The sequence below is a fragment of the Schistocerca americana genome, chromosome 3 (assembly GCF_021461395.2).
Source record: "Schistocerca americana isolate TAMUIC-IGC-003095 chromosome 3, iqSchAmer2.1, whole genome shotgun sequence".
Lineage (NCBI taxonomy): Eukaryota > Metazoa > Arthropoda > Insecta > Orthoptera > Acrididae > Schistocerca > Schistocerca americana.
Genome location: NC_060121.1, coordinates 367722894 through 367794982, shown reverse-complemented (window position 1 = coordinate 367794982; position 72089 = coordinate 367722894).

Sequence of the window (72089 nt, the reverse complement as noted above, 5' to 3'; positions counted from 1 at the left end):
GATCCTAGGAAAAAAACGACGTTCCCTCAAATTATTTAGATCCTTGGAAGAACTAGCAATGCAAAAACTATTCCACCCGGTGAAATACCCTCAGACTTCAAAAAGAACGTAATAATTACTATTTCAAAAAATATAGGCGTTGACTGGTATAAAGTTTACCGAACCATCAGTCTGATAACTCAAAATGCAAAACACTGGCAAAAATTGATAGAATAACAGAACCAAATCTCGTGGAAGAACAGAACGGGTTCTGGAGAAATGTTGGAATACGCGAAGCAATACTGAAACTGTGACAAATCTTAGATGGTTGATTAAAGTAAGGCAAACCTACTCGTGTAGCATTTTAAAAATTTAAAGATACCTTTTGACCGTAATGACTAGAAGAAAGTAGTGGAAATAAGGTACAAGGAGTGGAACGTCCGTCACAACTTGTCCTCTCGTGTTATAACAATCAAAAGACATCAAAGGCGCGCAGTAGTTGAGAAGGAGGTGAGACATGGTTGTAGCCTATCACCGAGCACATTCGATCTGTAAATTTACCAAGCAGTAAAAGAAACTAAAGGGAAACTGGAGAAGGGAATTAAAGTTCACAGAGAAGACATATACAGTGACACGCTCGTTGAAGACATTATAATTCTGTTAGAGACGGAAACAGTTGAACGAAATGGGTAGTGTCTTGAAAACTAGACAATGGAGTGTTCTAGAATTAAATGAGGTGATGATAAAGAATTATATTATGAAATGAAACCCTAAAAATAGCTTATGAGTTTTGCTTTTGGAGCAAAAAATGACTAACGGTACCCGAAGTAGATCTGAAAAAGGGGCAATATTCTAACGTGTAATACAAATTTAAAAGTTAAAAATCTTGTCTGGAATGTAGCCTTCTACAGAAGTGAATCGTGGACGAGCAACAGAATAGAAGCTTTTGAATTGTGGTGCTACAGAAGATTGTTGAAGGTTAAATGCATACTGAAACGAACTGGGGAGAAAGTAAATGTGTGGCGCAATTTGACTGAAAGAAAGGATCGGCAGATAGGAAAATTCTTAGATATCATGGAATAATCAGTTTTATGATGGAGGGAAGTGTGAATGTAGGCTAAGGCTTTAACACATAAAGAATGTTCAGATGAATGTAGTGTGTCGTAGTTGTGCAGAGATGAAAAGGCATTTGCAGGATAGAGCTACAGCAAACTTCTCTTCGGAGTGAAGACTTAAGCAGCAACAACACCACCAACAGCGTGCGATTGGACAGTCCCAGTTTCATAGGCCATTTTCTTATGACAGCGTAGAGCTGTTAAACATATCAGCTGTCGTAATCATGAAACAGAAAACAGTACGTGGTATAGCCTGACTATGAGTGATGTATCAACAGATTTCATTTTGTATGGAAGTTTACAGCCTTACCGTCACCATGATTTTAGCACAAGCCCATGGCAGCTGTGAAACCTAAAGTAAATAAATTAGCTGAATTACATAGCGGAAGATTCTTATTAACGTTTGAAGAATCACAAAGTGATGTAGACGATGCTGAGCCAATAAATTTAATATGAGACACATAGTGCCGCAAACGTCGGGAAATACCCTAAAAGTGGATGACAAACGTTGAAAATGTGACGTCATCAGATGACCTATCTCGCCGCACGTGCAGCGGTTGGGCTTGTCTATCTCATCCTCGCCGGTATTGAGCACTGCAACACATCTCTCCGCTAGGGTACTCTGTTTTCGTTCTTCCATTCTCCGATGCGACACAATACTGCTCGCGGTAGTGGTAATACAAGACTACGATGAACCGGTTTACATTTAATGAGCTTGTCGACATCCATCTGCGTTATTGGTGCTGATAATTCTAATGAGCTTGCAGCAAGACCTATATACGCTGAACGTTTCCTACAAAGTGTTGTACCTTCTCCAAATCGTTTGCTACTGTGGATCGCCGAATGCATAAAAGAGGGACCCTGCGAGTAAGTAAACACTTAGGCAAGAAATGTATCGAGGGATGGCAACACTGCGGTCAGATATGCTGTGTTCGAAAATCAAGTTTAATTATCAGACACGATCTAACGTAAGAAATTATTTGCAGTGTATTGCTATTTGCGATCAGTACCGTATCACATCGGATAATGCAACAAAGAAAACAGAGAAGCCTAGCGGAGCGAAGTGTAGCAGTGCCCATTACCGGCGAGGGTAAGGTCGAAAGGTCCAACTGCGGCGACGTACATCATCTCCTGACAACACAAGATCAGTATCTGTCATCCACTTTTGGGGTATTTCCCCACATATGCAGCTCTTCAAATGGTTCAAATGGCTCTGAGCACTATGGGACTTAACTACTGAGGTCATCAGTCCCCTAGAACTTAGAACTACTTAAACCTAACTAACCTAAGGACATCACAAACATCCATGCCCGAGGCAGGATTCGAACCTGCGACCGTAGCGGCCACGCAGTTCCAAACTGACGCGCTTAGAACCGCACGGCCACACCGGCCGGCTATGCAGCTCTGTCTATCTTAAGTTAGTCGTTTCAGAGTCATCTACGTTGCTTCGGAGGTTTATAACGTTGACAGGAATCACCTTGTATGTGAATTCATGTTTATACTTCTATTCAAATAGTTCAAATGCCTCTAAGCACTACGGGACTTAACATCTGAGGTCATCTTCCCCTCGGCTTAGAACTACGTAAACCTAACTAACCTAAGGAAATCACACACACTCATGCCCGAGGCAGGATTCGAACCTGCCACCGTAGCAGCCGCGTGGTTCCGGAATGAAGCGCCTAGAACCGCTCGTCCATAGCGGCCGGCTATACTTCTGTAGCTTGAATTATATCTGTGTGAGTTACACACATGTAAACGGCATGTTTACGTTAAGTGAAAATAGTATCGAAAAACGTAACTGATAAGTAAGTCGTAAATAAACAAGTAAATAAATATTGTGGTTGGTAGCGTGTTAACTAGCAAATTTCCTTGAAAGCGTATAAATGTGTTTCTTAGTAAAAAGAAGCTTGCTTTCTGAAAATAATAAATAATTGGAAGTCGGTAGGCAATGAGGTTATTTAAATCAACAAGGAAATACCGTCGTTTCGGGCAACAAATGGATCGTATCGCCTTTCGACGACATGTTAATTTTCTTCGAAGTGATGAAGAGCGTTCTGAATAACTGTAAGAAAAAATCGTAAGAACCAGTCTGCCTTTGCTTGGTTTTGAAACATTTTCAGTTTCTTCTAAATAGACCTGCGCTGGTACAGTGCAGAAAAATAAATAGGAAAGAAATGCTTGCAGAGAACGTAATCGTTGCATAATTTCTCCGCTATCACAAGTCGGATATAAATCTCAACTGCTGGAACTCACTTGAGTTGTATGACAGTTACAGGAAAAAGAAAGAAAGAAAAGAAGGAAAATAAAAGCAAAAGAAACAAGGAATATGACACGCGGTACAAACTACTGGGATATATATCATTTCACGGTTTCCATTCCGGCACGAAGAGATACACCCCGCGCACGGAGTGAATGAAAAATGATGTTTCACACGGTGACCTAAGAGGCCTTGATGTCAGGCGTAAGTGGGCTTCCCAGAAGACGGCGGTGCAGGAAACAGGGAACGTGACAACGCGTGACGCAGTACTCACGCCAGCGCCTGGTTGGCTGCCCTGCTCCTGGCGACAAAACACAGTCGTCGCTCTAGGACGTGACCAGCAGTCACGGATCCAGCGAGGAAGTTAAGAGTCACCTTGAGAACGTGATGTCTGGATAGCACTGTCAAAAGTCGGTACTGCAATTCGGGAGCAACTCACTTCTACTCGGATGTCGTCAATAGCCATTGGGCAGATCGTTAGATAAGAAACTGAACTTGTTAGGTCGCTTGTAACATGGTACTGAGATGTTGCAGACCATAATCTTCCGCAGAACCTTGGAGCGGAGAAATGCTTTAAATGAACGCAGATCACATATCTTCGCAGCCCGATTAAGAAAATGCGAGAAGGGACAACTTGTTCTGTTGCTGCTCAGGCAGTTAAGCAAGCTCCAAGAACATCCGTTCGCAAAACAGAATTGAAAATCAAGAACTATGACTAGAGTGTAACGTCCCGTCGACGGCGAGGTCATTACAGCTGGACCACAAGCTTGGACTAGTGCCGGATTTGAAAGCAAATCAGTAGTGCCGCTTCCGAACGAACCTTCGCTGCACTTGCCTTAAGTGATTTAGGCAAATCACAACAAACCTAAATCTGAATTACCGGACGTGGATTTGAACCGTCGTCCTTCTACATCTACATCTACATACATACTCCGCAAACCACCATACGGTGCGTGGCGGAGGGTACCTCTACCACAACTAGAATCTTCTCTGCCTGTTCCACTCCCCAACAGAACGAGGGAAAAATGACTGCCTATATGCCTCTCTACGAGCCCTAATCTCTCTTATATTATCTTTGTGGTCTTTCCGCGAAATGTAAGTTGGCGGCAGTAAAATTGTACTGCAGTCAGCCTCAAATGCTGGTTCTCTAAATTTCCTGAGTAGCGATTCACGAAAAGAACACCTCCTTTCCTCTAGAGACTCCTATCCGAGTTCCTGAAGCATTTCTGTAACACTCGCGTGATGATCAAACCTACCAGTAACAAATCTAGCAGCCCACCTCTGAATTGCTTCTACACTCCTGGAAATGGAAAAAAGAACACATTGACACCGGTGTGTCAGACCCACCATACTTGCTCCGGACACTGCGAGAGGGCTGTACAAGCAAAGATCACACGAACGGCACAGCGGACACACCAGGAACCGCGGTGTTGGCCGTCGAATGGCGCTAGCTGCGCAGCATTTGTGCACCGCCGCTGTCAGTGTCAGCCAGTTTGCCGTGGCATACGGAGCTCCATCGCAGTCTTTAACACTGGTAGCATGCCACGACAGCGTGGACGTGAACCGTATGTGCAGTTGACGGACTTTGAGCGAGGGCGTATAGTGGGCATGCGGGAGGCCGGGTGGACGTACCGCCGAATTGCTCAACACGTGGGGCGTGAGGTCTCCACAGTACATCGATGTTGTCGCCAGTGGTCGGCGGAAGGTGCACGTGCCCGTCGACCTGGGACCGGACCGCAGTGACGCACGGATGCACGCCAAGACCGTAGGATCCTACGCAGTGCCGTAGGGGACCGCACCGCCACTTCCCAGCAAATTAGGGACACTGTTGCTCCTGGGGTATCGGCGAGGACCATTCGCAACCGTCTCCATGAAGCTGGGCTACGGTCCCGCACACCGTTAGGCCGTCTTCCGCTCACGCCCCAACATCGTGCAGCCCGCCTCCAGTGGTGTCGCGACAGGCGTGAATGGAGGGACGAATGGAGACGTGTCGTCTTCAGCGATGAGAGTCGCTTCTGCCTTGGTGCCAATGATGGTCGTATGCGTGTTTGGCACCGTGCAGGTGAGCGCCACAATCAGGACTGCATACGACCGAGGCACACAGGGCCAACACCCGGCATCATGGTGTGGGGAGCGATCTCCTACACTGGCCGTACACCACTGGTGATCGTCGAGGGGACACTGAATAGTGCACGGTACATCCAAACCGTCATCGAACCCATCGTTCTACCATTCCTAGACCGGCAAGGGAACTTGCTGTTCCAACAGGACAATGCACGTCCGCATGTATCCCGTGCCACCCAACATGCTCTAGAAGGTGTAAGTCAACTACCCTGGCCAGCAAGATCTCCGGATCTGTCCCCCATTGAGCATGTTTGGGACTGGATGAAGCGTCGTCTCACGCGATCTGCACGTCCAGCACGAACGCTGGTCCAACTGAGGCGCCAGGTGGAAATGGCATGGCAAGCCGTTCCACAGGACTACATCCAGCATCTCTACGATCGTCTCCAAGGGAGAATAGCAGCCTGCATTGCTGCGAAAGGTGGATATACACTGTACTAGTGCCGACATTGTGCATGCTCTGTTGCCTGTGTCTATGTGCCTGTGGTTCTGTCAGTGTGATCATGTGATGTATCTGACCCCAGGAATGTGTCAATAAAGTTTCCCCTTCCTGGGACAATGAATTCACGGTGTTCTTATTTCAATTTCCAGGAGTGTATGTCCTCCCTCAATCCGACCTGATAGGGATCCCAAACTCTCGAGCAGTACTCAAGAATAGGTCGTATTAGTGTTTTATAAGCAGTCTCCTTTACAGATGAACCACATCTTCCCAAAATTCTACCAATGAACCGAAGACGACTATCCGCCTTCCCCACAACTGCCATTACATGCTTGTCCCACTTCATATCGCTCTTCAGTGTTACGCTCAAATATTTAATCGACGTGACTGTGTCAAGTGCTACACTACTAATGGAGTATTCAAACGTTACAGGATTCTTTTTCCTATTCATCTGCATTAATTTACATTTATCTATATTTAGAGTAAGCTGCCATTCTTTACACCAATCACAAATCCTGTCCAAGTCATCTTGTATTCTCCTACAGTCACTCAACGACGACACCTTCCCGTACACCACAGCATCATCAGCAAACAGCCGCACATTGCTATCTACCCTATCCAAAAGATCATTTATGTTGATAGAAAACAACAGCGGACCTACCACACTTCCCTGGGGCACTCCAGATGATATCCTCACATCCGATGAACACTCACCATCGAGGACAACATACTGGGTTCTATTACTTAAGAAGTCTTCGAGCAACTCGCATACTTGGGAACCAATCCCATATGCTCGTACCTTAGTTAGGAGTCTGCAGTGGGACACCGAGTCAAACGGTTTCCGGAATCAAGGAATATGGCATCCGTCTGATACCCTTCATCCATGGTTCGCAAGATATCATGCGAAAAAAGGGCCAGTAGCGTTTCGCAGGAGAGATGCTTTCTAAAGCCGTGCTGATGCATGGACAGCAACTTCTCTGTCTCAAGGAAATTCATTATATTCGAACTGAGATATGTTCGAGAATCCTGCAAGAAACCGATGTTAAGGATACTGGTCTGTGATTTTGAGGATCCGTCCTTCTACCCTTCTTATATACAGGCGTCACCTGCGCTCTTTTTCCAGTCGCTCGGGACTTTACGTTGGGCAAGAGATTCGCGATAAATGCAAGCTAAGTAAGGAGTCAATGCAGTAGAGTACTCTCTGTAAAAGCGAACTGGGATCCCATTAGGACCTGGCGATTTATTTACTTTCAACCCATTCACCTGCTTCACAACCCCAGGGATGTCTATCACTATGTCCTCCATACGGGAATCTGACGAGACTCAAACGGCGGTATGTTTGTACGAGCCTCCTGCGTGAAAGATTTCTCAAATGCTAAATTTAAAATTTCAGCTTTCGTTTTGCTGTCTTCCGTTGCCAGACCAGACTGATCAGTGAGTGACTGGATGGAAACCTTCGACCCGCTTACCGATTTTACGTAAGACCATAATTTCCTCGGGTTTTCAGCAAGACCTTTTGCTAAGGTATGACGGTGGTAGTGGTTGAATGCTTCGCGCATCGCTCTTTTTACAGCAGCACGAATCTCTACTAACTTTTCCCTGTCCTCATTCTCCCGATCTTTCTTGTACCGCGAGTGCAACTGCCTTTGCTTCCTGAGCATTCTCCGAATTGCGCTGTTAAACCACGGTGGGTCTTTTCCACCCGTAACACACTTTTTCGGCACATACTGGTCCAGTGCGTAATTTACAGTGTGTTTAAAATTTGCCCATAATTCTTCCACGTCCGTCGCACCGGAAATAAATGAAGTAGATTCATTTACTAAGTGGGATGCTAACAACTGCTTATCTCCTCTTTCTAGTAACAATACTCTCCTAGCCTTCTTGACCGACTTTTTAACTTTCGTAACCATAGTCTAATGACAACATCATGATCACTAATTCCTGTCTCAACACTGACACCGTCGATGAGGTCTGGTCTGTTCGTGGCTACCAGATCTACAATATTTCCATTACGCGCTGGCTGTCGATTTAGCTGCTCAAGACAGTTTTGTAATAATGTGTTGAAAAGTTATTCACACGGCGGCTTGTCTGTACCACCTGTAATGAATCCATAGACATCCCAGTCTATACTACATAGGTTGAAGTCGCCTCCGACTAATATAGCATGATCCGGGTACTTCTGCCATACAGAATGTAGACTCCCTTTGAATGATTCTAGAACTGTCACGGTGGAACCTGGTGGCCGGTAATAACACCCCACAATTATCTTTATTTACCCTAGCCCTGTTAAACGTGTCCAGATAACTTCACAATCACACTCTACTTCGACCTCAGTACACACAATATTTTTTGTTGTGGACTGACAAGACAGCCAGTCCACAGTGACGGGTAACCGAAAGGCACGCGCTTAAACTCACGCAGGATGGCGTGAGGTCTGAAACAGGATACGTAATGAATGCTATAAAGAAAAGTACGTAGCTGCTGGAATACTTAAATTTAATCCATCATTTGTATACATCGTTCTTGATGAGACATGCTTCATACGATAACTATCAATTGCTATGGCGCCTTGCTAGGTCGTAGCCATTGACTTAGCTGAAGGCTATTCTAACTATCTTCTCTGCAAATAAACGAGGCTTCGTCAGTGTTGCATCGCTAGCTAAGTCGTCCGTACAACTGGGGCGAGTGCTAGTAAGTCTCTCGACACCTGCCGTGTGGTGGCGCTCGGTCTACGATCACTGACAGTGGCGACACGCGGGTTCGACATGTACTAATGGACCGCGGCCGATTTAAAGCTACCACCTAGCAAGTGTGGTGTCTGGCGGTGACACCACATTTTTTTCAACTGCAATGAAGACACCACCTCTTACGGTGTCTAATCTGTCTTTCCGATACACTTTCCTACCCTCACTAAATATTTCAGAACTTCCTATCTCGGGGTTCAGCCAGTCTCAGTCCCAAGAATAGTTTGCGCGCCACCAGCTTCCTGGAGGGCAGTAAATTCAGGAATTTTATTCCAAACACTCTGATAATTTACTGCTAATATCTGCCAGATACGAGCCCAGCGACAGAGCGAGGTTCCACAGTGGTTAGCACACTGGACTCGTATGCGGCAGGACGACAGTTCAAACTCGCATCCGGTCATCCCGATTTAGGTTTGCCGTGATTTCCCTACACTGCTCCAGGCAAATACAGGGATGGTTCCTTTGAAAGTGCACGGTCGATTTTCTTCACCATCCTTGACACAATCTGAGCTTGGGCTCAGTTTCTAATTACTTCTATGTCGACGGGACGTTAAACCCAATCATCTTTCTTTTACAAGCCTAGCGTCTTAAACACATTGCTACCTCGCTCAGCAACTGAAGTTGAAGTACCGTGGTCAACAGCGGACGACCACATTAAAAAAGATTAGCAAATGGAAGGATTCAGTTCCATGGCTGTGCAGGTCGAAGCCTGCTGTTATTAGAAAATTCTTAATTGTCAGACACAATCAATGTTTTTAAACTAAACGACTGGTTTCGACCGGCATCGACCATTATGTTGTGCATTATTCGCATAATTTCTAAATACCGTGTCTCGTACAGGATTTTTGTATCCTGATGAATGTGCGATATAACGTACTTCACACCGGAGAAGTGTCATTTTCTGGTGCGAGGAAAATCCTCATCATATGCAGTAGTTGTCATGATGTCGGTCGCGATATCCTCACGACACATCTTTGGACCCTAACCTGCTGGACAGCTCCTGATGGAAAATAATGAAGTCCCATGTGACCCAACCCCAATACGAGACTGTTGGAGAAATGAGCGAAGACATTGAGGAAGCCTTTCGAAGCACTGTTCATTAGATGGTCTGCAAGATGTCAAGGAAGACATGGAGACACACCGATTTGTTTAAGGCAGGATGGTACACTCACAGTTCCGCAGATTTTATGTGTAACTACGTACTGCACTGTACGATATACTGCTTTAACTCAGGGGCGCGGTGACTTCTCAGAGATACTGCACAGCTCCAGAAGGGATAGTAGGAACGATTCGCGTAATGTTGTTCAACGCCCACACCTATTTGTAGAAGAATTCTAGAAGAATTTCTGATTCAAAAGTAATAGCATACCTCGTACAAAATAAGCCTGTCAGTGAAAATTAGCAGAGATTCCGAAAGTATCAGTCATAAAAAACGTAGTTCGTGCTATTCATACAAGAAATCTCTGTGTCATGAATATAATAAAAGAGACATTATATGTTGTTCAACGCCCACACCTATTTGTAGAAGAATTCTAGAAGAATTTCTGATTCAAAAGTAATAGCATACCTCGTACAAAATAAGCCTGTCAGTGAAAATTAGCAGAGATTCCGAAAGTATCAGTCATAAAAAACGTAATTCGTGCTATTCATACAAGAAATCTCTGTGTCATGAATATAATAAAAGAGACTGATTATATGTTTCTAGATTTTTTTAAAGTCATTAGTTCCGTATTAGTAGCTATCTCAGAATTTCCATTGATGGTGCATATACCGTATTTTAAGGAACGTATAGAAATGCCTTACTTTACGGCAATATTTCCCTGCGTTAACGTTGCCGTCAGTATTGCTGCAGTAGCCGCAATTAATGGCGGTAATGTCATATGGCTTGGGAATACTGCTTGTGTTGCAGGCACTTGCAGGTATTTGAGGACGTATTGCCGAGGGGATGCCGATATTGTCCACCAATGGTGGAGATATTTCGTACTAGCGCACCCCTCGATGTTACCCCCAGTTAAACAGTTGTTTACTAAAAAAATGCCCGGTTCTGTATTTATTCCAATCTTCTATTAATTAGTCTCCTCCTTCTCCCTCTCCCTGTCCAACTGCTCCTCCTCCCCCTCTCATTGTCCTTCAGTTCTTTCGTTTTCCTTTCCATCTCCGCCTACCTCCAATTTGTTTGTCCATCTCCACCTTTCCCTTTCTCTTTATACATTATCATCCCCATGCCAATAGCAGGCTGGTGATTCTTACCCCCCACAGCATGTCTTTCAGATCGTAACTAATACCTCTACCAAATTTGGTTGAACGCGTGCCAGGGGGACAGGATGGGAATCAGGATGACCTTTTCGCCCTTGGCTTTGGCGGCGTACGCACTTGTCAAATACTTTCTTTCACCTGTACACTCTAAGACAAAAAAGCACACATACAAACTGAACAAGTCATTAATGCGTTGGTCCACCTCTGACTCTTATGCAAGCAGTTATTCGGCTTGGCGTACATTGATAGGGCTATTTTATGTCCTCCTGAGAGACATCGTCCCATAATCTGTCCACTGGTTGCGTTAGATCAGCAGTATCGCGAGATACTTGGAGGGCCTTGCCCGAATAGCTTCAAACCATCTGAACTGTGGAGAAATCCGATGACCTTGCTGGCCACGGTAGGATATGGTAGGCACGAAGGCAAGCAGTAGAAACTCTCTCGTGCGCGGGTGGGAGCTACCTTGCTGAAATTTAAGCCTTGATGGATTGCGACGAATGGCAACAAAACAGGGCGTAGAATATCTTCTACTTACCGTTGTCCTGTTAACGGTGACGCACATGACAACGAAAGGGCTCCCGCTATGGAAACAAATGGCACCCCAGACCTTAGCTCTGGTTGTCGGTGTCGTATGGCGGGCGATGATTATACAGGGCGTCTTCAGACAGGTCTTCGATGGTCATCGAAGCTCAGTTCGAAGCGGGATTGAAGAGTGATGACTCCTGCTTCAAATGAACCTCGATTACCAGCTCTGAAATGGGATGGGTCACATTCTTGTCTGGCCACGATAATTTACATTTTCTGTAGCTTCCTAAAATCTTTTTTGGAGCAAGCTGCTGTGGCCTTTAAACACGCTGTGGTTTCTTTCGTCCAAATCATGCTATTTCGAAAATTAATTTTGTAGGTGATATCCGTAGAGAACAGTATCGAGGATTTATAGAATGTAGCCTGTTCTTAACAGCAAGCACCTAGCATAAGTCGTACTGACCTGCATAAAACAAAAAAATTATTGTATTTACACCACCCATCACAATGCAGAAGTATCTCAAATCGTGAAGATGACTTTTCGAAGAATTAATCAAAGGAACATTCGTGATTAACATTATACCGCAAACCCCAATTCTGTACGTATCCCGTTTCTCAAATATGCGTGATCGAAGTTGTAAAGATCATTTCGGAACACCCATAGAAAATTCATTACCACTCATTTAAGCTACGCATGCTTTACCTCAGTACTTCACTACGTTAATGGAGAAGAATTGAAAGGATTATGAAGTTCTTTTTTCACTTATTGACGATATGTTTTATAGACTAACTGAACCAACAGTATAAGCATTGTATTTAATGTTCTAGGTGCTCTTATTCAATTAAATATTTATAAAATTTCGATATATCGATAATATTCACCATTGTTTCTCGCAGAATTTAGGCAACTGTTGAACTAACGTAAGCCCATAGATGACGTAACAGTGCTAATAAAAACTTTGATTCCATGAGCAGTCCATCCTTACAGTGGTAGTGGTCTCTGTAATCCTACTACCTGGATATAGAACACTCTGAGTTAAGAATTGCAGCATGTCCACACATTTCTGTGTCTACGTCGTCCATTAAGTTGAAGTGAATAAAAAAGATTTCAATCTATCTGTATGCGATCAAAGAATCTTTACCCACCTCTCACGATAAATATTATCTTGTGGACTACAGCAATGACTTAAATGGGGAACGATCAGATTAGCACACAACTGCAATACTTCATTAGAAGACTCCAACATAAAGAGATTATTTGATACCAAATTGAACAATCTCTTTCCTGCAAATGATGACAAAAAGCTTAATGCTCCAGAAATATTACGTGTACTTTCTTGCCTTACTGTGCACATCTTGTAGGAAACTGACTAGCATCAGAACACTAAACCCGAAATCCATTATCTGTCACCTTGTACATGTATCTGCACTGTGAACGTAGACCACACGCAGAATCCATACGAACAGGTAATTTTCCTGAATACTTGATATTTAATGCCCTGTTGAAGGAAATAACACCACTCTCCATTTTTGCCAAATTTATTCAAAATGGGAGATCCAAGATGACGCTGATAGACATGGCAACATCGAGCATCGTGGGAAGTTCAAATTTTGGCAGGAAGATGGGTCAATTGGGCTACCTCCACTAACCTGACTAATCCCCCCCCCTCTTCCAGAAAGCGGTGGGAAGTTCAAATTCCAGCAGGACAATGCAACACACTGCAGATACCTCCACTAACCTAAGAAAATGGTGGGAAGAAAGGTCACTTGGGCTACCTCCACTAACCTAAGTCGTTTCACCACCACCTCCTCATAGGAATTGGCGGGAAAAGGACTCAGCCTGTGCTGCATAGGATGGACATAAGTCTTCACTTTGCATGCAGTGTTAATTTGAACAATTTGAGGCAGTACTGCCATCCAGTGTCTTCATCATGAGGTCTGGAGTCCAACTGACCTGGTACACAGTACTACCACCAGAGGGCTCAGTCATCACTTGCATGACATAATCCAAGTGGCAGTCTGGAGGGAAAATGGCGAGAAAAGGACTCAGCCTGTGCTGGGCTGCTGGATAGGAAGGATTTTAAGTCTCTATTTTGCAGACAGTCTTTATTTAAACAATTTCAGGCAGCACATCCATCCACAGTGTCCACCATGAGGTCCAGTGTTCAACTGACCTGGTACACAGTACTGCCACCAGAGTGTGCTTTCATCCCATGGCAGTCTGAACTGGAAAAATGATGGGAAAATACCCCGGCCTGTACCAGGCTGTGGAGGAGAGGAAGGGGTGTACTTCATTTATTTTCGAGCAATTTATTAAGGGACAGATTTGACAAGGTACATTTATTACATTCATACAAAACACTCATCCTGATGTGCTTGGGGTCACAATACATAGCATACAGACACACAAACAACTCGTAAATTATCGAAATAATGTGGCACACTGATGTGCAGACACACTCACTAATTATAAACTGTCGAAATAATACATACAATTTATTTAGGGACGGATTTCACATAGTTTATTTATTACACTGATACAAATCTCTCACCTTTGCATGCTTGAGGTCGCTGTAAATAGTCTACAGACCTGTTGACAACTCGTAAATCACCAAAATAATGTAGTGCACTGATGTGCAAAGGCACAAACAACTCCTAAATTGTCAAAATAATGCATGTAAAACAATTTGCAGACATGCTTGCTAATCGTCAACTGTCAAAATCATTCACTGCACAGCATAAAGACCTGCTCGGAAAATAATGCAACAGACACACAAAAAACACACAAATTGTCAAAAAATAATGCATGTGTAATGCTGTTCAAACATCTGAAAATAATGGAGTGCACAAACACCCAGTGTATGTAAGAAAATGCAATGTATCAGTGAATTGTTACAACATGCACATGCATTTTGCAGGATCACTCGCACACAAGCCAGCACTATCACGTCGCTGCCTATGACAGGCGTAAGTCACCTCTACAGTTAGAGTTCTTAGAGTGTTATACTGACATCACATGCCTATTTAAATAAGCGCCAACTCACTTTCTGGCTGCATGCACGTTTTCACGATTGCTAGCATGATCCCTCTCTCTACCTGACCTCATTGCCGAGCGACTCACCCTCACAGACACTGCAGAAATCCGTTCCATTGCTTCCCAGAATAGCACAGGCTGCATTGTTCCTGGCGATCCTAACGGAACATGTGAGCTGTGTTTAGCTGTGCACGTGTGCTAACCTGCCCAGTGTGGCTGATGCATTGCTGCAAAATGTTCGTGCAGTGACCAGGACCTGTTTACTAAAATAGTCCAGCTGCATTCTTCCCGACGGTCCAAACGAGATATCACATGTTCCCTTCGTGGAAATCGTGATGTCCTGTTATTGACATGCGTCTCTGAAGTGTTAAATATTCTCACCGCTAAAAGCCTTCATCACATCACGTCGGCAGCGGCGTGACAGTGCTGGCTTGTGTCTGACGGCTCCTGCAAAACACATGCGCATATTGGAACAGTTCGCTGATATGTTGGGTTTTTTACATGCACTGAGTGTTTGTGCACTACATTATTTTCTGATGTTTTAGCGTTGTAAGCGTGTTTGAATAGTGTTACACATGCATTATTTTTTTGAAAATTTCCAGGATGTTTTTGTGTCCATTTCATTATTTTACTAGCAGGTCTGTATGCTGTGCAATGCATGATTTCGACAGTTGATGATTAGCGAGCGTGTCTGCAGAGCGTTTTGTATGAATTATTTTGACAATTTAGTTGTTTGTGTCTCTGCGCATCAGTACACTGCATTATTTCGGGTATTTACGTGTAGCTGACAGGTCTGTAGACTATTTATTGCGGGTCAGGCACGCAAGGGTGAGCGTTCTGTATCTGTGCAATAAATAAACTATGTGATATCAATCCCTAAATAAATTGTATGCACTATTTCGACAGATGGGTCACTCCATATGAAGTGGTCCAGTGATGGTTGCTTGACCATTTTTAAATATTTTAATCTTTTTATATGTAATTGCCCTATATTTGAGAAGTTCAAAACAGTTTTTCAAAATAATTTATCTTGCACCTCTACTGAATGGCGGCCATTTTTATCTGTAGGAACGTGACGATATTTCGGTCTGGAGACATTATCGAGAATCTGAATATCTCTGCACTGGGTTAAGTTACAACATTAAAATTGACATTATTGTTTTTAGAAATGTGTCCTCAACAATTTTGTCCTTTACACAAAATACCCTAAATTCAAAAATAACCAGTCAAAATGATCTCCAAAATTTGGTATCCAAATTTTTAAAAAGCCTCTTTTTTGGCTCAAAAATAACAAATGAGGAGTGATTTAGGAGAGTCTATTCTTTCCTATATTTATATATCGTACACTACTAGCCTCATATAGAGCAAAAACACTTACAAATGTTTCTCAACTTTTCATGAATTTTTGAAAATCGAAAATTTTCATTTTTTATAAAGTTTGGGGTTAGTTATCTCAGGTGGGACTAAATATAAAAATATGATTTTCGCACACTTTGTACATCTATATGATAGCAACGTACTGTAACAATTTCAGCATTGATATCTGACAGTGAACAAAGATATGAATTTTTGAAAATGAGGAAGTAATTCACATTACTCTACAACTGATCTTATGGCTGTTGCCTATTTAAATGGTTTATTTTTTCACTGTAGTCAAACTGAATTGTGAGATATATTTAGTTAACACTATCATCCAATATTCATTTAGTTTATTTATTTTTAATAATGCAATATTAAACAATAGGAGATTTCACTTTTGTTCTATGGTAATAAAAATGCCTGTTTACATTTAGGTTTATTTTCAATACAGAAGTACATTATTGCTGGGTGTGGCACTGTTGTAGTCAGTCTGTTCTGGAACCTCTGTTAGAGAGGATGTACATACTTCATTGAGAGTGTAGAATGTGTTATGTGCTTTGTCCTGCGTGTAATTTGTAATTATTTTTGAGAGATTAACTGGAATTCAATAAAATGGATGAAGAGTGCTCTGTGGGACAGATAGCTAGCGAAGTGTGTCACAAAACAGTTCGTAATTCAGACTCAAAAAACTTGAAAAATGTCAAAGACATTGATGACTTTAGACAAACTCTGTTTAAATTTCGAGTGAGTGTGTGAATATCATGAGAAGAAATATATTCTAAAATACAACCATATTTCTGAAAGAAAGTGCTGTGAGCCACTTAAAGTTCATATAAAGCCTATTACTAAAGGTTTGAGGGAAATAAAACTTGAACATTTGTCCTTGTTACGTGAGAGTGAAACAGCTTCCCAAGTGAAATGTAATGTGATTCCTGGAAATCCCCTGTACCCAAATTGTTACACAAAAAAATTTGCTGTGAATCCAAAAACAGAATTATGTAACCTTGTTAATGAAATTTATAATCCTAATGAGGAAGCTGTTAGCATATTGGATTTCGCTTTTTCTAAGTTAGACGTATCTCCTTCTTCGAAAATAATAAAATTAAGTAGCAGAAAAAGAAAAGCAGCTATTGAAAATAAGGTACAACAAATTTCAGACAAAATTAGAAGAGACTTGGAATCATGTTTTAATAATACAGATACCAACATTACTCTTAATGAAGAAGAAAACCTGACATTGAATATTTAAGCTTAGCAGAGTATTTAAAAACTAAATGTTCAATGACATCTAAAGAGGAAAAAGTTAAAATTTTAAATTGGCCCCCTGACTCATGGTCAAGAGAAAAAGTAGCTCATGAATTCAACGTTTCTCATCGTTTGGTTCAACTAACCCAAAAATTAGTGAAAGAGCAAGGCATTCTTCCAGTTAGGAAAGACGAAAGGAGTAGGTATACGTGAAGAAACAATTAAAAAGATCCATCTGTTTTTTGAAGATGATGAAAACAGTAGAGTGTGCTCAGGTTGCAAAGATACCAAAAGAGGTGTTATAAATGGAGTTAAAGTAACAAAGCAGAAACGACTAATGCTGTAAAATTTAAATGAACTATATGTAGCAAAATTGGAAGGTGAACATTTTGTGACCTCCGCCCTAAGTGGTATATTTTGGCTGGATCCTCAGGGACACACTCTGTATGTGTTTGTTTATATCATCAAAATGTCAAACTGATGATTGTGGGTGCAAAAATCAGTGAACTTAACTACAAACAGTTACTAGATTTAATGGTCTGTGACACTAATATTTATGACTGCATGATGAGTTTGTGTTATAAATGCCCTGGTAAGGTAACTGTTATTGAATTGCTTCACAAATAGATGAGGAAATTCCAGACAGTATTACCTTCAAACAGTGGGTCACAACTGACAGGGCAGAAATGATAACAGTGGTTAAATCTCTGGAAGAGTACTTGGAATCTTTAATTGATAACTTACAAAAGCTCTAAAGTCACCACTATGTTTCTAAAATCCAAAATAATTTACTGAAGGACAAAAACGCACAACTTCATGAAACTAAATGCATAGTGCTAGCTGATTTTGCAGAAAATTTTACATTTGTGATTCAGGATGCAATAGAAGGGTACCACTGGGTCAATGACCAGGCAACAGTGCGTCCATTTAGTCTCTACTTTAAAAATGAGAAAGTTGAAGTTTGCAGTTCTTCAGTTTGCATTCTAATGACTTCTTGGAGCACAACACTTAAGCTATATATGTGTTTCAAAAGTATGTAATTAATTACATAAAAGAAAATTTTCCTAAGGTTGAAAAGCTGATATACTTTTCAGATGGAAGTGGCAGTATAAGAACAAAAGGAATTTCTCAGATCTGTGGAATCACAAAGTAGACTTTCGGTTAGAGGCTGAATGGCACTTTTTTGCATCTTGCCATGGTAAAAATGCATGTTATGGAGTGGAAGGTACAACAAAACGTGAAGTAAAGCCAGCATACAAAGATCAACCACAGACCAAATTCTCACAGTACAGGACATGTACATCTTTTGCAAGGATAATATCAAAGGCATTACATTTTTTATGGTCAAGATAGAAGAAGTGGTTCTGCATATGAAAGCAACTCTTCAAACCAGATTTGAAAACTGTATAGCAATAAAAGGAAAAAGGCATTTCCACAAATTCCTTGGCATTGCAGAAAACTTAGTTCAATGCTATGTAACATCAGAAACCGAAATTTATGAGGATCATTGTGTCAGTAAAATTATATCTCTGTCTATAACAATGAATGATACAGTGGCATGTGTGTATGATGGACAGTGGTGGCTTGCGGAGGTTGAAAGAAAAGTTTTGAAAACAATGAAGTTTTTGTGCATTTTTACCAACCTGCTGGCCCAAGAACATCATTCAAGAAACCTACTACTGACAAAAATTGGATACCAATGAAAAATCTTTTAAGGAATCCTTCACTGCTTGAACTTACCACAGCAACTGGGTGGTCTTATTATATATCACCGAAGCTGTCTGAAGAAATAATTGTTCTTAACATTCACCACAAGGTTTAGGAACAGTCGCATCTAGAAGGATGTTAATTGAAAATATTTATTTTAAGTATGTAAAAATAATATAAATATTAATCTCAGTGACCTTTTCACATTTTGTATGTAATTCAATATAATACTTCAATAATAATTTATTATATCTCACCATTACCACACATGAATAGGCAACAGCCATAAGATCAGTTGCAGAGTAATGTGAATTATCTACTCATTTTCAAAAATTCATATCTTTGTTCACAGTCATATATAAATATTCAAATATTTACAGTACATTGCTATCATTAGGTGTACAAACTATGCAAAAAACATATTTTTATATTCAGTCCCACCTGAGATAACTAACCCCAAACTTTTCAAATAATTAAAATTTTCAAATTTCAAAAATTCATAAATAATTAAGGAAACATTTTTAACTGTTCTTGCTCTATATGAGGCTAGTAGTGTATGATATCTAATTACAGGAAAAGAAATAGACTCACATAAATCAGTCCTTGTTTGTTATTTTTGGGCCTAATAAGTGGATTTTTGAAAATTTGGATACCAAACTATGGAGGTAATTTTGACTGGTTATTTTTGAGTTTAGGGTATGTTTTGTAACAGACAATGTTGTAGAGAACACTTTTTTAAAAACAATCATGTCAATTGCAATGTTATAACTTAACCCAATGCAGAGGTATTCATATTTTTGCTAACGTCACTAAACTGAAACATCGTCGTGTGCTTACAAATGAAAATGGCCGCCATTCAGTAAACTTGAAAGGTAATTTTTTTTAAACTTGTTTTGAACTTCTCAATTATAGGGTAATCAAAATGGTTCTAATGGCTCTGAGCACTATGGGACTCAACATCTGAGGTCATCAGTCCCCTAGAACTTAGAACTCCTTAAACTTAACTGACCTAAGGACATCACACACATCCATACCTGAGGCAGGATTCGAACCTGCGACCATAGCAGTCACGTGGCTCCAGACTGAAGTGCCTAGAACTGCATGGCCACTGTGGCTGGCACTATGGGGTATTCACATATAAATAAATTAAAATATTTAAAAATGGTCAAGCAACCAACTTAATTTTTATTATACCACTTCATTCGGATTGACCCAGTTTATAATTAGTGAGTGTGTCTGAACATTAGTGTACCACATTATTTCGGTAATTTACGAATTGTTTGCGTATCTGTATATCTGTATGCTGTGCATTGTGACCCCAAGCATGTCAGTGCGAGTGTTTTGTATCAGTATAATAAATGTACTGTGTCCAATCTGTCCCTTAATAAATTGCTCGAAAATAAATATAGTACGCTGCTCCCTCCCCCCCCCCCCCACATCCCGGCACAGGCTGTGTCATTTTCCCACCATTTTTCCCCTCCAGACCACCATGCGATGAAAGCGCACTCTGGTGGCAGTACTAGGTCAGTTGGACTCTGGACCTCATGGTGGACACAGTGGGTGGAGTTACTGCCTCAAATTGTTTAAATAAACACTGCATGTAAAATAAAGACTTATCCATCCTATCCAACCCACACTGAGTCCTTTTCCTGCCAGTTGGTAGGAAGAGGTGGCCGTCAGAGGGGGTAGCCCAAGTAACCTTTTTTCCCACCATTTTCTTAGGTTAGTGGAGGTAGATGTGTGTTGCATTGTCCAGCTGGAATTTGAACTTCCCATCACTTTATGGCGGGAGGGGTGGGGTGGGGGAAGGGGTTCGGTTAGTGGAGGTAGCCCAATTTACCTACCTTCCCGCCAAAATTTGAACTTCCCGCCATGATGTCATTGTGATGTTGCCATATCTATCGCCACCATCTTGAATAAATTTGGCAACAATGGAGAGTGAGGTAGAACATACCTTGTTCTACTACTAATAACCTGTCGCAACTGCAGTATGTGTCTCTTTCTCATTAAGTGGCAATGTAACACTTCAAATACCAAGTACACGAAAACGTACTTGCTTTCAGAACTGGACCTCTTTGGTTGTCGTCCGTGGAACCCTTACAGAGAAATGGTGAGGCAGCTACCTGTATATTCTAAGCATCGTTTTGTGGTCCATTATGGCAAGCCGTTCTTTGCTTACATTTCAGCAAGATAATGTCTGGTCACACACAGCATTGAGACATAGTACCCTAACAAATTTTAATATCAGTTTATTTTTAAGTACTTTACAGACAGACACAATAAAATGTACAAATCGGAAATGGTACAAATCCGTCTCAGTGGTTCTTGTTTTGTTAAGGAAAAAATCGACGCACCACGAAGGAATAAGCGGAATGGAACATAAATCAATAGGTGTGATGTGCACGTACAGACAAACGAATGATTACAATTTCAGAAAAATTTCATGGTTTACTCAAGAGAAAGAGCTTAATAAACTGACAAGTCAATAATGCGTTGGCCCGCCTCTGATCTTTAAGCTAGCAGTTATTCGACTTGGCATTGGTAGTGTTGTTCAGTGTCCTTCTGAGAGATATTGTGCCAGGTTCTATCCAATTTGGCGCCTTAGATCTTCGGTATCCCAAGCTGGTTGGAGGGCCCTGCCCATAATGCTTCAAACGTTCTCAAATGGGGGAGATCCGACGTCCTTGCTGATGAATGTAGGGTTTGGTAAGCACGAAGACGAGTAGTAGAAATTCTCGCCGGGTGGGAACGGGTGGGAACGGGCATTATCTTGCTGAAATGTAATCCAAGAATGGCTTGTCGTGAAGACCACAAAACAATGCGTACAATATAGTCGACTAACTGTTGCCCTGTAAGGGTGCCGCGGAAGACAACGCTCCTGTTATGAAAGCAAATGGCACCCCAGACGAAACCTGACTGTCGGGTCATATGGTAGGTAACAGTCAGGTTGGTATCCTGTCACTGTCCGTGGCTTCTCCAGATACGTCTTCGTCCTGGAATGTCAGTGACTGTAGTGAAACTGTGTTCAGTGACGAGTTTCGCTTCGAAATGAGCCCCTATGACCAGCGAAAACGTCTGTGGAGACGCCCTGGACAGCGGTGGCACAGCATTTCTTCCGATGGCGTTCATGTTGCTTGAAGCTTGAGGAAGTATCCGTGTCTTACGCTCAGAGAACGAACGACCACTCGAAATCACTAGTTCATGAAATATTACTGAAATATTCGCTGCGAGTTTACACTTGGTAGCATCTCAATTGCACCAAAATCACATTACAAATCTGCAGAGACTGGAATCGCTAGAACGCAGCATTGATATGATTTTTTTTAAAAAAAGATCTAAATAATTATAAAGCACATTTTAGGTTCCAGAACATTGCAGAAATTTTCTGAGCATTCGAGAACTTCCGAAAAATCTTGATAATTTCTAGAGAATTCGAAAATATTCTTGTGTTTTAGAGTACATTCTATTGCGGTAACAACGGGGTAGCACTTTTTAACATAGATTTCAATTCATTATTGTAAGATATTTAAACTTTTCTGCATTTAATAGGAAACGCGTCCTGATTTTATGCAGAATTATATTCGTCTGGTCACGAACCGGTTTTGGACTTCTTAGTCCATCGTCAGATGGGAGCTGCATGTTTCAAACCCAGAGATAATCATGTGCTTCTTACACAGATATTACTTACACAGAGGGCACAAAATATAGAAAAATGATGACACGGAGAGTGCTTACACAGAAAAGTATAACATCTTGTTATATATTATGTGACAGTGATACTTTTCCTATGTAAGCACTCTAGATGTTATCATTTTTGTATCTTTAGTATCTTCTGTATAAATAATAGCTGCGTACTTCACACGTCATTTTACCTTGATTTGCGACATTCACTTGTCATCTGAAGCTGGCCTAAGAAGCCGTAAGAAGATTCAGTATTCATTAAGGACGTTTATGAAGACGCGGTTGATTACTCTCAATAAAATATCCCACAATCACAACCTGTTCTGTATGTGGAACAAACTTTTACAACGGTCTCCAGATCTCCGTCTTAAACTCTTCCTGCGTGCTACGTATTTGTATTACACAGTACTGTCTGCGAAACCTGTGGTACTTGCAAGGAAGTCAGACGCATAGGATGTACACATCAGGGCACGACTTAAAAGATATTAGAACTGCAGAATGACTATGTGCTCCTGAATCACTATGTTGCGCGTTTTTTACGTTATTGCAACTGACACCTTTTTAGGTATAAGAACCACGTTTCGAATTAGGAGTAGATACGGAGGAGGTGATATATCAAACGGCGGACGTTGCATACCTGAAAACAGGATACCGCAAAATAACGCGCAGCCGTCACGTAAAAGAATATCGGGCTAAGAATTGAGATCCCGCATTCGGCGAACTTAATTCCACTTGCAGGACATGTCTGGACTTCCTAATTATGTCAGTAAGAGCTACAAATATAGAGGAAGTATGCACGCTTGACAAAAAGTTAGTCACCTACCATGGAGAAGGAAGACTAGAGATTAACATCCCGTCGATAGCGGCATCATCAGAGACACCTAGCAAGAAACATCAAGTTAATACCGTGTAACACCATCTATAGCCCTGATAATGGAATCAGTTCATAAAGGAACAGAGTCTGGAAATTTTTTCAGGTATGCCATTCATTGATGATCAGATTGCGTAGAGTTACAAAAATAATTTCCTACATTTCACCCGCTGTTTCAAATAGGGCTAAACATGATCTGTGACCAGCGTTCTCAAACATTTTCCATCGCCCCCCCCCTTCTAAAAAAAATTATTTTGCCCCGGCCCCCTTCAGTCTCCTTTCCATCATCCTCAGCACTTCTAATTCTTGGCACAAAAATGGTTCACGATGTCTATTTACTTCTAATTATTATAACAATCAGTTACAACAACTACAATAATAATAATAATAATAATGAGACAGTGTCCTTCGGGCACATCAGAGTTACACACTTTTTTAATAAAAATTATCATGTATTTGTATTGCTCAAAGGTGGTCTAAGTTAACAACAACTGGTTGTTGCCTACGTGTCCAGTTATTGGAAATGAGAAAATATTTGTATTTCACTACATATTTTTAATAAATTTGTTCACAAGTTAGTTAGCTAAAGTTTAACTGTTTCCATCTATATTGCTTTCAAATCAATCAGTATTTTTGAATATTCAAAAGTTTACTAAGTACAAATAATGACAGAACAATAGTCAACATCTAATGTCAATTTAAGAACTGTTACATTCAAACTGATCAAGAAGACATTAAGCAGCAGTAAAAACTCACATGGCTAAAAATTCGGAAATTTTCTGAAATTTGCTCATTTAGTATGATACAAGTGCTAGAATTCAGGAAGAAAGCAGATCCAGTCTTGGTTGGACCTTTGAAACAGCAGCTCTCAGATTCTATTCCAGCTGCAGTCGAGCCCAATGTTTCGTTCTGATTAATTCCACTGCGAATAATTTTGACTCACACAAGTAAGTTGAAGCGAAGAGTAATAACAAGTCCACTGCCCTTCTTGTTAAATTGGATAATTTATTGCGGGCCTGCATCCAAAAATTTTCAAGACACTTCGGTTTAAATTCATTTCGAACTATTCTATCATTTGAGAATTCTCTTAGCTCCTCCCGATCGACTGTTGACAAGTGTTCTGTTATGATCGTATCGAACGTATTGTGTACCCAATTATACTCAGATTAAGATTCTGGACATTCATTCTCGAACTTTTGACGAAGGTTTTCTAGATGTGCTACACCAGTTCTCCTAATTTTACCTACATCCAACTCACTTTCCCTCGCGAAATCATTCAGACAAGAGAACTTCTCGCTGTTACCCTCCTCAATCCGGATTTTCCGAAGTCCAGGCCTTCTCTTAATGCAAGTGCTTTCTCAATTAGAAAGATGAAATTACCATTTCGGCCCTTAATTGCTACGTTAAGGTAATTCAGTTTCTCAAAAACATCGGCGAATCAGCATAATGGAAAACAGCCCAATGTTTGTAGCTCGTACTGTCATAAGATTCACAGCACTCAGTGGATCATTCAACACATTATTGACTTCTGGTTGTACTACTTTAGAAGACAATACCTCCATGTGTATCATGCAGTGTGTGAATATTAGAGAATGATAAACAGAACACACTATTGGAATGAACCCATTTTTAGTTCCAGTAAATGATGCCGCCCCATCAGTGCACATACCAACACAATTTTTCCCATAACAGTAGCGTCAAAAAACAAGAAACTGGGAAAGATTTCCGGTATCAAGTTGCAAGTTTTGGACCATCATGAAGAAGTGGTAGCAATCGATTTTTCATGTAAGCTGCTTTTGAATCAATATGACTAGTCACAGTATCATCTGAGAGTGGTATGGACTTTTGACTCTCGCCATACCTTTTCTCATCCATGATTTCGCTCTTCTTGACGGCTGCGGGAAGAAGTATTTTCTCACCAACAATTGGATTTTGGTAACAGGTAACATACCTTTTTGAGGAAACTGACATTTCCTTTTAGTTGTAGCACATGTAGATTAAAAAATTCGACTGATTTACTTGCATGTTTTGGATGTTTTGTCTGCAGGTGTCTTTAGTTTTATAGGCTTCAAGCTATCGTTGGCTAAAATCTCCAAACATAGATTACATCGTGGGCGTTCCTCATTACTCATAAGAGTGCTGGTAAAGCTTAATTACAGATAATCAGCTTGATATTTACGCACTTTGGTTCTTCGTTTAGAACTAACGTTGCTGATAGCAACAGAGAAAAATGCTAAAAAATAACGTACTTAGATTAAATCAGAATCTTTTTCCTTATTACAACTAAATACTTTCGAAGCAGGAGACACACTCAGTAAATCATTTCCATGGATTCTCCTGTTATCACTGCCAATCAGCTGGTTATTCATCCGATTAGCTATTTTCATTGAACACGCATTAGAGTTCAATTTCTAGCTAACTCACTATCTTTGATCTGACTCTGGAAGCCTGGCTGAAATCGAATGGACACTCACAATGGTTGTGATTAATGAACTGTTCTTACAATCAGTGTTGCAAGAGAGTGGTGGTCATATTGTCAAGTGGCTTATTGTCTTTAGTGGTTGCTGAGTACTTGTTAGGTATCAGATGGAATATTTCGCTACTTTTCTCAGTATTCCAGCTGACAGGATCTGCTGGTCAGTTCCCACTGACAAGATCTGCTGGTCAGTTCCTGTGATATAAGACGGAAAATGGACGATGGTGACAGCTTCCTAACGTGGTTCATGGGAATGAGAATCTGACGTCAGCAATATTTATTCACCACAAGTTCCTTCTAACATAATGTGAACTATAAGGAGCTCAGTGAAAGCCCACTTACTCCTCTATTATTCTCTGCGCTTCCCCCCCCCCCCCTACCCCCTCACCCCCAAGGGGAGTGGGGGTGGCCCCACTTTGAGAATGGCTGATCTATAGGATTAACATCACATCGGGTGATTCTGCAGGCCGCTCAAGGTGCGACAGGGTGCCCAAATGTTCGTCAAACAACAAATGTAAGCGTACAGTACTGCAAACACGACTGTTGTTGTCTTGAAAGACGGAATCGTCCACACCACACTCTTCATGAAGATGCAGAGGAAGGGTAACACTTCGTCACCACACTCTGCGGGTAAAACGCATCATTGGACCGTCGGACCACTCGAAGTCTTGAATCATCTGAACAGAAAAGAAATCGCCTGTAGTAGGAACACCGCAAGACAAGAAAAATCAAGACACTTTTATAGGATCTGCGACCCTGAAAAGGCGCTCGACAACGAAAAATGGTGCAAGGCGTTCAAAATTCTGAGACAAATAGGGGAAGCCGTAGAGAAAGACAGGTAGTACAGGTAGTATACAAGAAACGAGAGGAAACAATAAGAATGCAACACCAAGAGTGAATTCCTCTGATTAGAAAAGGGTGTAAGACTTCGATGTAGTCTTTCGCCGCCAATTTTCAGTCTATACACCGAAGAAGCAATGATGGAAATAAAAGAACTGTTCAAGAGTGGGATTAAAAATCAAGGTGAGACGATAGCCTATCAATGATTAGATTCGCTGATGACATTGATATCCTCAGTGGAAGTGAAGAAGAAAAAGGGTCTACTGAATGGAATGAACACTCTAATGAGAACAGAATGTGGACTGAGAGAATTCGAAGAAGGTCGAAAGTAATCCGAAGTAGCAGCAACGAGAACAGCGAGAAACGTAACAGCAGAATTGGGGATAATGACGTAAAGCAATTCTGCTACCTAGGCAGCCAAACAACCCATCGTGGTTGGAGCAAGAAGAACAGAGAAAGCAGACTAGCACTGAAAAAAATGGCAGAAGTCTGCTACTATCAAACAAAGGTCTTCACTTCAGGTAGAAATTTCTGAGAATGTGTGTCTGGAGCACAGAACTGTGTGGCAGTGAAACACGGACAGTAGGAAAACCGAAAGAGAAGAGAACCAAAATATTTGAGATGTGGAGTTACAGAAGAATGTATAAATAAAGTGGACTGATAAGGCAACGAACGAAGAAGTTCTCCGCAGAATCGGCGAGGAAAGAAATATACGGGAAATACTGACAAAAAGAAGGGATAGGATGATAGGGGTTAACTTCCATTAACTTCCACGCCACTAGCAGAAGCTGTAGAGGGTAAAAACTGTAGAGGAACACGTATATTTGAATACATCCAGCTAATAATTGAGGTCTTAGATGGTAAGTGCTACTCTGACATAAAAGGATTAGCACTAGAAAGGAATTCGTGGGGGGTTGCGTCATAAGACTGACGAATTAAAAAAAAAAAAAAATGAGGGCACGCTATATGCTTCCAGTCAGCTACTATACAGCTGATGTGTTGTTTGGTCCATGCAAGTCCTGCAGATCTATGTACCGCTGTCAGATTTGACGCTTTACGATGTTTCCGACTTCAAATATTCATTTGCAGATTTCGCATGGAAAATGGCCGAGGCGGACCTGCTTGCAGTGAGAATAGCACTTCCAGTTGGGTTTGAAATCGATTGACAAGGCGTGACTCTCGTCTTCACCCTATGCACTAGAAAAACTTTAGACAACAGTTATTACGCTGTGTTGTTAGATTCTCACAAGTGGTAACCTTCCCTTGTAGATACGTTGTGCTGTCCGTGTTGATATACCGAAAAATCGGGGAACTTTATTCATGATGTGGTCGTAAGAAGGAGTAGGAGTAGATTAGTGTTTAACGTCCCGTCGACAACGACGTCATTAAGCCAGAGCACAAGCTCGGATTAGGGAAGGATGGGGAGGGAAATCGGCCGTGCCCTTGCAAAGGAATCATCCCGGCATTTGCCTGAAGTGATTTAGGGAAATCACGGGAAGCCTAGATCAGGGTGGCCAAACGCATTCGGGAGGACAACGGTTCAAGCCCGCTAGGCCAGGTGTGGCCATAGTCTCCTCCAAAAACTATAGCTACTTTCTATCATTCTAACACATCAAGTCTTATTGTGCTGATTGCGTACGATCGACTGTCACCTACACACAATATTCCGAAGCCAACGTGTCCACAGAGAACATTTCTGTCGAGAAGGAGACCACAGTAATTGATTATTTTGAAAAGAAATCAATTATCCAGAACAATCACACTTATTTCTGTCAACATTACCAGTTTCGGTCGGCATCGGCCATCATCAGATCATTTAGTAAAGTCTGTGGTTCAATCCTACCATTGCGGAAACCACGTAGTCACGTGATAGTTACTTCACTGCCCTAGCTTACGTCAGCGTTGGACGGTCTAATGATTGTCTGGTGCCAGTTATACACTGTCTACACCTCTCCGAAGCAACCAGGCTGACCGTTTTAGGGGCCGGATAATAATATGTGGTCCGACGAACTCACGCTTTGTGCGAAAGGACAGGACAAAATGAAAGAGTAAATTATGTAAGGACAAAAAAATATACTCGTAGGTAGAGCTGACAGTGCTTGTCCTTCAACATACTTCCAAGACTAATGTTTCCGCTAACGTCTATGATTGTTATCAACGTCAGAAGCGCTGAACGTTGAGCGTCGTTGTCTGTCAGTAATAAACGTTACAAAGGAGACAATTATTCCCTGTACACTCTGAAGAGCGCCGTGTGATGACTTCGCAGACTTTTCAAGGGAGCTGTAGCGGTCAGCCTCCTTTAACGTTCCTAATAATATCGCGACATTACAGCCCACATGGAATGCGCTGTAATAACATGCAAGCGTGGCAGGAAGATGTGGGCTGAAGAAAACCGGAGTACCTCTCAATATGCCAGTGGACCACAGAAAGTGACAGCAGGAGATGAAACATGTAAGCCCGTGGCTCTGATGGACCATAGAACTCCGTCTCGAGTGTTATCGCAACGTTTGAGCACTGCTATATGTTCGCCATTGCCTGCCCCCTGCCCCATCGCCACAAATCGCTTCTTTATCCTCCGTTTTCGACTGCAAGAGTGAATTTCTTGGTTCAGTGAACAACGATACCAAGCCAAATGCACTCCTGGGTACCACGGCCTCCATATAGGCATAACAGTTACCCAGAAAGTCGTCTACTTCTATAATAGCTGGCCGCTGTGACCGAGCGGTTCTAGGCGCTTCAGTCCAGAACCATGCGGCTGCTACGGTCGCAGGTTCGAATCCTGCCTAGGGCATGGATGTGTGTGATGTCCTTAGGTTAGTTAGGTTTAAGTCTAAGGGACTGATGACCTCAGATGTTAAGTCTCATAGTGCTTAGAGCCATTTGAACCATTTTTGCTGTAATAGTGAGAAGGATAACAGACCAGAGATACTGATATGATGGAATTACATTTTCCTGGATACATATCGAGTCTCAACTTTGTCTCAGAATGGACAGGAATTGAAATTTATGGAATGGACAAAAATCGAAATTTATGCCAACGCTGGGACTTGAACCCAGATCTACCACTTATTAAGCTGATGTGTTATCCACTACGCTACGTTGGCACTATGGCTCATAATGCTGCATGGACTACACTAGTCTAATGTCCTCCCTAACACAAACTTCACTTCACAACTCAGGTTATATACATATTACCCTTATTAAATTGCCAGTTAGCGCCGAAGCTGACGTGTGGAAGTTTGTTAGGGAAGGCATTGCACTAGGGTAGTCTCTGCAGGTGTGTTTGTCACAATGCCAAGGTAAGAACTTTCTAAAACGAAGTTCGCATAAATATTTCTTTGCGTAAAACAACCGGTTTCGACAGATATTGCTATCATCTGCAGGTTGAAACTTTCCCGTCTCCTCTATAACTCTTTTGTTACGCAACCTTCCCTTCTGCAATAACCTATGAAACCTTCCCTTAGGATTTCTATCTCTTGCTTAATAATAACAAATGAAACCAGCCCTTTGAAATTAATTCTCTTTCTCAATTTTCGCATACAAACTTAAATGCTTCTTATTAAAAGTGATTTGCTGATTATTTCGACGAAACATAGAATGTGTCGTCGTCGTGGCCCTCAGTCGTTACCTGCAATAACCCAGTTCTGTCCCTTACCTTTTTTACAGTTACTGGATCACCATCTGACTGCAACATCGAACTGAGACATGAATATACTTACTCTGTTTTACTATACTCTATTAGTTGCTGGTGGGCTGTAAATATTACCAAAGCTGACGTTATTCTTTAATAGCAAAGCTGAAGTTATTCTTTAATTAATTTGACTGAAGTTACGTAATTCGTAGTTAAACTTTTTCTTGACAACAATAAAATTTTGCAAAGTTTTACGTCGATGATTTTTGGGATGGATTATAATCAGTAATGCAACATTGCTGGCAAAAATCAATTATATTCTGAAAACATTTCTTCAAATATTTACTGCTGGCAATGAAATAATTTTACAAACGTTCAAATGGGACTTACTTTTTACAATAATCTTACAACTAGCATTGCGCAAACATACCTTGAGTAGTCTTGAGTTAAAAAAAAATTCAATAATATTAGTTTCTCTTATGATAATAGTTAGCTGATAGTTAACTCTTGTAAATCGTAGGTGGTGGCTGGCAGGCACACCGCTACTCTCAACCTCTCGCTTCAGACCTTCTACCGACTGACTCGCTTCACATCTCGCTTACTACTGACTGCCTACGAACGCTGAAGTGCGGTCTCTCCTGCCAACAATGCTTACTGGTGCAGACAATCCCTGCTACCATTACAAAATGTAGCAATGCGCGGTCTTTCCCGCTCTTTTCTTAAAATGTATCCATACGCGGTCTCTCCCGCCCTTTTTAAAATTATATGAATGTGCGGTCTCTCCCGCCAACAATACTTTGGTGCAGACATTCCCTGCTACCACAATTATTCCCAAAATGACAAATATTAATTATTCCTATTAATAAAATATAAACATCTTTCATAAATTGTGGTTTGACAATAGACAATAGAAATATACACGTCTTACAAGGTCTTAAAAAATCTTTGTTCATTTCAAGCTGCACTTCACGCCACATGACAACATGGAGTGAGGTACAACAATAAAAACGTTTCATAACAAAAAGATTTTTAAGACCTGAAGACGACAGCAAAGTCTGCCGAAACCGGTTGTTTTAAATAGAGAAATATTTTTGCGATCATGGATTTAGACAATTTTAAGCAAGCAAAACAGATCGCGCTTCCTGTCTTCTCAAAATGACAAAATTTAGTGCCAACATAGCAAAGTGGGTAACACAGCTTCCTAGTAAGCAGGAGATCTGGGTTCATATCTCGCCTTGGTACAAATTTTAATTCATTACTTCAGTTTCTATCTTTTTCGAAGACCTAAAATGTTTCTGTTTGGTTTTTGGAAGTGTTTTTCGTGCCGTGATTTGGACTCCTCGCTCAGGTTACTGTCAACATTAACCAGGGTGACGTAATTGAAATTCCAAAACTAGCCCCAGTCGGGTATCGAAATAAATTCAGTGGTGGCAAGTAGAAATTTGTGGCGGAACAGGAGTCGTACCCGCATTTCCCGCTTTAACTGAGCGGTCGCCATCACTGCTTCGGCTATCCGACCACGCTTCCCGTCCATCCTCTTGATTATAAGCTGCACCTTGACCTGAAATATTTTATAATCATAAATCTTGAGAATTATAACTCTAAAAATATTCTCTGATAACGGAGGTATACAAACAAATTAAGTAGAGTAAATCGCGTATTATCAATCACGGGGTATATTCCCAACTTGTAGCACACTACATACGTAGCGCTCCCTCTCAATTACTCTTATTGCTCGCAGCCTCACGCTGATTCCCTCAAGAGGTCGGACGAAGAGAGCAACTGCACTGAAAGATCATTAACTCCCGTCCAGGTGCATATACAGAGCATCGCGAAAGAAACTGGTATAGGCATGGATATTCAAATACGGAGATATATAAACAGGCAGAACACAACGCATCGATAGGCAACGCCTTTATAAGACAACAAGTGTTTGTCGCAGTTTTTAGATCGATTATTGGTGCGATAGTACCAGGTTATCAAGATTTAATTGAGTTTGAACGTGGTGTTATAGCCGGCGAACGTGCGATGTGATACAGCATCTCCTAGGTAGCGATGAAGTGGGGTTTTCTCCCCGTGCGATCGTTTCACTAGTATACCGTGAATATCAGGAATCCGGTAAAACATCAGATCTCCGACATCGCTGCGACGGAAAAAGATGCTGCAAGAACGGGACCAACGACAACTGAAGAGAACCGTTCAGAGTGACAGAAGTGCAACCCTTCCGCAAATTGCTGCAGATTTCAATGCTGACTGCATTCAACGACCAAGTGCAGCGTGCGAACCATTCAACGAAATTGGCTTTCGGTGCCGAAGGTCTACTCGTATACCTTTGATGACTGCAAGACACAAAGCTTTACGCCTCGCCTGCGCTCGTCAACACCGACATTGGACAGATGATGACTGGAAACGTGCTCGGACAAGTCGCGTTTCAAATTGCATTGAGCGAATGAACATGTACGGATATGAAGACATCTCATGAATACATGGAACCCGCATATCAGCAGGGGACTGTTCAAGCTGGTAGAGGGCCTGTAATGGTGTGGGGCGTGTGGTGTTGGAGTGATATGGGACTCCTGAAACATCTCGATACGACTTTGACAAGTGACACGTACGTAAGCACCCTGTGTGGTCACATGCATCCATTCATGCCCATTGTGCTTTCCGACAAACTTGGGCAATTCCAGCAGGACAATGCGACACCCCAAATACTCAGAATTGCTACAGAGTGGCTCCAGGAAATCTCTTCTGAGTTTAAACACTTCCTTTAGCCACCAAATTCCCCAGACATGAATATTATTGAGCATATCTGGGATGCCTTGCAGCGTGCTGTTCAGAAGAGATCTCCGCCTCCTGGTGCTCTTTAGGATTTATGATAGCCCTGCAGGATTCATGGTGTGAATTCCCTCCAGCAGTACTTCGGACATTAGAAGAGTCCATGCCGCTTCGTGTTGCGGCAGTTCTGCGTGCTCGCGGAGGCCCTACACGATATTAGGAAGGAGGACAGATTTCTTTGGCCCTTCAGTGTGTGTCCGAAAGAACAGACACCACACATATAAATTAACGAGTATGTTTTTTTTAACATTCTCGCCGCTCGAGTGAGGCCTTTTCTTCTACGTCTGTATGACGAGTATGCTGTGGACACACTCTAATCTTCCTAGATGACATCAACCCTATTAATGGGGCTACGCACATACGGTCCTGATTTGACGAACACTCCGACAATCTATCGTAGCTCGACTCTCCCCCAAAATCACCCGATCTTAGTCTCGTGGTGAAGATCTTTAACTATTTGGATCAGCTTCTTATTGTGGATTATCATTCTTGCCCAGTTAATACCGTTACTACGGTTAGAGGAGCGTGATGGTTTTATGCGGGTGAGTAACTTTTTATTTTGTTTGCGTAGCTGCTACCGGAATCTGAAGAAAAAGTCCTATAACACTGACAAGGAGAAGGTCTCTGACATGGCCAACCAATTCGGCTCATATTTGTCAGGTCGCTTGTGTACAACCTCAAATGACAGTCTCAGACATTTTGGCTCAGTCATCGCCCTTCCACAACCCCCCCGCCCCCCAACCCCCCACATAGTTCAAGACGTGCCGTCATTTCAGAATTGGCAGAATCGATAGACAGTTGAAAACTAGTTATTTTTCGCCGCCGTATGTGGGGTCCAGAAACGCCTATTTTACTATAAACAAAGAAACTCTCACGACTGCCTCTTACTCGTATGCACCTCTAAGGTAAGCGTCATTCCGCCAAAGAACATTGCTGGGGAGCAGAGAAAACGTGTTATACTCACACGTGGGTTCTGCAGTTCTTTTTTTCGTTTCGAAAGAGGTAAAAATAGAAGGGTTAATAAGCAAATCAATAATGAATAACTACAAGGTATGTAAATAAATCTTCCCCATGAACCATGGACCTTGCCGTTGGTGGGGAGGCTTGCGTGCCTCAGCGATACAGATGGCCGTACCGTAGGTGCAACCACAACGGAGGGGTATCTGTTGAGAGGCCAGACAAACGTATGGTTCCTGAAGAGGGGCAGCAGCCTTTTCAGTAGTTGCAGGGGCAACAATCTGGATGATTGACTGACCTCGCCTTGCAACATTAACCAAAACGGCCTTGCTGTTGTGGTACTGCGAACGGCTGGCTGTAATTTTTCCCGAGGGCATGCAGCTTTACTGTATGGATAAATGATGATGGCGTCCTCTTGGGTAAAATATTCCGGAGGTAAAATAGTCCCCCATTCGGATCTCCGGGTGGGGACTACTTAAGAGGACGTCGTTATCAGGAAAAAGATAACTGGCGTTCTACGGATCGGAGCGTGGAACGTCAGATCCCTTAACCGGGCAGGTAGATTATAAAATTTAAAAAGGGAAATGGATAGGTTAAAGTTAGATATAGTGGGAATTAGCGAAGCTCGGTGGCACGAGGTTCAAAAATGGTTCAAATGGCTCTGAGCACTATGCGACTTAACTTCTGAGGTCTTCAGTCGCCTAGAACTTAGAACTAATTAAACCTAACTAACCTAAGGCCATCACACACATCCATGCCCGAGGCAGGATGTGAACCTACGACCGTAGCGGTCGCTCGGCTCCAGACTGTAGCGCCTAGAACCGCACGGCCACTCCGGCCGGCGTGGCAGGAGGAACAAGACTTTTGGTCAGGTGAATACAGGGTTATAAACACAAAATCAAATAGGGGTAATGCAGGGTTAGGTTTAATAATGAATAAAACAATAGGTTTGTGGGTAAGATACTACAAACAGCATAGTGAACGCATTATTGTGGCCAAGATAGACACGAAGCCTACGCCTACTGCAGTAGTACAAGTTTATATGCCAACTAGCTCTGCAGATGATGAAGAAATTGAAGAAATGTATGATGAGATAAAAGAAATTATTCAGGTAGTGAAGGGAGACGAAAATTTAATAGTAATGGGTGACTGGAATTCGACAGTAGGAAAAGGGAGAGAAGGAAACATAGTAGGTGAATATGGATTGGGGCTAAGAAATGAAAGAGGAAGCCGTCTGGTAGAGTTTTGCACAGAGCATAACTTAATCATAGCTAACACTTGGTTCAAGAATCATGAAAGAAGGTTGTATACATGGAAGAATCCTGAAGGTATCAGATAGATTATATAATGGTAAGACAGAGATTTAGGAACCAGGTTTTAAATTGTATGACATTTCCAGGGGCAGATGTGGACTCAGACCACAATCTATTGGTTATGAACTGTAGATTAAAACTGAAGAAACTGCAAAAAGGAGGGAATTTAAGGAGATGGGACCTGGATAAACTGAAAGAACCAGAGGTTGTACAGAGTTTCAGGGAGAGCATAAAGGAACAATTGACAGGAATCGGGGAAAGAAGTACAGTAGAAGAAGAATGGGTAGCTCTGAGGGATGAAGTAGTGAAGGCAGCAGAGGATCAAGTAGGTAAAAAGACGAGGGCTAGTAGAACTCCTTGGGTAACAGAAGAAATATTGAACTTAATTGATGAAATGAGAAAATATAAAAATGCAGTAAATGAAGCAGGCTAAAAGGAATACAGACGTCCCAAAAATGAGATCGACAGGAACTGCAAAATGGCTAAGCAGGGATGGCTAGAGGACAAATGTAAGGATGTAGAACTACTGATAGCCTTGGGAGAGCCAGTCCTGACAAAACTCTACCATCTGGTGAGAAAGATGTATGAGACAGGCGAAATACCCTCAGACTTCAAGAACAATATAATAATTCCAATCACAAAGAAAGCAGGTGTTGACAGATGTGAAAATTACCGAACTATCAGTTTAATTAGTCACAGTTGCAAAATACTAACGCGAATTCTTTACAGACGAATGGGAAAACTGGTAGAAGCCGACCTAGGGGAAGATCCGTTTGGATTCCGTAGAAATGTTGGAACACGTGAAGCAATACTGATCTTACGACTTATCTTACAAGAAAGATTAAGGAAAGGCAAACCTACGTTTCTAGCATTTGTAGACTTAGAGAAAGCTTTTGACAACGTTGTTTGGAATACTCTCTATCAAATTCTAAAGGTGGCAGGGGTAAAATACAGGGAGCGAAAGGCTATCTACAATCTGTACAGAAACCATATGACAGTTATAAGGATCGAGGGGCATGAAAAGGAAGCAGTGGCTGGGAAGGGAGTGAGACAGGGTTGTAGCCTCTCCCCGATGTTATTCAATCTCTATGTTGAGCAACCAATAAAGGAAACAAAAGAAAAATTCGGGTTAGGTATTAAAATCCATGGAGAAGAAATAAAAACTTTGAGGTTCCCTGATGACATTGTAATTCTATCACAGACAGCAAAGGACTTGGAAGAGCAGTTGAACGGAATGGACAGTGTCTTGAAAGGAGGATATAAGATGAACATCAAGAAAAGCAAAACAAGGATAATGGAATGTGGTCGTATTAAGTCGGGTGATGCTGGGGGAATTAGATCAGAAAATGAGACACTTAAAGTAGTCAAGGAGTTTTGCTATTTAGGGAGCAAAATAACTGATGATGGTCGAAGTAGAGAAGATATAAAATGTAGACTGGCAATGGCAAGGAAAGCGTTTCTGAAGAAGAGAAATTTGTTAACACGAGTATAGATTTAAGTGTCAGGAAGTCGTTTCTGAAAGTATTTGTATGGAGTGTAGCCATATACGGAAGTGAAACATGGACGGTAAATAGTTTGGACAAGAAGAGAATAGAAGCTTTCGAAATGTGGTGCTACAGAAGAATGCTGAAGATTAGATGGGTAGATCACATAACTAATGATGAAGTATTGAATAGAATTGGGGAGAGGAGGAGTTTGTGGCACAACTTGACAAGAAGAAGGGACCGGTTGGTAGGACATGCTCTGAGGCATCGAGGGATCACAAATTTAGCATCGGAGGGCAGCGTGGAGGGTAAAAATCGTAGAGGGAGACCAAGAGATGAATACACTAAGCAGATTCAGAAGGATGTGGGTTGCAGTAAGTACTGGGAGATGAAGAAGCTTGCACAGGATAGGGTAGCATGGAGAGCTGCATCAAACCAGTCTCAGGACTGAAGACCACAACAACAAATGTAAATAAATTTCTCGGGCGACTTGCATTAGTGAAAAATTAAAAAAATTAATCCCAGTCTGCTTATCAGTTTCTCTTTTACCCACTGTCTAACGTGTCTTCAGTTTCCTTCAAACAACCAGATTGGCGGTTTATGTCATACAAAAAATCGAAGCACATATACTCGCAGCTGCAAGAACATCTAACGAAGGCAATGTAAAATATTTATTTTTCGAGAGTTAATTTTGATGCAAATCACGCGTACGATAACATTCCTTGAAAAGGCGGTGCTGAAAGTCGATCGTGAACTATGCTGCGAAACGTTATTGTGTCCCTGTGATTGCGCAGTTCCCGTTAGGTTTCCAGAAGCAGATTGCAATTTTGAAGCCTGAAGTTTTTAAATTAGCGATAAAAATAAACATCGCATGTATGGCACGCAGATGAGCAGTTTGGAGGTATTTCTTCAACCATGCTCGTCGATTATCAGTCGTAAGGTATAAAAATACGGTGATAAATGATAGTATCACACTGTCCGATCACATTAACGTGACAAGCGTTCGAAGCCTTAATGACCACCTAGAGTCAATGAGGTTCTGGTAGGTACCGACACAGAAGCGGGTCCATTCCGACTCCAGTTCCGTGACAGGCTGCGCTTGGTTTCTCGGTTGAAGATACATACCGCCAATAGCCAGATCGAGGTGGTCCCACGGATTCTCAATTGACTTTAAATCCGAGAGTGTGTGAGCCTGGAATATGGTAAACTTATCCTGGCACTTCTCGAACCACGCTTATACACTGAGAACTGTGAAATAAGTTGCATTGCTGTGTATTGTCTTGTATTGTATGGAACTGAGGAGCTAGATACGATGGAGAGGCTTTGTTCCTGCCGTAGCCCTCAGTGGTACACAACCCCACAAAAGGCTAAGGCAGACCACTCACCCCACCGCCGCCCCACACCGAATCCAGGGTTATTGTGCGGTTCGGCCAACAGTGGGCCCCACTTCCCTGGCAACGTCTCACACCAGACGAGTGTAACCCCAATGCTTGCATGGTAGAGTAATTATGGTGCACGCGTATGTGGAGAAAGTGTTTGCGCAGCAATCGCCGACATAGTGTAACCGAGGCGGAATAAGGGAAACCAGCCGGCATTCGCCGAGGCAGATGCAAAACCGCCTTAAAAACCATCCACAGACTGGTCAGCACTAATCCGCCGGGCGGATTCGTGCCGGGGACCGGCACGACTTCCCACAATGAAAGCAGTGCATTAGACCGCACGGCTAATCGGGCGGGCACTGCATTTCCCTCCTAGTAGATGCCGTCATGCCGAGGGAAAACAAACTGCTTGTAGGTGGACATCGTCCGCACGAATATACGCATATTAGCGTTGGTCCATTGTGCCTTCCAGAATGACGAAATCACCCGGCGAATGCCACAAATAATTCCCCAAACTGTAGCAATCCCTCATGATTACAGGATGCTTCACGTCATACACGCAGAAGACTGTTTCTCCGATTGAGCATAAACCGTGAATCATCTGAAAAGGCCACCTGGCGCCAATCAGTGGACGTCCAACTGCAGTATTGGAGGGCAAATTCCAGGCGTCGTCGCATATAAACAGCCCTTAGCACGGGTGCATGAACCGGGCGCCTGCTGTAAACGCCGCTACGCAACAACGTTGATGAGACACTATTGGTAGCTGCTTGATTCGTACGGACAGTCAGCTGGTTAAAAGTTGTACGTCTACTCGCCCATACACATCTCCGCAGCCATCGTTCAACTGTCATCTATGGTCCAATGTGCACCCCATTTGCCTCGCCGCCGGTATTGGAAAGCGCCTTTTCGCCATGCACGATATACTTTAACCACGGTTGCAGGCGAACAGTTTACAAACTTAGATGTTTCGGAAAAACGTACACCCCCTGCCCGAAAGCCAATGAGCATCCTCTTTTGGACTTCTGATAAATCGCTCCGTCTTCACACTAAAACAACTGCACCTCCCATCTGTCAATGGTTAGTGCATGGTGACATTGAAAATACACGTTTGTCACAACAACGTGACTGTACCGAAAAGTTTGTCCATTCCACGAAACTACTATCAGAAAGCAATCGTTATTAGCAACGAATAGGTTTACAAAGTTATCAATATATGTTCAGTAAACTGAATATGTCAAATTCCCGGATTTGAGCAAGTGACGGAAACGATCGAACGAGTCGGTTATACGTTTGTGCCATACGTCGAGGACTAAATTAATCATTAGTTTCTGAAAAGCACAATTTTCCACACACTGTGCAATGTAAGAATGTGTTCTTTTGTATACCTTAAACTCCGGGAAGGGTTCGTTTTCCTCCCTTAAGCAATAACGTGCACAGAATACTCGTCTTGGCAGCAGCTTTATTCGGAATTCCTTTCATACAATGAGGCTGATATCCCTAAACACAAGATGGGATGGACAAGGAAAGCATGGGAGGGCGTTCCCAGGATAGCAGCGTCATTTGATGGTTACATTTATTTAACCACCACATAATAGCATGAATAAAAAAAAAAAAAAAGAAACGTCTTTGCTTATATAAAAGAAGCTGCTCAAAGAGTAATAGCAAAGATATCTTTAAAACAATGTAGGGAAAGGTCACTTAAGGACTTCAAGAGATTTTCAGAAAAATAATTAAATTTTTTTAATCAAACATGACCATCACACACAAGAGGACAAACGCAATCAGCATAATATCTACTGAAAATTTTATCATGTAACGAAACACGAAAATAGATTAATGTTATCTACACGTGAGGCAAGTACAGCCAGAGTTTAGGTTCAAACCAGTAATTATGGATTAATGATTTGGAAATATTCGCGTAACATAATAATCAAGAGAGTACCTTGTGCTTCAGCAAGTTTAGAAAAAACTTAGCTACCAAAAATTCGTAACATGGGTACTACAAGTGCGTTAGAAAGGGGATGTACCACTTTAAGTAAATCTTAAAATAAGGTTCCATAGATCAGAACATTAAGTAATATAGCCACTACTTAAAAGTTGTTAGCAGGCAGCGGGAACCAGTACGCTGAGGCAATCGTGGACGCGCCACAAAGACTCCGCGGCCACCTGCTGTCAACAAACCGGCCGCGAAGCTAAGAAGAGTAAGAAGGGCTGTTAACAAACACCACTTAGGTTCAAATGGTTCTAATGGCTCTGAGCACTATGGGACTTAACTTCCGAAGTCATCAGTCCCCTAGAACTTAGAACTACTTAAACCTAGCTAACCTAAGGACATCACACACATCCATTCCCGGGGCAGGATTTGAACCTGCGCCCGTAGTGGTCGCGCGGTTCCAGACTGTAGGGCCTAGAACCGCTCGGCCACCCGGCTGGCCACCACTTAGGTGAAACAAGGTCCAAACAAACAACTTAAGCAAATATTAATGGGCAACTTCTCGAGAAATGGGAAGATAGGCGTCTTAATATGCCACCAAATTTCAAAAATTTATCTTCAACAAAATTTACAAAATATCACGTATTCGTAGTACCATTTAGCTGAACAAAACTTCATACAAGAAACTTAATAAATGCCACAGAATAAGATCCAAACTACACATCAAGGAACCTTGCGTGAACCAAACAGTTATGTGAGGAACATGACAAACTTATCTCTACTAGGAGGTACTTATCAATTACATCATACAAGCAACGCTTCCCTCAGTGGTATTTAGACATGGAAATATGCAACAAAATTTTGATACACGTATATTAAATACAGAAAATTTCTGTTAAAACAAACAAAATATAAAATAAAAGATTAGATGTAAAACCCTTACACGCTTAAATTCACAATTTAGTCTGCAAGATAACTGCAAAAAAAAAAAAAAAATAAATAAATAAAAATAAAAATAAATAAATAAATAAATAAATTTCCCCGGCATACTACGTCACAAGAAAGCCGACACTCATATCAATGGAAATATCTAACGTAGTTAACCATTGAATTTGGTCTTTTGCACTGCGTATAGTCAGCACAAAGACACTACAATGAAGCTCTCACTGCTACACAGAAATCTCCATTTACATATGCAGCCAAATATTCGACTGACCATAAATATAAATAATCTAAAGCAACAGAGCCCTAGATCAGATAGTTACACTCAAACAAATATTTCAGTAAGTGATGAAGTGCAGGCCCGCCCGGTTGGCGGTGCGGTCTAACGCACTGCTTTCCAGGTTGGGAAGGAGTGCCTGGTCCCCAGCACGAATCCACCCGGCGGACTTGTGTCGAGGTCCGGTGAGCTGGACAGTCTGTGGATGGTTTTTAGGCGGTTTTGCATCTGCCTCGGCGAATGCGGGCTGGTTCCCCCCCTTCATCAAAATAAGAAGCACAGTTATTTTGCTTTTAGTTTATCTCAAAATTTGCACTGTCTTTTTCTGCTGTCAGTACTATGCTACTGCCAACACGATATACTTTTAATTAGTAGGGCCTAATCCTATACGCCGACACTACCGTATTTTTGTAAAATTCTCAATGCATAAGCACTTCTGAACACGATAACTTAAGGTAATTCCAACTTAAAGTGATTAACTACAGAGATTTTCTTTCAGAGCGTGAAAATATCGAGACAACGCTGGACAAACTACACACATCACAAAAGTTCTGCATCACCCTAGTTCCCAGAACTCCTGAAGACAGACGTTGGTTGTGGATACTGTATCAGAGACACAGTCCCTTTGACTATTCAGAGATGTCACTAAACCCGCCCAAATATGTAAAGAACCTTGCATGAGCAGCGCCTATTAGACCGAGGGAGTCCGACAGCCGATCAATTCCAGTCATTCCACCAGAAAGGAGGTACACGGCTCGTGTTGCGTGTAGTTCAACCATCCCTAGATGGTCAATACCGCGCTTCGATCGCGTCCGCATTGTTACTCTGCGCCAGGAAGGAATCTCAACAAGAGAAGTCTCCAGGCGTCTTGGAGTGAACTAAAGCGATGCTGTTGGGACATGCAAGAAATAAAGAGACACAGGAACTATCGATGACATGCCTCGCTCAGGCCGCCAAAGGCCTACTACTGCAGTGGATGGCCGCTCCTACGGATTATAGCTCGGAGGAACCCTGGCAACAACGCCACCATGCTGAATAATACTTTCCGTGCAGCCACAGGACGGCCTGTTACGACTCACCATTCTTATATGAGCAACAGAAGAATATGCAATTAAAGACTTTAAATCAACCTGACGAAAACAAAAACTGTGCACAATACGCTGCATGATGCCTAACTTCACTCCCGACGTCCATGGCGAGGTCCATCGCTGCTATCACGGCACCATGCAGAGCGGTACAGTTGGGCCCAACAACATGCCGACTGGACCGCTCAGGATTGGCATCACATTCTCTTCACCGATGAGTGCCGCATATGCCTTCAACCAGACAATCGTCGGAGATGTGTTTGGAGGCAAACCGGTCAGGCTGAACGCCTTAGACACACTGTACAGCGAGTGTAGCAATGTGGAGGTTCCCTGCTGTTTTAGGTTGGTACTATGTGGGGCCGACGTACGCCGCTGGTGGTCATGGACGACACCGTAACGGCTGTACGATACGTGGATGCCATCCTCCGACCGATAGTGCAAGTATATCGGCAGCATATTGGCGAGGCATTTTTCTTCATGGACGACAGGTCGTGCCCCCATTGTGCACATTTTGTGAATGTCTTCCTTCAGGATTACGACATCGCTCGACTAGAGTGGCCAGCATGTTCTCCAGACATGAACCCTATCGAACATGCCTGGGATAGATTGAAGACGGCTGTTTATGGATGACGTGGCTCACCAACCACCCTGAGGGATCTTTGCCGAATCGTCGTTGAGGAGTGGGACAATCTGGACCAGCAGTGAGTTGATGAACTTGTATGCCACGACAAATACAGGTATACATCAATGCAAGAGGACGTGCTGGTGGGTAATAGAGATACCGGTGTGTACAGCAGTCTGGACCACCACCTCTGAAGGGATCGCTGTATGCAAGCCACACATGCAATGTGTGGTTTTCATGAGCAGCAGAAAGAGCAGAAGTGATGTTTATGCTGATCTCTACTCAAATTTTCTGTACAGGTTCTGGAACTCTCGGAACCGAGGTGATGCAAAACTGTTTTTGATGTGTGTATAATATCTCGAATCGAGACATCGTATTCATTGACTACGAATATAACGTTTCTCCAAACAGTTAGAACATTGTTAGCGAACCCCTTGAAAAATACGCGATCTCAAAATTCGTTTGATGATGAAGTGCAACATCTTTAGCAAAAAGCCGGACATTTTCTAAAAATCAAAACTGCCCGTCGGACATCAAAAAAAGCAATGAAAAGCAAAAAAACCGGACGGTTGGTAATCCTATGTGCACACTATCTGACGGAAATTCGTTAAATTATGACTACGTCGTGCTAATGTCTATTATTTTCATTTGTTTGTGACTGGCTGAGAGGATAATCATACGTGTTCTATGTGCTAAGTAACATTATGACTCTATCTTACATGGTATGTACATTTGAAGCTTCTAAACTTCGGCTGCTAAGAACACCGTGTCTTTCTTTTTTTCTTTACCCAAAAATGTTTCAGCTCTTAAGTTTATGTTGCAATAGTTCACGAGCTATACTGGTTTTTTTTTAAAAAATACACTCCTGGAAATGGAAAAAAGAACACATTGACACCGGTGTGTCAGACCCACCATACTTGCTCCGGACACTGCGAGAGGGCTGTACAAGCAATGATCACACGCACGGCACAGCGGACACACCAGGAACCGCGGTGTTGGCCGTCGAATGGCGCTAGCTGCGCAGCATTTGTGCACCGCCGCCGTCAGTGTCAGCCAGTTTGCCGTGGCATACGGAGCTCCATCGCAGTCTTTAACACTGGTAGCATGCCGCGACAGCGTGGACGTGAACCGTATGTGCAGTTGACGGACTTTGAGCGAGGGCGTATAGTGGGCATGCGGGAGGCCGGGTGGACGTACCGCCGAATTGCTCAACACGTGGGGCGTGAGGTCTCCACAGTACATCGATGTTGTCGCCAGTGGTCGGCGGAAGGTGCACGTGCCCGGCGACCTGGGACCGGACCGCAGCGACGCACGGATGCACGCCAAGACCGTAGGATCCTACGCAGTGCCGTAGGGGACCGCACCGCTACTTCCCAGCAAATTAGGGACACTGTTGCTCCTGGGGTATCGGCGAGGACCATTCGCAACCGTCTCCATGAAGCTGGGCTACGGTCCCGCACACCGTTAGGCCGTCTTCCGCTCACGCCCCAACATCGTGCAGCCCGCCTCCAGTGGTGTCGCGACAGGCGTGAATGGGGGGACGAATGGAGACGTGTCGTCTTCAGCGATGAGAGTCGCTTCTGCCTTGGTGCCAATGATGGTCGTATGCATGTTTGGCGCCGTGCAGGTGAGCGCCACAATCAGGACTGCATACGACCGAGGCACACAGGGCCAACACCCGGCATCATGGTGTGGGGAGCGATCTCCTACACTGGCCGTACACCACTGGTGATCGTCGAGGGGACACTGAATAGTGCACGGTACATCCAAACCGTCATCGAACCCATCGTTCTACCATTCCTATACCGGCAAGGAAACTTGCTGTTCCAACAGGACAATGCACGTCCGCATGTATCCCGTGCCACCCAACGTGCTCTAGAAGGTGTAAGTCAACTACCCTGGCCAGCAAGATCTCCGGATCTGTCCCCCATTGAGCATGTTTGGGACTGGATGAAGCGGCGTCTCACGCGGTCTGCACGTCCAGCACGAACGCTGGTCCAACTGAGGCGCCAGGTGGAAATGGCATGGCAAGCCGTTCCACAGGACTACATCCAGCATCTCTACGATCGTCTCCATGGGAGAATAGCAGCCTGCATTGCTGCGAAAGGTGGATATACACTGTACTAGTGCCGACATTGTGCATGCTCTGTTGCCTGTGTCTATGTGCCTGTGGTTCTGTCAGTGTGATCATGTGATGTATCTGACCCCAGGAATGTGTCAATAAAGTTTCCCCTTCCTGGGACAATGAATTCACGGTGTTCTTATTTCAATTTCCAGGAGTGTAGTATTAAAAACTTTGGGAACATGTTCCTTGCTCCAAAACAAGAAATTAACTTTGGTAAAAATGGGCTTTAAAGATTCATACCTTAAGAGCTTGAGCACTTGATCATCTTCGATACTGAGACACATATCTCTTCTAGTGAACAAGTGGATATAGCTTACAAGGTATACATTTTAGAAGGGATGTTTATTTGTCGTTTTCTTCTAGCCTTGGCACTGGGAAACTCTCCCAAATGTTTGTAAAAGTATTTCTGAAACACACTGTATACATGCTATTCCTCTAAGAAAATGAAGTATTCAAAAACATAGTGTTACTGAAAAACACGTGTGTCTCAACCTCCCTCTCTCCCCCGCCCACCCCAAAATACAAAAGTCATATATGTTTGCCTTACTTCATGCATCACATAAACTTCCGCTTAATATTCAAAGACAGCGCCACACTGGACCAAAAGAACATTACAAACAATTGAGTAGCGACAGTAACAAAGCATCTCCCGGTGAATGAAGGGACATCAGTTTTTCTAAATGACAATTTTCTGTATGAGAACTTACGATAGCAGGTTACAGCGAAAATAAAAAGTGTGAGAAACAGTGTATATCACTACCATTTACAAAGAAACAAACTAGTGATGTGCAATGCGACGTAAATGGTAAATACACAACATTGACTGGTGTCACTCTGCGAAAAAGTGTGGCAAAATTATTTCTGAACAAAGAGACATAGTCTTCCTGCTGCTTTGTCGATAACATCCCGTCAAGCCATAAAACACGTAAAAGCATGACAAGCTGTACAATACCATGTTTAAAAGTACTGCTGTTTGTAATATATCATCCCCGGCCATATCTGCTTGTCAGTACTCTTCCTTATAATGGCCGCAAGAGCCAGTTTCCGATTACAGATGGAAGAGGATCTTCGTTCGGTCTTACGATGATGGACTAGTATTTCCCGAATCCACCTGAACGAATAGAGGCTGGAGGCCACGAGGCTGATTTCAAAGCCGACCAATTTACCAACCTTCGTTGAAGAGAACCTTCTGAAAGAGCGGGAAACAAAACCTTGCAGAAGTGCTTTAAGCGAGAGAGGTAAATGGCCGATGACAATTCCTACATACTGCTCGTGATGCTGACTGACAGGAAGACCTCAATGTTAAACAATTTCGTGGAGCGGTCTGTAGCTCGCGAAATAGACTACTGTCCATTAAAATTGCTACACCACGAACATGACGTTCTACAGACGCGAAATTTAACCGACAGGAAGAAGACGCTGTGATATGCAGATGATTAGCTCTTCAGAGCATTCACACAAGATTGACGCCGGTGGCGACAGCTACAACGTGCTGACATGAGGAAAGTTTCCAACCGATTTCTCATACACAAACAGCAGTTGACCGGCGTTGCCTGGTGAAACGTTGTTGTGATGCCTCGTGTAAGGAGGAGAAATGCGTACCATGACGTTTATGACTTTGATAAAGGTGAGATTGTAGCCTATCACGATTGCGGTTTATCGTATCCCGACATTGCTGCTCGTGTTGGTCGAGATTCAATGAATGTTAGCAGAATATGGAATCCGTGGTTTCAGGAGGGTAATACGAAACGCCGTGCTGGATCCCAACGGCCTCGTATCACTAGCAGTCGAGATGACAGGCATCTTATCCGCATGGCTGTGACGGGTCGCGCAGCCACGTCTCGATCCCTGAGTCAACAGATAGGGACGTTTGCAAGACAACAACCATCTGCACGAACAGTTCGACGACGTTTGCAGCAGCTCGGAGACTATGGCTGCGGTTACCATTGACGCTGCATCACAGGCAGGAGCGCCTCCAATGGTGTACTCAACGACGAACATGGGTGCACGAATGACAAAACGTCATTTTTTCGGATGAATCCAGGTTCTGTTTACAGCATCATGATGGTCGCATCCGTGTTTGGCGACATCGCGGTGAACGCACATTGGAAGCGTGTATTCGTCATCGCTATACTGACGTATCACCCGGCGTGATGGTATGGGGTGCCATTCGTTACACGTCTCGGTCACGTCTTGTTCGCGTTGACGGCACTTTGAACGGTGGACGTTACATTTCAGATGTGTTACGACCCGTGGCTATACCCTTCGTTCGATCCCTGCGAAACCCTACATTTCAGCAAGATAATGCACGACCGCATGTTGCAGGTCCTGTACGGCCTTTGTGGATACAGAAAATGTTCGGCTGCTGCCCTGGCCAGCACATTCTTCAGATCTCTCACCATCTGAAAACGCCTGGTCAATTGTGACCGAGCAACTGGCTCGTCACAATACGCCAGTCACTACTCTTGATGAACTGTGGTATCGTATTGAAGCTGCGTGGGCAGCTGTACCTGAACACGCCATCCAAGCTCTGATTGACTCAATGCCCAGGCGTATCAAGGCCGTAATTACGGCCAGAAGTGGTTGTTCTGGGCACTGATTTGTCAAGATCTATGCACCAAAATTGCGTGAAAATGTAATCACATGTCAGTTCTAGTAGAATATATTTGTCCAATGAATACCCATTTATCATCTGCATTTCTTCTTGGTGTAGCAATTTTAATTGCCAGTAGTGTACTAGAGTCGGTTAGGAGCTTTCGTGGGTCTTGAAGTCGTGTGACCTCTGTGGACAGATGGTGTTTTCCAAATGTATATCAGAATTCGGGAGATTCTCCGTGATAAATTCAGTTATTTCTGGCATTATGGAAAATTGAGAGAGTTTCAAAGTGAGCTCCATTGCGCGGACGTAAATAGTCGTGTTAAGTCATGTTGCCGTTGCCGTTTAGCGAGAGAACAGATGCTCAGTAGGCAGAGGCCTCAGATTAAATTTTATAAAGGCAAGCAGTTGTCCGCCTCGGCAGCTTCTGGGTCAGTGCAGCACATGGCTAACGGAGGGGCCTAGATGCGATTCCCTACCGGATCGTAAATTTTCTCCCCTCAGGTACTGGATGTTGTGTTGTCCTAATCTTCGTACCGCATTAATTGACAAGAAAATCACACGTATGACGTCACATGATAAGACTAAGCATATGTAACTTCGTACCACGGTACCATTTGGCCATGATGGATGTTCTGAGCTGTCGAAACACACTGTCTCGAAAGCTAATTAAATAAAAAAGAAGACAATAGCTAGCCGGACGGTTTAGTGAAGAAGATGGGCTCGGCGAGGTTTAATAGAAGACGATAAATTATATTTTTCATCCTTGAATTTAGGAGTAATGTGTTTGTGTGATTTTTTGCCCGATTAAGTGAATTTTTATTTTGTTATGTGAAGATTATCGACAGAGCCAGTTGGAGGCAGTTTATGAAATATATGCGGTGCACACTTTGCTGCCAAATGGTAGGGTCTTTCTGAAAGTTGTTGGACTGCTATAGGGCTTGAGTTATCGGCGTTGGAGTAGTGAGAAGTTTAAGCCTGTTTCGCTGGTCGGGTCCGCCAGTAAATCAGGTCCGTCAGTAAACATTTCCGATTAAATCTGTGGAGCAGAAGTACGTCGCGTAACTTGCCGCACATCGCCAAGAGGTGTGTCCTCTGTCAGTGGCAGCGAGCGTGACGTCATGGAATCTCCAAGTTATGGATCAGATGAACGTTCTTGTGAATAATTATGCATATTTCATAGAGTCTTGGCCTAGAATATAAAAACAACCAAATGTGATGTATGTTTTGATGATTTTGGACTTAAATCGGTAAACAGGAAATCCTTATAAGGTTACTTTACTGTCCGTTGTTCTTACGACTCCTTTTTCTTACAAATGGGTCGCGTGTCGAGTTCAAATTTATGCCAAATGCTAAGATCTACGGTCCGTTGGCGGCGATGGAAAAAAACTATAAAAGATAAGAAATGAAGATATTACAAAGGAGCTTGAAAATCTGGAGTGTGAAAGAAGAAATGGATGACAACAAAAAGAAATGGAATTAATATCTGCGATGATTGCAACCAGAGAGTGCTCAAATAAAGATTTTTGAACCAAAAGGGGGAAGGGATCCTGACAGACTGAGAAAAAGATGGAAATCGTACCAAGACACAATTGGCCTAGTACGAATAGTGTGGAGGAAGATGTTTAGAAAATGGTATCCAGCTTACTGTGCCGGCTGCCAAACGAACGTTTTTATGCATATATCAAGTATCTGAAAGCGTTTTCTATATATGATTAGCATTTGATCCTATTGGCCTGTAATGAAATTCTGTAGTTTAAAAGTACTGTGTTAAGATTTCTGAGGCGTTATCGTCTAGGACACTTTATAGTAATCACTCTGTTGATAAAGAATTATTTTCTCTCGTTATAAAGAATTAATGCAATCCCAGTTAACGTATAAGCCTGTAAGCGTAGAGCGTAGTGGTGTGTGATTGTGTTTGTGTGTGTGGGGCTAGAGAGGGGGGGGGGGATGGGGATGGGGGAGTGGAACAGAAAGGACAGTGCACGCAACAGCCGACAACTACGCAGCATTCCAAATGTCAGAATTACCGCATTGTCTTGTTGTTGCAAGGCAGCTTACTGCAAAATGTCCAGTCACAGTCTTTCATAACAATTAAGGACAAGTAAGATACTCGCAATTATTTCTATGTTCAACAGCTTCTAATTCTCGAAAACGATAAAATATACTTCTGTTGTTGCGAACGAAAGACTGCGTTTTACTGGCAGAACGTTAAGAAAATGCTATAAATATATTAAAGAGGTTCACTAAGTTTCTCCCTGCTCATCTGGACGACGTGGCACCCGTACCGAGTAGGACTGACTGAGGACATCGAGTAAGTCCAAAGAAGGACAACATGAAACTTCCTGGCAGATTAAAACTGTGTGCCGGACCGAGGCTCGAACTCGGGACCTTTGCCTTTCGCGGGAAAGTGCTAGTAAAGCTGTGAGGACGGCGCGTGAGTCGTACTTGGGTAGCTCAGATTGTAGAGCACTTGCCCGCGAAAGGAAAATGTCCCGAGTTCGAGTCTCGGTTCGGTAGACAGTTTTAATCAGTCAGGAAGTTTCATATCAGCGCACACTCCGCTGCAGAGTGAAAATCTCATTCTGGAAGGACAACATGTTTATTATTATCATTAAATACGGCAGTGAGATTCATGGATATGATAAGCGAGTTCGGGTGACAATTTTTAAAACAAAGGTATTCCGCAGAGGGGAGACATATTCACGAAATTAAGAGCCCAACTTTCTTCTCCAAGAGCCGGAACATTTTGTTGACTCCCACTTGCTTAGGGAACAATAACCATCATGATAAAATACGAAATATCAGAGCTCGCACGGAAAGATTTACTTGTTCATTTCTCCCACTCGATATCGGGGGTGGAACGTTCGAGAAACAGACTGAAAGTGTTTCTATGAATCCTCTGCCAAACACTTCAGTGTGAATTTCTGGGTAGCTACGTACATGTAGATGTGGATGTTGGGTTCTGATCTAACCGACATTGGTTATATAGTTTTTTCTTCTTTTCATTTTACATTTTCTCCATGACTGTTGATTGGTTTATCAACCTATCAAATTCCAAATATTAGCAGTGTTACTGCATCCACTGTGTACATCCTACATCAGATATGATATATAAGTCCTCGTCTTCTTCCTGGCCTTCTTCCATTTCTTGAAGGGGTCAGTATGATGATACCGATTTGGCAAAGTTAGCTGTAGAAAGCAGCCGGATGCCCTTCCTACCGTCACCTCTTTCCATCTCCCTCTCTCCCCCCGGCCCCTCCGTCCCGAGGACGGAATTCGTGTATCCCAAGTGTCTCTGTCAAGTGTTATTCAATGTAAAACACGAAGACGTTTTCGAAATGTTTGAAAATCGTGTAACTAGGTGGTACATGTGTACCAGCCAGGTACTCAACTAGTCGGATAAAGAAAACCTCTAAAAAAAAAAAGAAAAACAGCACGGTGGCTCACATGTCCTCGTCGTTAATACGCCAGGTGGATTCTCTCGGCGGCCAAGCCAAGGTCCCGGAAGCGACGTGCTAACATGTGCAGTTATAAGTGCTGATCTGTTAGGCACATAACTGTCACAATTAAAGCAAAATTATATTATTATGGCAGTGCGAAATGTGCTTACGGTTAATTTGAAGAAAAGGGAAGTCTATAGAACAATGATACCTCTGTAACATTTCTATTTTGTTATAAACGAGTTCTTTTTTGCAGATATAAAGAAAAGGTGCGGTGATACTATAATTCACATTCATGTTAAAGAATGTCCGAAAATAAATATCTATAATATTAAAATAATGCACAGTCACCACATCTAAAAGAAAATAGTACAAATTGACAGTGAAATCACACCACTAATGGGTGAGTTTTTAATTTGGAGAAAATTAAGAAAATCGCTACATGAACAGGAAAAGAAGTTAACATAAAGGCCAAAGTACTTTGCTAAACGAAACAAAGTTTCCAAAATTTAGATTCCGATGGACCTGTAACAGAAAATTTACAATCAGTGACTAATACTATCAGTTTTGGATTATGGCAATGAAACATGAACTTTAAGCACGAAAACCATTAACAAACTTAGAGTTGCACTGCGAAGAACGGAGAGATGCATGTTGGTCATTACTAGGAGAGCCATAGAAACAAACGAATGGATCAGGCAAAACTGTAGTGGAATGAGTAATTCTTAATGCAATGAGAATGAAGTGGTCGGGACGTAACATTTATCCAGTCATTATGTAAGTAGGCTGTGTAGGTTTTTTTTATTGGTAACGCCACGTAGCGCTCTGTATGAAAATCACTGGCTGTGCTGTGTGCAGTCTGTGGCTGGTTTGCATCGTTGTTGGCTATTGTAGTGTTGGGCAGCTGGATGTTAACAGCGCGTAGCGTTGCGCAGTTGGAGGTGAGCCGCCAGCAGTGGTGGATGTGGGGAAGTGAGATGGCGGATTATTGAGAGCGGGTGATCTGGACGTGTGTCCATCAGATACAGTACATATGTAAGTAGGGATGTCATGAACTGCTATATATATTATGACTTTTGAACACTATTAAGGTAAATACATTGTTTGTTCTCTATCAAAATCTTTCATTTGCTAACTATGCCTATCAGTAGTTAGTGCCTTCAGTAGTTTGAATCTTTTATTTAGCTGGCAGTAGTGGCACTCGCTGTATTGCAGTAGTTTGAGTAACGAATATTTTTGTGAGGTAAGTGATTTGTGAAACGTATAGGTTAATTTAGTCAGGGCCATTCTCTTGTAGGGATTATTGAAAGTCAGATTGCGTTGCGCTAAAAAATATTGTGTGTCAGTTTAAGCACAGTCATGCATAATTGTTCTAAGGGGACGTTTCAATTATATCAGAAGGACCAAAGACGCTCTTTACTGGATTCCAAGATATACACTCCTGGAAATTGAAATAAGAACACCGTGAATTCATTGTCCCAGGAAGGGGAAACTTTATTGACACATTCCTGGGGTCAGATACATCACATGATCACACTGACAGAACCACAGGCACATAGACACAGGCAACAGAGCATGCACAATGTTGGCACTAGTACAGTGTATATCCACCTTTCGCAGCAATGCAGGCTGCTATTCTCCCATGGAGACGATCGTAGAGATGCTGGATGTAGTCCTGTGGAACGGCTTGCCATGCCATTTCCACCTGGCGCCTCAGTTGGACCAGCGTTCGTGCTGGACGTGCAGACCGCGTGAGACGACGCTTCATCCAGTCCCAAACATGCTCAATGGGGGACAGATCCGGAGATCTTGCTGGCCAGGGTAGTTGACTTAAACCTTCTAGAGCACGTTGGGTGGCACGGGATACATGCGGACGTGCATTGTTCTGTTGGAACAGCAAGTTCCCTTGCCGGTCTAGGAATGGTAGAACGATGGGTTCGATGACGGTTTGGATGTACCGTGCACTATTCAGTGTCCCCTCGACGATCACCAGTGGTGTACGGCCAGTGTAGGAGATCGCTCCCCACACCATGATGCCGGGTGTTGGCCCTGTGTGCCTCGGTCGTATGCAGTCCTGATTGTGGCGCTCACCTGCACGGCGCCAAACACGCATACGACCATCATTGGCACCAAGGCAGAAGCGACTCTCATCGCTGAAGACGACACGTCTCCATTCGTCCCTCCATTCACGCCTGTCGCGACACCACTGGAGGCGGGCTGCACGATGTTGGGGCGTGAGCGGAAGACGGCCTAACGGTGTGCGGGACCGTAGCCCAGCTTCATGGAGACGGTTGCGAATGGTCCTCGCCGATACCCCAGGAGCAACAGTGTCCCTAATTTGCTGGGAAGTGGCGGTGCGGTCCCCTACGGCACTGCGTAGGATCCTACGGTCTTGGCGTGCATCCGTGCGTCGCTGCGGTCCGGTCCCAGGTCGCCGGGCACGTGCACCTTCCGCCGACCACTGGCGACAACATCGATGTACTGTGGAGACCTCACGCCCCACGTGTTGAGCAATTCGGCGGTACGTCCACCCGGCCTCCCGCATGCCCACTATACGCCCTCGCTCAAAGTCCGTCAACTGCACATACGGTTCACGTCCACGCTGTCGCGGCATGCTACCAGTGTTAAAGACTGCGATGGAGCTCCGTATGCCACGGCAAACTGGCTGACACTGACGGCGGCGGTGCACAAATGCTGCGCAGCTAGCGCCATTCGACGGCCAACACCGCGGTTCCTGGTGTGTCCGCTGTGCCGTGCGTGTGATCATTGCTTGTACAGCCCTCTCGCACTGTCCGGAGCAAGTATGGTGGGTCTGACACACCGGTGTCAATGTGTTCTTTTTTCCATTTCCAGGAGTGTAAGTACCGAGACTGCCTGAGGGAATGTGTGTAGCTGATATGAAACGTTCAGGAGCGACGCGAATGCGTAGAGTTGATGTCCGTACTGCATGGGAAATCTAGTGGAAGATAAAGTAGAGCAATGGATGTCCAACGGGACGGCAGCTGCTGCTAATTAATGATAAAATTATATACAGTTTTTTTAAAGCGATAAGAAGCTCAATACTTCCTTAGCAGAGACCTGGCTGCAGACAAGGTACTACCCAAGCGTAGGGTCAAGAGCTGATAGTGCCGTTACTTTAGTGACAGATTAGAAAAGTTATAAGACACGGATACAGTCCTTCACCCCCACCGTTCAATCTACATATCTACAGCTACATATATTCTGCAAGCCACAGTGTAGTGTGTGGCAGAGGGGAAATTGTGTTCCATGGTTACCTTCCCTTTTTCCTATTCCAATCACAAATGGTTCGCAGGAAGAAGCATTGCTCATAAGCAATGACAGAAACAAAGACAATTTCAGGAATATGATTAAAATTCGGGGTGAAAGGATGCCAGCTACCAGATTCGATGATAACATTGTTATTCTCAGTGAAAGTTAAGAACAGTTTCAGAAGGTCTTGAATGGAATGATCAGTCTAATGACTACAGAAAACGGTTTGAGAGTAAGCCATGTGAAGACAAAAGCAAGGAGGGATAGCTGAATTGAGATCAACAGTTCATGTATCATCAAAATTGGGGACCACTAAGTAGATAAATTGAACGAATTCTAATCATTTTGTGGTGTTGCAGTTGTTCTTGTTATGTCCGTGCTTGTAAAGAAATGGGAAGAGGAATTCCGCTTTATGCAAGACACCTTTTGTTTTGTTATGTTACATCCAGACATAGCTAACTGGCAAAAAGAGTTGATGTATGCATTAGTTTACATACCTTACATGATACTATTGGACATCTACTTTGGTAGCTTTTCTGCTACACAATGTACAACTTCTCATCCTTAAAACAGCAAACGTAATTTTTATTTTTCTGTTTATTATGTATTTACAAACGGAAATGAATATATATCACGTTTTTTGTGTGTAACTTACGGTTATGATATTCTGGTGCTTTCTCATATGTTGTTGGCAAAATGAATAGGCAGATTTCATGTCCTGTGTTCGCATGACACTCCGCTTTCTCCGATTTTTCAAACCATAGGCAGAGTTTTCGCAGCCATTACGTGTTGTGGTGGCTGTGTGGTGCTCTTTTGTTTCGCAGTGAGTTTGAAGTGTATTTGGCATCCGTGGTGTTTGGGTTGGTTGTTTGTTGTTGTGTGTGTGTGTGTGTGTGTGTGTGTGTGTGTGTGTGTGTGTGTGTTCAGGACTGGGGCAGAGAGAGAGAGAGAGAGAGAGAGAGAGAGAGAGAGAGAGGGAAAGGTAGAGAGAGAGGGAGAAATATTTTTTTTTCATGAGTTGTTATGGTGTGGCTGTTATTTGTATAGTTCATCTATTGTGGCGAAGAAGGTTTTATTGGACAGTGATGTGTATTCATTGATTACATTCTTTCCTTGGGCTACTGATTTTTGTATGTGATTGTTTTCTTCTATAGTTAATTTTTGTTATAAGCTGCTGCTAGTTTTAAGGTTGTGTATGTCAGTTTCAATGTTTGTTGGGTAGTGATTGTGCGCTATCAGGTGGTCTGCAAATGTTGAGTGTGAGATACTGTTCTTCAGTGCTCTGAGGTGTTCCGTGTACCTGGTTCTACATCTACATCTACATCCATACTCCGCAAGCCACCTGACGGTGTGTGGCGGAGGGTACCCTGAGTACCTCTATCGGTTCTCCCTTCTATTCCAGTCTCGTATTATTCGTGGAAAGAAGGATTGTCGGTAAGCCTCTGCGTGGGCTCTAGTCTCTCTGATTTTATCCTCATGGTCTCTTCGCGAGATATACGTAGGAGGGAGCAATATACTGCTTGACTCTTCGGTGAAGGTATGCTCTCGAAACTTTAACAAAAGCCCGTACCGAGCTACTGAGCGTCTCTCCTGCAGAGTCTTCCACTGGAATTTATCTATCATCTCCGTAACGCTTTCGCGATTACTAAATGATCCTGTAACGAAGCACGCTGCTTTCCGTTGGATCTTCTCTATCTCTTCTATCAACCCTATCTGGTACGGATCCCACACTGCTGAGCAGTATTCAAGCAGTGGGCGAACAAGCGTACTGTAACCTACTTTCTTAGTTTTCGGATTGCATTTCCTTAGGATTCTTCCAATGAATCTCAGTCTGGCATCTGCTTTACCGACGATCAGCTTTATATGATATGTCCATTTTAAATCACTCCTAATGCGTACTCCCAGATAATTTATGGAATTAACTGCTTCCAGTTGCTGAGCTGCTATTTTGTAGCTAAATGATAAGGGATCTATCTTTCTATGTATTCGCAGCACATTATACTTGTCTACATTGAGATTCAATTGCCATTCCCTGCACCATGCGTCAATTCGCTGCAGATCCTCCTGCATTTCAGTACAATTTTCCATTGTTACAACCTCTCGATACACCACAACATCATCTGCAAAAAGCCTCAGTGAACTTCCGATGTCATCCACCAGGTCATTTATGTATATTATGAATAGCAACGGTCCTATGACACTCACCTGTGGCACACCTGAAATCACTCTTACTTCGGAAGACTTCTCTCCATTGAGAATGACATGCTGCGCTCTGTTATCTAGGAAATCCTCAATCCAATCACACAATTGGTCTGATAGTCCATATGCTCTTACTTTGTTCATCAAACGACTGAAATTCCTGCATGTTTGGCCCACATATACACACTGGCAGCATTTGCAAGTAAGTTGGTAAATACCAGACTGGCTGTATTTGTCAGTGTTGGTGGTATTTCTTCCAAGTCTGCTTTGTATTGTGTTGTTGGTTCTGTATGCTATGTTGAGTCCTTGTTTCTTTAGTATATTACACACCTTGTGTGTGACTTTGTTGTTGTAAATCATGATGTGCCATCTGTTGCTTACTGTATGCTGATTTGTTGTGTGTTGCATTGTGTGTGTTTGTGTGTGTTTCATTGTTATGTTTTGTTTGTTTTTGTATTTTGTGCACTCTCTTTGCATCATATCAATCCTCCTGTACAATTTGTTTTATTGTGTTCAGTTCTTGCGTGTAATCGTGTTTGCTCATGGGTGTTTTGTTCATTCTGTGTAGTAAATATCTAAAGCTGGCTTCTTTGTGAGTTATGGTGTGATTGGAATGGTTATTAATAATGGTGCTGGTGATGGTAGGTTTTCTGTAGATTGTGAATTCATGTTTGTTGGTTCTTTCGTGTATGGTGAGATCCAAGAAATTAAGATTTTCTTCTGTTTGTATTTTAATGGTGAACTGTATTTGTGGGTGGATGGAGTTTATGTTGTCATTTAGTTCTTTTATGTGAGGCTGTGATTCATCTATTAAGAAAATTATGTCATCTACATATCTGTACATATATATTATTTTGTACCGTTTTGGTATTACTATACTGTCAAAGATTTGTTTTTCTATCTGATTGAGGAATATGTAGCTAGGAGGCCACTGATTGGGGATCCCATCGGTAGTCCATCTTATTGAGAGTAAAATCTGTTGTTGAATGTGAAGTAATTTTGCTCTGTGGGGAGCCTGAGGATGGCTGATATTTCTTGTATGATGTCGTGCGTATGTTGACAGTTTCTTCTGTTCTGATGTGTGTGTACAGGGAAATTGTGTCAAGTGAAATCAATGTTGATGCGTTTGCATGTTTTCATTTCTTATTTTTTTCTAATAAGTCACTTGGCTCTTCAGACTTTTATTTTCAGTGTATTTGTATAGTGTCTGTAGCAGAGTGTGTGCGTGTTTGGCTAAGTAGTGTGCTGGTGATTTGGTAAAGTTTATCAATGGACATATGGGTATTCTGGGTTTGTGAACTTTAGGCAATCATTTTAGGGTGGGTACCTTGGGATTTTTCTGTATCATTCTTTCAATCTGTGCTTTTGTGAAAATTGTTTCCATGTTTTTGAGGGTTTTCTGTAACATACTTTGGTATCAGTTTGTTGGATCAGTTCTTAATTCTGTGATGTTGTTGCTTTGGATGAATTCTAATGTTTTGTCATTGTTTTCCTGTTTGTTTATGACTAGTATTGAATTATCCTTGTCGGATGTTGTGATGACGGCATTTTATTATGTTAATTTGTTCTGCCGGAACTGCTGTCAGTCTGTATATGCTGGTCAAATATGCAGGAATTTCAGAACCAGGTACACAGAACACCTCAGAGCACTTGAAGAACAGTAGCTCACACGCAACATTTGCAGATCACCTGATATCAAACAATCACCACCCCACAAACAATCAAACTGACTTACACAGCCTTAAAACTAGCAGCAGGCTATAACAAAAATTAACTATAGAAGAAAACAATCACATACAAAAATCAGTAGCCCAAGGAAAGAATGTACTCAATGATTACACATCACTATCCAATAAAACCCTCTTCGCCACAATAGATGAACTATACAAATAACAGCCACACCATAACAACTCAAGGAAAAAAATGATTTCTCCCTCCCTCCCTCTCTCACTACCTCTCCCTCTCTCTCTCTGCCTCAGTCCTGAACACACACACACACACACACACACACACACACAAACAAGCAAACAAACAACCCAAACACCACAGATGCCGAATACACTTCAAGCTCGCGCGCCCCACCCAGCCAAACGCGCTGCGAAACAAAAGAGCACCACACAGCCACAACAACACGTAATGACGGTGAAAACTACTCCTATAGTTTGAAAAATCGGAGAAAGTCCAGTGTCAAGCGAACACAGGTCATGAAATCTGCCTATTCACTTCGCCAACAACATATGAGAAAGCACTAGAATATCAAAACCGTAAGTTACACACGAAAAACGGTATATACATTCATTTCCGTTTGTAAATGCATAATGAACAGAAAAATAAAAATCACGTTTGCTCTTCTACAGATGAAAGGTTGTACATTGTGTAGCAGAATAGCTACCAAAATAAATGTCCAACCCGGCCGCGGTGACCGATCTGTTCTAGGCGCATCAGACAGAATCCGCGCAACTGCTACGGTTCTAATCCTGCCACCGGCATCGATGTGTGTGATGTCCTTAGGTTAGTTAGGTTCAATTAGTTCTAAGTTCTAGTGGACTGACGGCCTCAGATGTTAAGTCCCATAGTGCACAGAGCCATTTGTACCATAAATGTCCAATAATATCATGTAAGGTATTTAAACTAATGCATACATCCACTATTTTTGCCAATTAGCTATAAACAGAACTTTGACATAATGTTAGAAACAACACATAGTGCATCAGGTCGTTAATAAATATCTCAACGGTGAACTGTGAACAAATGACGTATAATATTTTACAACAATTACTCATTCACAATTGTAAATATTATATACCAAAAGTTTCGCTAAATATAATATGCAACAACTATTTTACAGTTAAAAAGTGAAAAAGAACCCACTGAAGATAGCACAAAATGTGCTGAAAAATGTCCGGGTGAAACAAAGCTGAAAAAAATGTGTCTTGCATAAGGCGGAATTCCTCTTCCCATGAAGTAATTCTGATACAGTGAAACAAAAAAGACATGATGGACATAGCAAAGTGTCATAAAAATCAGCTTAGCACGAACAAAAGCCGGCCGATGTGGCCGGGAGGTTCTAGGTGCTACAGTCCGGAACCGCGCGACCGCTACGGTCGCAGGTTCGAATCCTGCCTCGGGCATGGATGTGTGTGATGTTCTTAGGTTAGGTTAGGTTTAAGTAGTTTTAAGTTCTAGGGAACTGATGATCTCAGACGTTAAGTCCCATAGTGCTCTCAGCCATTTGAACTATTTTTTGAACCTTAGCAGTTTGGTCCCTTAGGTCCTTACCACAAAACTTCAAAAATTTCCTTGTTTTCATCATTTCACACTTGTTTATGTTAAATTTCATCCCATGTTCTTGTGCTGTTCGTTGACATGTGACCAATTGCTCCTGCACTTCCGCCTCCTTGTTTCCTCAAATCGTCTGCTAGCACCATTGCTTTCATCTTACCTTCAGCAGTTACTTGTGTCACTGAATAAGTAAGGCGCCGTCCAGAATGCGAGTCCATTGCCTGAAGCACTGCACCACCTTTAATTGTAAGAGAGGAACGGTAGTATGAAGTTTACGGTCACCAGACTTATCCTCAAAGGTCAGTTATCCCTTCAAAGATACAAAAATTTGTCACAGTCACAGTCTGGAGGAACTTTGCAAATTACAAACGGGAAGAACGTCTAAAATTCTACAAAGTAATGCCAACGCCATCATTGCCTTACAAAAGTGTGTACTGGACGCAAAACGGATAAACCAGGAGAGGAGACTGTGTTGAAATCAGATTTTTCATGAGTACCGTGAACTGTACGTTACAGGATAGAGAGAAGGAAGGAAGATTAACGTCCCGTCGACAACGGGATCATTAGGGACGGAGCACAAGCTTAGATTACGGAGGGATGGGGAAGGACATCGCCTGTGCCCTTTCAAAAGAAAGAAACCCGTATTTGGTTTAAGCGATTTACGGAAATCACGGAAAACCTGAATCTGTTTGGCCTATCAGAGATTTGAACCGTCATCCTCCCGAATGCGAGTCCTTTGTTACTGAAGACTTCGATAAGAAGTCAAATAAACATACCTTTAAGAAGAGGAAATAAAATACAAGAGGATGGAAAAGAAACATCTGACAAGAATGGATGAATCAGAATTCTATAAACGTTGCTACACCACAAGCTGAAACGCAGAATAAGGAACGTTACACGAACGAGGAAGAGATGGCCGGAATAAGACTTCTGAAGGTCGAATAAAGCAAGAATGGTTAAATCCATGATGGTTATGTATTGCATAAGAAATGAATTACTTGCCGACAATCTTTTCTGAAGTTATTCTTAGAGTTTATAACAAACAATCTTAATGTCAATGATTTCAAATAAAATTAAAAATGGATACGAATAATAATATAACCAATATTATTCATGTTAGTCATGTCTGAACACAAATTCTGTATATAAGTGTACAGAACTGATTAAAACCATACGAAGTGCGAGATTACGATTTTTTTAACATCTCTGCATCATATAGTAAATTTATGGAGTGGATCGAATCACCCATTTCCTTGAGTGTGTCGACAAGTACAACATGACCCATGATGAGTTCAACTACAAAGTCAATGTGACACGCTATTACTTTAAGAATTATAATAGCACCAACGTCTCACAAATTTGATAGCGTCAGAACTTACGCAGTATAAAGTCGAAGCATGCGCTCTACATTATCAGTATTTCATTAAACATTGCTGATACAAACAAAAGGTTTGCAGACTACAGTTATGCTGACGAGTAAATCAGAGGAATGCTGTTGATTCCAGTTGTTTCCGCCAACGTTCGGAAAGTCAGTCTTCCCGTTATATTTGTTTTTCCCTAGTGGAGAGTGTTTCCCCTCTCTGTGGTTTGCCGGTTCTACGTGGGGAACCACGAACCGTGTCCGATTTGTTATTGAAAGCAGATAGGATCAATCCGGGAAAGCGTGTCTATTCCAGCCTGGATTATAACTGGTCAGCCCGCTAGAGAATCCAAGTGGGCAGGCCCTAATAAGCAACTGAAAACTATCGTATGTTAAGGCAATAGTCCAGTTCGACGTGTCGAAACCTACCCTTAAACTTTTCACACTGGAAATATACACCGAAAGAAATACACTCTTAAAATTTTAGCTGCTAAGGCGCAATGCAAGTATTAAAACTGTGTTAAAATTACTCAGTTTTACCGTATGAAGACCCAGTTATGACAGCGGTTTGTACAGCCCTTCCTGTCTAGTGCACGGATCGGCGAATAAGCAGACACAGCGGGTAGAAACCAACATAGTGGCGCGCAGCGAGAAGTCCGAAATACTGACAGGCTAATTTTAAGCACTTAAGCCATATCTAAAATGTCTCACATCATTAACTTTTTGAAAAAGTTGCAGTTCATACTGACAGCTGAACTGCTGCAAATGTAATTATTACACAAGTGACTACCAGAGGAAACAGAATCAAGGCAGTGTATGATATTTCATTACAGACTACTTTCTTGAATCGGAACTAATGAAAAATTTATAACAATTCCTGCAACACAGTTCTTATCATAATATCTGAATAATGCACATTTTACTAACTAGTACTACAGTTCCTGTAGCAATTACAAAAACACGAAGCGTCAATTGGATGTGCGAGCTAACATCCCAAACATGTTCGGGCACACATGCGGTTCCTCTCCGTCGGAATGTCTTGGCTCAAACTAGTCTAGGGGTTGAACCGCACGTGTCGCATTACACACCCTAAATTAGACACTTGTGATCCTTTGGTTAAACTGTCTGGATGATGGTAAGTTTGTGAAATACAGAGTTACTGTAACATATAATAACAGTAATAATAATATCTGGAACTAAATTAACGACCCATAAATGATATAAGTCATGCAGTTGCAAATTGGTTAGAATAATGTTTATTCACACAGCAAACTAATTGCGAAAGTGGTCGTATTTAGAGTTACTGTTACACTCGAGCGCATGTTCATTTGACAAAGTTCGATCATGCATAATCTCATTGAAAAATACAAGTTCGACACTCCATCTCGTTAACTATGCGAAAAGTTCACATCAGGCGCGAGGCTGCTCACCGCTCAGAGACTAAGTCCCGTGGTACCACACAACGCGAAATTTTCTAAGTCGTTTCACTCTCTAGCTGCCTAAAGAGCGACTGTCCGCTTCCGCGTCTCCACCAGCACTGTACCCTTTGGTGTCCCCAGCCGAATTGTTCCCTTTGGTGTCTCGACTAGAACTGCCTCTGCCCGTCCCCGACAGCGTTTCCCGCGCTCCGAATATCTTCGCTCAACTGACTAGCGCAGTTCCCTTTCCTGAAGCAGTCCATCTGGTTGGGTGCAGCTTATTCTACGTTACTTTACATTTCAACATATTTAAATACTCAAAGCTTGGCCACTCTAAATAAATTAACAATAATATCCATTACATAATAAACGATAAATTCTTTTACATGAAACCAATACAATTTCCTTCTTAACTTTGAATGTCACGGCCAGTAGCCTTGCACCAATGTGCTCTCTGATAAATAAATAAAGAACAAAAGTAACTATTATGCACTAAACTTTACAACACATATTCTATTACCTAATGGCTCAATAAGGCGTCATGCTGTCATCGTTCAAAGTGTTTTATATGGAGGAAATGATGATCTGATGCTTAACTGAAAATACTGATAATTTAAATTTACTATATATTTTAAACAAATGAAGTTACAGAGTTGATATTTACAACGTTTGTCATTTTAATCATGAGCTTCTATATGAAATGTCGATCGTTAAGATCGACTAAAGCGTGCAGATTTTAGCATTCAGGTCTTTGTTACAAAACTTGTGAATTTCACTTTAACAGTAAATCCTAAACTGTTACAGATATTATCAATATACAAGTTTTATTGGGATCACCATGAAAATTTACGATGGATGGTACATTAAAATTACTGTAGCTTGATTCCCTGGATTACTACAGAATTAAATAGTTTTCATAAATGTTTCCCTTTATGGCCGACCTTAGGTCCGCCATATTTAACACTGCTACGTCTCCTTGGCCACAAAAGGCTTTTACTGGGTTTCCCTATGACGTGGGTTCTCGTCTGTCTCACTCGTACACTACAGCGCATAGGCCTCAATAGACAATAGACGTCTGTGAGGCGCGTAATGGGGCCCCTTAGGGAAATGGCAGCAAGGGAGGGGAAGAAAACCAATGTGCACTCCGTGTGCATACCGGGGGGAGTCATTCCAGATGTGGAAAGGGTCCTTCCGGATGCCATGAAGGGTACAGGGTGCACCCATCTGCAGGTGGTCGCTCATGTCGGCACCAATGATGTGTGTCGCTATGGATCGGAGGAAATCCTCTCTGGCTTCCGGCGGCTATCTGATTTGGTGAAGACTGCCAGTCTCGCTAGCGGGATGAAAGCAGAGCTCACCATCTGCAGCATCGTCGACAGGACTGACTGCGGACCTTTGGTACAGAGCCGAGTGGAGGGTCTGAATCAGAGGCTGAGACGGTTCTGCGACCGTGTGGGCTGCAGATTCCTCGACTTGCGCCATAGGGTGGTGGGGTTTCGGGTTCCGCTGGATAGGTCAGGAGTCCACTACACGCAACAAGCGGCTACACGGGTAGCAGGGGTTGTGTGGCGTGGGCTGGGCGGTTTTTTAGGTTAGATGGCCTTGGGCAAGTACAGAAAGGGCAACAGCCTCAACGGGTGCGGGGCAAAGTCAGGACATGCGGGGACCAAGCAGCAATCGGTATTGTAATTGTCAACTGTCGAAGCTGCGTTGGTAAAGTACCGGAACTTCAAGCGCTGATAGAAAGCACCGAAGCTGAAATCGTTATAGGTACAGAAAGCTGGCTTAAGCCAGAGATAAATTCTGCCGAATTTTTTACAAAGGTACAGACGGTGTTTAGAAAGGATAGATTGCATGCAACCGGTGGTGGAGTGTTCGTCGCTGTTAGTAGTAGTTTATCCTGTAGTGAAGTAGAAGTGGATAGTTCCTGTGAATTATTATGGGTGGAGGTTACACTAAACAACCGAGCTAGGTTAATAATTGGCTCCTTTTACCGACCTCCCGACTCAGCAGCACTAGTGGCAGAACAACTGAGAGAAAATTTGGAATACATTTCACATAAATTTTCTCAGCATGTTATAGTCTTAGGTGGAGATTTCAATTTACCAGATATAGACTGGGACACTCAGATGTTTAGGACGGGTGGTAGGGACAGAGCATCGAGTGACTTTATACTGAGTGCACTATCCGAAAATTACCTCGAGCAATTAAACAGAGAACCGACTCGTGGAGATAACATCTTGGACCTACTGATAACAAACAGACCCGAACTTTTCGACTCTGTATGTACAGAACAGGGAATCAGTGATCATATGGCCGTTGCAGCATCCCTGAATATGGAAGTTAATAGGAATATAAAAAAAGGGAGGAAGGTTTATCTGTTTAGCAAGAGTAATAGAAGGCAGATTTCAGACTACCTAACAGATCAAAACGAAAATTTCTGTTCCGACACTGACAATGTTGAATGTTTATGGAAAAAGTTCAAGGCAATCGTAAAATGCGTTTTAGACAGGCACGTGCCGAGTAAAACTGTGAGGGACGGGAAAAACTCACCGTGGTACAACAACAAGGTTAGGAAACTACTGCGAAAGCAAAGAGAGCTCCACTCCAATTTTAAACGCAGCCAAAACCTCTCAGACAAACAGAAGCTAAACGATGTCAAAGTTAGCGTAAGGGGGGCTATGCGTGAAGCGTTCATTGAATTCGAAAGTAAAATTCTATGTACCGACTTGACAGAAAATCCTAGGAAGTTCTGGTCTTACGTTAAATCAGTAAGTGGCTCGAAACAGCATATCCAGACACTACGGGATGATGATGGCATTGAAACAGAGGATGACACGCGTAAAGCTGAAATACTAAACACCTTTTTCCAAAGCTGTTTCACAGAGGAAGACCGCACTGCAGTTCCTTCTCTAAATCCTCGCACAAACGAAAAAATGGCTGACATCGAAATAAGTGTCCAAGGAATAGAAAAGCAACTGGAATCACTCAATAGAGGAAAGTCCACTGGACCTGATGGGATACCAATTCGATTCTACACAGAGTACGCGAAAGAACTTGCCCCCCTTCTAACAGACGTGTACCGCAAGTCTCTAGAGGAACGGAGGGTTCCAAATGATTGGAAAAGAGCACAGGTAGTCCCAGTCTTCAAGAAGGGTCGTCGAGCAGATGCGCAAAACTATAGACCTATATCTCTGACGTCGATCTCTTGTAGAATTTTAGAACATGTTTTTTGCTCGCGTATCATGTCATTTCTGGAAACCCAGAATCTACTATGTAGGAATCAACATGGATTCCGGAAACAGCGATCGTGTGAGACCCAACTCGCTTTATTTGTTCATGAGACCCAGAAAATATTAGATACAGGCTCCCAGGTAGATGCTATTTTTCTTGACTTCCGGAAGGCGTTCGATACAGTTCCGCACTGTCGCCTGATAAACAAAGTAAGAGCCTACGGAATATCAGACCAGCTGTGTGGCTGGATTGAAGAGTTTTTAGCAAACAGAACACAGCATGTTGTTATCAATGGAGAGACGTCTACAGACGTTAAAGTAACCTCTGGCGTGCCACAGGGGAGTGTTATGGGACCATTGCTTTTCACAATATATATAAATGACCTAGTAGAGAGTGTCGGAAGTTCCATGCGGCTTTTCGCGGATGATGCTGTAGTATACAGAGAAGTTGCAGCATTAGAAAATTGTAGCGAAATGCAGGAAGATCTGCAGCGGATAGGCACTTGGTGCAGGGAGTGGCAACTGACCCTTAACATAGACAAATGTAATGTATTGCGAATACATAGAAAGAAGGATCCTTTATTGTATGATTATATGATAGCGGAACAAACACTGGTAGCAGTTACTTCTGTAAAATATCTGGGAGTATGCGTGCGGAACGATTTGAAGTGGAATGATCATATAAAATTAATTGTTGGTAAGGCGGGTACTAGATTGAGATTCATTGGGAGAGTGCTTAGAAAATGTAGTCCACCAACAAAGGAGGTGGCTTACAAAACACTCGTTCGACCTATACTTGAGTATTGCTCATCAGTGTGGGATCCGTACCAGATCGGTCTGACGGAGGAGATAGAGAAGATCCAAAGAAGAGCGGCGCGTTTCGTCACAGGGTTATTTGGTAACCGTGATAGCGTTACGGAGATGTTTAATAAACTCAAGTGGCAGACTCTGCAAGAGAGGCGCTCTGCATCGCGGTGTAGATTGCTCGCCAGGTTTCGAGAGGGTGCGTTTCTGGATGAGGTATCGAATATATTGCTTCCCCCTACTTATACCTCCCGAGGAGATCACGAATGTAAAATTAGAGAGATTAGAGCGCGCACGGAGGCTTTCAGACAGTCGTTCTTCCCGCGAACCATACGCGACTGGAACAGGAAAGGGAGGTAATGACAGTGGCACGTAAAGTGCCCTCCGCCACACACCGTTGGGTGGCTTGCGGAGTATCAATGTAGATGTAGATGTAGATGTACCCGTCTCGTCATGAATCTGCGCCCTTTGTGGCACACGGTCTTGGACGACGGGTTTCGTTTCACAATTCCTGTAGGCAGACTCTTTCGGCCATATACTTAAATGAGAGCTAAATGCTCGTTAACTCACAGATGACAGAAACAAATACTTTCCTTAAATAAGGCACACAAGCATTTCACGATAATAACTAATTTTATTTAGACAAATTAGTATGTAGAAAGAATTAAACGAGGACGTTTTTCTGCATATTTTGCTCCGTACCAGGCATATATAGTAAATTCGTAAAACATGATCTCGTCGGTACCCAACGGTACCCAACGGTACCGACGTGATCACGTTTTACGAATTTACACCGGTACCGTTGGGCCTTCAAGGTCTGTCCATTCGGAGTTTAATTTTAGTTTGATGATCCAAATTGAAAATGCGCCAATGGTTGAAGTTTGATAATAGTATTCTGGGGAAAAACTTGAAATTATATTTTCCGATAATTTTTTTAAAAAAATTCTCCACATTGTCGAAACAAGCCTTTATCGAGGGGCGGAATCTGAATTATATTTACAGTCTTGTCGTCGTCCTTCTCAAGACAGAGTTGTTACGTCCAGGCCAAGCGTCCAAGAGAAACAATGAATGATTTTCTGCAACTGGTAAAAGTACGTTTCGGATGTAATATGGAAAATTATTCTCTTCCATCTTTCCAGAGCTTGCTACGTCGATTACTAAACAGTCTTTCCTTTTAATTTTGGGCGTAATTTGCTTTGCGATTCTTGAACGCAGATATAAAGCCTGGATTATGCATTTGTACCGAGACTAACTTCTCCGTCGTAACTATCACTAACTTAGATAAGAAAATAAGCTTTCCATACACACCAGTCACTGACACAATCTGTTAGGTCGCGCACACCGGTTGTCGAAATGTCGTCCAGTGGTTGGATGACTGAGGAAGAGACGGTAAGACCAAAACCTTAGAGGGCAGTGGAAACGAAGAATGGTTTTATCTTTGACGATCGTACTGATGATTTGTAGTGTCTAAATGAGGAGAGTGATGTTATGATTCCGTCGTTGAAATGCTTTTTTATTTGTTTAGCTTTGTTGCTTTCTATGTCCTTCTTGAGAGGTGTAGGCTATGTGTCGGCATCGACATCTTTCCTACTCTCAGCAACACAAATACCACACTACTCTCTTAACACAGACTTTGAGCTACTACCATGTAAAACCATATCTAGATGTAATAATAACCTCAGTATGGCGAGGAAGAGAATCCACAAGTTAGTTCTAATATGCCATATCCAGCTGAAGCCACTCGTTGATGATTAGATCTCTTAAAGTTACAAATTGCAAGGAATGCTGATCGCTGTAGCACCTGGAGTTCCATATAGCGCTGGACATTTTCTACGGCGTTAAGAGAGGGACAGCCGGGGTCTAATAGGGTGCGTGATTATTCGTCAAATCAGGAATGTATGTACGCAGCCCTGTGAATGCGACTGTTGTCATCTTGGAAGGCAGGGGTGCTAACAGTATAAGAGATGTGGCTATAAAATACCGGATCTATTGCTGTAAAACATTTTATTTCAAAAACATGTATATTTAGTTATTGTCACCCTCAATATACTCCATTTCCCTATCCTCACAATGATCCATGGAATTTTCCTTTGATAGGAACAATGCTGGAAGTCTTCCTCTGTGAGCCCCTTGATGACACGTGCCGCTGTTTCTTTCACTGTTTCAACGGACTGAAATATTTTCCTTTAAATGCACAGTTTACCTTGGAGAAGAAATACAAGTCACATAGTGCTGGATAAGGCGAATAATGTGGGTGGTGGAACACTGGGATGTTGTACGTCGCTAGAAACCTCTTAACAGAATATGTGGTGTGAGCCGGTGCGTTGTCTTGATGCAGAATCCATGATTTGTTCTTGCTCACGGTAATAATGATAGTTAATAGTTCCGGAATCCAGTGAAGACACACAATTCCATGAATATCGAGAAAAAGTAATCATCATCGTTTTGAATCTTGATTTGCTTATTCGAGCTGTTTTCGGTCCCTTTCAATGCATGGATTGGCCCTTAGTTTCCGGATCGTGAGTGAAAAGAACCAAGGTCCGTCACAAGTTCTCACACTTCGAATAAATTTGGGTCATTTTCAACGGTATTTATAGTGTCAGTACAAGCACCTTTCACAAGCTTCTTTTTGTTCGATCTTGAGAATTTTCGGCACTACTTTCGCGCACACTTTTCTCATGTTAAATTCGTTACGCAAAATTTGCCTAACCCATTCTCTGACACTTCCGACTACTCGCTCGGCCGCATACTAAATCGACGGTCAAATAAAATCAGATTACCTACTTTATTGATACTTTCATCCGTTTTTATGCTGAAAGGGTCCAGGGCGTGAGTCATCTTCGCGGTTTTCCCGCCAGCAAACGCTTGAACCACTCAAAAATTTTAGTAAAATATAGGTTTCAGTAGCAGTTTTTTTCAAATTTGGTATGAAAATCACAACAGTTCTTTGCTCTATTATTACACTTTTCCTTTCCTTGGTAAAACAAAATAACATCTCTTACACAAAGGAAGGCCAAGGCAACGCTGATTTGTCTACAGGTCCAGAGATCGCGCATGCAAAGCCTTCACGCTTCACAGCTATTGGTCGTTCATCTTCGACGCTTGCGTTCTTGGCGACAGCAACAGTCCTGCTGTTTTGTAGCCACACCTCGTACTCATCATGGAGATGTACAAGAAATGGCAGCACTTGGTCAGCGAGAATGTCCAGGTGAAAATTCAGGTTCGTGTTGACGCTAGTCTTGAGTGAGTGGACGAAAATGCTGTCTGAACTTTACCCTCTGTACGTTGCGGGTTAAACACCCCATTGGGCCGTCGGCGCATTCGACCGCTTCAGCCCTTCGAATCGAGATTCGTTGTACCACAATGCACTTCTCCGGTCAGCTACTGTCTACTTTCTGTGTTGTTTCGCCCACTGAAGACGGGCAGCTTTAGGTGGCATTGTGAGCTAAGACCTTTTTTCTACGTTCCTGACTACAGATGTCTATTGCCTGCAGTTCCCGTAACAATGTTCGCTCGGAGACTGGTCGAGATGCGCATGGCAGCAGTTGATGCAGCTTTACAACTGTCATTGACAACCTGACCCTCGTGTCCATTCCGTGTAGGTTAGCACGTTTTCTCGAACACTGTTCTTAGGCCTTGTTGCATGGCTAACACTGGCACACCATTCTTTGTCTACACTTTGGACAGTTGGACAGACCACGTTGATAGACCAATAAACCTGAAACCTACATTCACGGTGTGGTCATGGGCACGTCCAAATACGACAGCTCTTTCCCGGTATTTTGTCAAATGGTTCAGATGGCTCTAAGCACTATGGGACTTAACATCTGCGGTCATCAGTCCCCTAGACTTAGAACTACTTAAACGTAACTAACCTAAGGACATCATATACATCCAAGCCCGAGGCAGGATTCGAACTTGCGACCGTAGCAGCAGCTCGGTTCCGGACTGAAGCGCCTAGAACCGCTCGGCCACAGCGACCGGCGGTATTTTGTCATATCTCCACATGCACCCATCTTACTGCGGTGACTTCACACAACTGGCTGCCACATACGAGGGTGGTTTGGTAAGTCTGGTAAATTTCCATGAAATAATGTAACATTTTTGTTGCATCTTCATGGCTAGTAATCTTGATTATTCCAAGGATCTTATATAAAACTTAATCAACAGTTCATTGTTGACTGCCATCTGAATTGGTCAGTGTGCCGACTGCCATTGAAACAGGAGGAAACGGAATTTCTTGCTGTTATTAGACCTTCTTCATTTGAAAGTCTCGACTGCCCCACAAATCATAACAAAACGGACTCTACAGAATCACTGAGGATCATTCACTTCCGAATTAATGAATTTAAAAATGGTCGAACAAGTACCGAAGACGAAGCGGACTATGGCCATCTGGTTGAGGTCACCACAAAGAAAACCAATGTGTCACACTGCTGAGACGGTAAGCATCTCAAATGAGTGTGTGCGTAATATTTTGCATGGATAATTGGCTATGAAAAAGCTGTGAGCGAGATGGGTGCCGCGATTGTTCACAGACGACTGAAGACATACGGCTCGACGCTTCAATACATTGTCTGGCAATGTGTAATGGCAATCTGCAAGACTTCTCGCGCCGATTTGTAACTGTTGATGAAACCTAGATCCATCATTACACACCATAGTCAATATGCTATGTCTGATGAAAGCGCACTGAAGAAGGCAAAGACCATTTTGTAAGTTAATATGGTGATGTCACTGTTTTTTGACATACTTAAGGAATAATCCTCATCACTTGGAAAGAAGCCAAATCATAAGTAGACCCTATTAAGCTTCGTTGTTGGATCGGTTCAAAGTTGCGTTCGCTGAAAAAAGAAGAAGGTTGGCACGCAAAAAAGTTCTCTTATGCCAGGATACTGCACCATCCCACACATAAGCGATAACAATGGCAGAAGTGCAGGAACTGGTGTTTGAATGGGTTCAAAAATGGTTCAAATGGCTCTGAGCACTATGGGACGTAACTTCCGAGGTCATCAGTCCGCCAGAAATTAGAACTACTTAAACCCAACTAACGTAAGCACATCATCCACATCCATTCCCGAGGCAGAATTCGAACCTGCGACCGTAGCGGTCGCGCAGCTCCAGACTGTAGAGCCTAGAACCGCTCGGCCACTCCGGCCTTCTGAATGGGTTCCTCATCCACTCTATTCACCAGGCTAAACCCCAAATGACTTCTTCGTGTTCCCTAAATTGAAACTTTGGCTTGTGGGGAG